The 72,089-nt window shown below is 33.8% G+C and overlaps 4 protein-coding genes and 1 pseudogene across 4 annotated transcripts in view; 1 reads left to right on the forward strand and 4 right to left on the reverse strand.

Moving 5' to 3' along the window:
• Positions 1-2,436: 2,436 nt before the first annotated feature.
• Positions 2,437-4,271, reverse strand: LOC142623401 (uncharacterized). Its single transcript, XM_075796808.1, has one exon. It carries the CDS (start codon positions 4,115-4,117, stop codon positions 2,915-2,917), a length of 1,203 nt encoding a protein of 400 aa, XP_075652923.1. The 5' UTR covers positions 4,118-4,271; the 3' UTR covers positions 2,437-2,914.
• Positions 4,272-18,215: 13,944 nt separating this feature from the next.
• Positions 18,216-18,854, forward strand: LOC142625465 (uncharacterized). The gene has a single exon (XM_075799117.1). The coding sequence runs from the start codon at positions 18,216-18,218 to the stop codon at positions 18,852-18,854; it is 639 nt and encodes a 212-aa protein (XP_075655232.1).
• A 410-nt stretch (positions 18,855-19,264) lies between these two features.
• On the reverse strand, positions 19,265-35,076 carry LOC142624218 (ATP-dependent RNA helicase DEAH12, chloroplastic-like). Its single transcript, XM_075797757.1, has 3 exons — positions 34,108-35,076; positions 28,872-32,001; positions 19,265-20,723 (listed from the first exon to the last, which is right to left on the reverse strand). The coding sequence occupies exons 1-3, from the start codon at positions 34,993-34,995 to the stop codon at positions 19,513-19,515; spliced, it is 5,229 nt and encodes a 1,742-aa protein (XP_075653872.1). The 5' UTR covers positions 34,996-35,076; the 3' UTR covers positions 19,265-19,512.
• LOC142626581 (U2 spliceosomal RNA) lies at positions 21,067-21,250 on the reverse strand (annotated as a pseudogene).
• Positions 35,077-60,576: 25,500 nt separating the features above from the next.
• The window catches only part of LOC142625100 (bifunctional riboflavin biosynthesis protein RIBA 1, chloroplastic-like), a 12,556-nt gene continuing 1,043 nt past the window's right edge, over positions 60,577-72,089 (reverse strand). The window contains exons 3-7 of the mRNA XM_075798805.1: positions 71,989-72,089; positions 70,543-70,865; positions 70,133-70,262; positions 61,633-61,929; positions 60,577-61,005 (exon numbers count right to left, since the gene is read on the reverse strand). The exon at positions 71,989-72,089 is cut by the window's right edge and continues 121 nt beyond it. Of these exons, the coding sequence (XP_075654920.1) occupies positions 60,730-61,005; positions 61,633-61,929; positions 70,133-70,262; positions 70,543-70,865; positions 71,989-72,089 (1,127 nt within the window). The 3' untranslated portion in view covers positions 60,577-60,729. The remainder of the gene's footprint in view (positions 61,006-61,632; positions 61,930-70,132; positions 70,263-70,542; positions 70,866-71,988) is intronic.

Here is a 72,089-nt window from a genome sequence, read left to right on the forward strand (position 1 = left end):
AGGTGGCTGTTGCTCTGCATCACTTCGGGATTGGAGTGCTCAGCTGGGTTCTTTAGTTTTCCTTTGACAGTCACAGACCTCTCAAACTAAGCCATCTTGCTGCAGATATGATGTATATGCTGGTTTTTAGTGTCTGGGAGCCTGGGAGAGCAATTTTTGTAGTTCACGTTTTAAGTATGGTTGCTGCTAAGTTCACTCATCTCTCTGCTGTTAGTTTCTGCAGAGAAGAGTGCATGGCTTATGGACACACTGACCTATGTTTAATACTAATGTGTATTGCTTTTTTACATCAATAAAGTTCTTCAATTTTAATTCCCAAAAAAAAAAAACATATATATTACAGAATTGTAAAGAACAAACTCCCTTGAGAAATATATGGTAGTAGCACTTCAATGTAGTATGCAAATTTTGTGAATTTGCCTATGTGGTTGAATGCCCTGAAGCATTTAGTAGCCTTAGGCTGGAGGTGAAGTTTGAATATGCAATAGTCTTCTGCATACCAGTCATATTATACACACCATATTGTAATAAATATAAACAACCAATCCCTAAGCTTGCTTGAAACTTTTCAATACGCGTTGGAACAGTATCCTTAATGGAAAGAGTCAATTTCGTGGAACAGATGCTCTCTATATAATACTTCGATAGCAGCTTTATGTGACTGGTTGTACAATTTAGTTACACATCAATTGAGGCCCAAAAGGACTCCAAGAAAATTAGTACAAAGGAATAAAGGGGCCACACCCATCTCACTCATTGACAAAAATCCAGCTAGGGGTAGAGGATGTAGGGAAAGGCAACAAGTGTTACAACAAACAGCCCATGCAGCTAGATTGTGAGTAACAAGAATTGCAGATCTTGAGATATAGCAAAAGTCCCAACCTGATAGTAAAGAGAGTTTATAATGGATGTCTAATGCCATATTTTTAATCTCCCAGTTGGCTGCCTCAGGACTCTTATACTAATATTTTCTAGAGAAAGTTCATTATTATGGAAAATACATGTTGACAAATCAAAATTTAATTCAGTCGATCGAATATTTCAGTAAATTCAAGCTTTCATTTTCTAGTATACCATTCTATACTATTCAAGACTCCTGATCACCAATTGTTGAGGTGGCAAGTTCTTCATGTGAATGAATATACATAGAATTTCAAGCTAATTTAAGTTCCATTTAATCGGTACCATTTATAAAGCTCTCTTATTTTAACACCGAGGTGCCTAATATGTCTGGAATTGGTTCGCATGGGATGATGGAATGCAGGACGGTATACCACTCCGCGGAGTCCCATTCACTCTTATGTTGGGAATGAAATTTATACTTCATTTTTAAAATAAAAAAATATAAGTAATAGAAAATGCAAAAGAAGGAATACCCTATGTTCACGACAATGAACTTAAAGCACCTTGAAAAAATACAAGCAAATCAATTAGGAAGATCCAAGAGAGAGTTGGAAATAAAAAATGGACCCCATGTCTGAGACCATTTGAAGAAGCATGAAGCATTAAGGACTTCAATTGATCAATAGATCTCACACTCTCCTCAAAAGTACGACTGTTGAGCTCTTTCCATACTAACCACATCACGCGCACCAGCGTCAAGTTCCATACATTCAAGTTACCTAGCCATCCATACATTCAAGTTACCTAGCCAATTGTGCCAGGAGGGATGCTACCTTGTCCCACAACACCCGTTAAATCCCAAACATCTTAAAGATTTCACTCCATGATGCATATGCAATCTCACAATAGATCAAAAGATGATCTAGATTTTCCCATTCTAACGACACATACAACACCAATTGACTAGCAATAAACCCCTTTTGATGAGATTATCATTTGTGAGAATCTTACCCCACGCAGCTGACCACCCAAAAAAAAACGACACCCTCTTGGGGACCTTAGTACCAAATATTCTTCTATGGAAATGAATGAGCATCGGCTCCACAGATAGCATTATAAAAAGAGTGAACATCAAAAATGACCACTCCTATTCAACCTCCAAGACAACTTAATCATCCCCTACCCCTCGAGGCAATTTTGTATAGATATACTTCATGGTTTACTGTTTCCCCCTTCATTCACGGTCAACTAACCATACAAACACAGGAATGGGATTCCAGTCTTGCATTACTTTGCAATTTCCACACAAATTAAACAGGCCCTAGTTCTTCATATGAAATTTTTTAAGCATCTATATAACTCCTCCCACTCCCACATAGTAGAAGTTATGGTGGCAAAACAACAGAAACACAAGGGCAATCACATATACTAGTACTCAGGTCATTACAATTAGAATTGTAGAGTGGAGACAAGCCCACAAGATGGAAATTACCATGCAAAGGAAAATATAATGAATATATGTTAGAGAAGCATTTATAAAAATAAAAAGGGGGGGGGGGGGGGGTTGGTAAGAGAAATGAAAAATGAAATTAGTCTAATCTTTGAAATATCATTATAAGTTATCTCGAAAAATATAAACATTCAAGTTATAAACTTTTATAACAATATAATTTCTGAAATATCATTATATTTCTCTTGAAAAATATAAACATTCAAAATAAAAACTTTAATAACAATAGCCTAATTGCAAATTCACTTTTTCAGGACTCAGAAGCAAAATATTAGAACCGCACTCATTTATAGCCACATGTTCGAATTACTAGCAAAAGACTTAATATTGTGACATAAAAAACATCCTCTTGATGTTGCTTCATCATACAAGAACCAGACATCCAGAGACAGCTTCTTTCCGTCCTTCATATAGCAGCATATGGTTTTATAATGTACATATATATTGGTGCAGAAATAATAGTAGTAGATAATGTCCAAGTTCTTTGAGAATACCAGTAAAGTTTCTTGACTTGGTCACCAACACGAAACTATGGATATAAAAATTGTGAAACCATCATCTTCACATGGGAAGGATTGAGCTTGAACTTGTGCAATGTCCGGATTTCCTACTAGACGAAAAAGACCTTTTCATTGAAACCGGCCCCTTCTGCAGAGAACGCCCAATTGAAGAACTTTTCATCAGATTGTATATGCTTGAAGTTTCGCTATCCCTCTTAGAAACAAAACTTTTTCTCGAACTTTTTACGGGTACTAATTGAGTCTTTGAAGTTTCTTGGTCAGTAACAACATTAGCTACAGCATCATAAATCATTGAGGCAGGAGAAGAATCCAGCGAAACCGACCTCCTCATTGGTTGTAATTCTTTTTCTACAACTCGTTGATTGTCAGCCAAATTACTTAGTACTCGAGAATGACAATTCCCACAGCTAGAATTATGCAAGTTTTTCATTGATATTTCGGCACATCTACCATCCGCAATTGGTAAAGCACCAATATTAACATCACCAGCCTGACTTTCACTAGTGCCACCACTTCCAACTTGATTGCTTTCCACTTCACTATGGTTTTCAGCATTCTCTAACTGGGTTTCTTGGCTTGAACCCGGAGCACTCAAATTCGGCACAGCTGCACTTTCCTGAGAACCAGCACTGTCACTAACTATAGGGGCACGACACAATGGACAATTCTTGTGTGATCTTAACCAGGTATCTATGCAAGGTACATGAAAAGCATGGCTACACTTAGGCAAAAGTCTAAGACTTTCATCTTCTTCAAACTCACTCAAGCAAACAGAGCACTCAGTCCCATCTATCAACCCCTCATCTTTTCTATACTTACAAAGCGTGATAGAATCAATAATAGACTGTTGGAGACCAACGGTGTTGATGTACCATATGGGATGGTCAATCACAGGTTCCCGATCTTCATCAAAAAAATCTTCTTGGGTATCAAAAAGTATTGGTGCATTTCTTCTCCTTATTCTTCTATTCCTCCTCGAGTCGCAACTCCTCTTAATTGCATACATAATCCCAATCAAAAGAACTCCACAAACCATACAAGCTGTGACAATCAAACTGATATCAAATAAATATTTTTGGCTATGACTGTAACTTCCAGGACCCGAAGAAGGCGGTGGTAGTGGTAGTGGTAGTGGTTGTAACCGTGGTAGTGGTGATGGTTGAAACCGTGGTGCTGGTGGCCGTGGTGATGGTGATCGTGTTGGCGTTTGGTCAGGATCCAGTTTTCTATGATGAAGCCCCATAACGAAAACAGAGCAAGAAACAGGGGATAGAATTAGAAACCCATACCTCTTTGTGTTGTGTATGCAAGAAAAATAAAAAAGAGAGACAGGAAGAAGATATTGAAACTGTCTTCTACTTTCCACCGCAACATGTGGTTTGAATTGATGTGTAGTGAATGATTTTGGGTTTTAGCTTCGTTTTTCCACGATGTGCTTTGTTGTGGGGACACATTGCTTTGAGTGAAAGACTAGGGCATTTACTCGGTAGCTTCGTTTTTCTTTGGTTCAGTGGAAGTCAATGCACATTACAAGTCATTTCCGCGTTAACGTAATCCTTGGGCTCCCAAAGAAGCTTGTCCAATATATACTCAAAAGGTTTTTCTTTTTTAATTTATTTAATATATTAAATTATTGATATAGACAATTTATTCGAGTCTTTTGGGTAAATATTGGTAAAAATGAAGTTTTTTGGGGTTATAGTCACTGTTCGAAGTTATTTGGGAAAATGAGGAGAGAGAGTGAATTTCGGCAACAGTGTTGCCGAAATTCGAAGAAAAGTATGAGAGAGAAAATCCAAACTGAGGAGAGAGAAATTTTGAGAATTTCGGCAACAGTGTTGCCGAAATTCCTTCTGCCCAAACCCTGCCCGCTTCACTGAGTGCCCATGCGCGTGAGTGCCAAAAGGAAAAAATAAAAAAGGTTTGTGGCAATCCCATTGCCGAAAATGGAGGGAAAAGAAAAAAAAAAAAAAAAAAAGAAGAGATAATTACAGCAATGGGATTGCCGAAATAGGGGGGAAAGAAAAAGAAAAAAAAAAAAAAAAGTGGCCATGTAGTGCCGAAATAGGAAAAAAAAAAAAAAAGGAAAATTCGCAATGGGTTGCCGAAATAGGGGGAAAAAAAAAAGTGGCCATGTAGTGCCAAAATAGGAAAAAAAAAAAGAAAAAAGAGGAAATGTGACAATGGGATTGCCGAAATAGGGGGAAAGAAAAAAAAACAAATGTGGCACTACATAGCCACCTTTTTTTTTTTTTTTTCTCCCCTATTTCGGCAACCCCATTGCCAATTTTCCTTTTTTTTTTTTTTTTTTTTCTTTCCCCAAATTTTCGGCAACCCCATTGCCAATTTTCCTTTTTTTTTTTTTTTTTTCTTTTTCCTTTCCCCCCTATTTCGGCAACCCCATTGCCAATTTTTTTTTTTTTCCTTTTATTTCCCCACTATTTCGGCAACCCCATTGCCAATTTTTTTTTTTTTTTTTCTTTTCTTTCCCCACTATTTCGGCAACCCCATTGCCAATTTTCCTCTTTTTTTTTTTTCCCCTATTTCGGCAACCCCATTGCCAATTTTCCTTTTTTTTTTTTTTTTTCCCTATTTCGGCAACCCCATTGCCAATTTTTTTTTTTCTTTTCTTTCCCCCCTATTTCGGCAACCCATTGCCAATTTTCCTTTTTTTTTCCCCCTATTCGGCAACTCCATTGCCAATTTTCCTTTTTTTTTTTCCTATTTCGGCACTACATGGCCACTTTTTTTTTTTCCCCCTATTTCGGCAACCCATTGCGAATTTTCCTTTTTTTTTTCCTATTTCGGCACTACATGGCCACTTTTATTTTTTTTCTTTTTCTTTTTCTTTCCCCCCTATTTCGGCAATCCCATTGCTGTAATTCTTTTTTTTTTTTTTTTTTTCTTTTCCCTCCATTTTCGGCAATGGGATTGCCACAAACCTTTTTTATTTTTTCCTTTTGGCACTCACGCGCATGGGCACTCAGTGAAGCGGGCAGGGTTTGGGCAGAAGGAATTTCGGCAACACTGTTGCCGAAATTCTCAAAATTTCTCTCTCCTCAGTTTGGATTTTCTCTCTCATACTTTTCTTCGAATTTCGGCAACACTGTTGCCGAAATTCACTCTCTCTCCTCATTTTCCCAAATAACTTCGAACAGTGACTATAACCCCAAAAAACTTCATTTTTACCAATATTTACCCAAAAGACTCCAATTTATTCATCACTCAATGAAGCACTAGAAAACAGTCATCAGACGTTTTCTTTGACCCCACCACTCACAGTCCAAACACGTTCAATGCAATAAAATGTTGGGTTAAAAGTGACACGTAGACAATATTTTTAAAATAATTTTTTATTAAATATGTTATTATTAGTTTTAATTTGAATTTATAATTTAAATTATTTTTTTTCCCAATAAAAGTCAATAACAATTTGTTATTTAGAATTTATTATGACAGCGTTGTGAAAATTTTGTAAAGATACAATTTTCCTTTCTTTTTAGTTGGTACGATTGAGAAATGTTGTCCACAACATTTTCACAATAAATTTTAAGTAACAAGTTGTTATTGGTTGTTGTTGTTATGACAAAAAAGTAATCTCAGTAGAATGTTCAAATTTGAATCAATAATAATTAACCACATATGATTGTTGTGAAAATGTTGTGGACGCAACACCTCTCTTAAACTTATGAGTATAATTAATAATTAACATTCAAGAAATTTATGTTCCTATTTTGTTAATAAACTTAAAGGCTAAGGATGAAAGTATTTATTAGAAGATGAGATTGAGACTCATGTATAAGGCTTTTCTTCCCCTTGTCTTTTTCAATTAACTAATTGATAAAAAAAATCAAGAAATTTCAATTTCAACTAATTATGGCTACTCGTTATTGCACTAGCCCTTCACCAGGCACAAAATGTTTAACTAAATCACCATATATGCTTAGTTTGATCAATACTATATAAGAAATGTTTGTAATGGTAAAGCAATTTTTCCGTTGCAAGTAGGGTTGTCCAAAATTGAACTGACCAGAACAATTCATTCTACCCAACTCAATTTAAAACCCGCTCGATCAAGCGAGAATATTGGCCAGCAAGAAATGTGCAGCTTGAAAATCTTATTCTAATGGATCAAGTGGTGGGTCTAATGTCATATAAGAAGTAATATATCCACAACATTTTCAAAATATTTTCTCAATAAATCATAAGTGGTAAGTTCAAACTGGTTCTAATTTGAACCCACCACTTAAATTAACTTTTTATTACCCAGTAACAATCAATAACAATTTGACAATCAGAATTTGTTATAATAGTATTATGGAAATGTTGTAAAGATACCATTTCCCTTTCCTTTTATTTGTAGGTACGATTAAACTTATGAGTATAATTAATAATTAACATTCAAGAAATTTCAATTCCTATTTTGTTAATAAACTTAAAGGCTCAGGATCAAAGTATTTATTAGAAGATGAGATTGAAACTTATGTTTAGGGCTTTTCTTCCACTTTTCTTTTTCAATTAATTAATTGATAATAACAATTCAAGAAATTTCAGATTCAACTAATTATGGGTACTCATTATTGCACTAACCCTTCGTGACTAAATCAACATATATTCTAAGTTTGATCAATACTAGATAAGAAATGTTTGTAATGGTAGAGAAATGTTTTTGTTCCAAGTAGGGTTGTCCCAAATTGAACTGACCAAAACAATTCATTCTACCTAGCCCAATTTAAAACCTGCTTGATTCGGCGAGAGTAGTGATCAACGACAAGTTTGCAGCTTGAAAATCTCATCCTAATGGGTCGAGTGGCGGGTCTAATGTCATGTAAGAAGTGATACGTCCACAATACTTTCAAAATACTTTCGCAATAAATCATAAGTGGTAAGTTCTTAGTAATTCTAGTTTGAACTCATCACTTAAGTTACTTTTTTATTCCCCAATAACAATCAATAACAATTTGTCAATTAGAATTTGTTATGATAGTATTATGAAAATGTTGTAAGGATACCATTTCCCTTTCCTTTTAGTTGTAGATACAATTAAACTTATGAGTACAATTAATAATTAACATTCAAGAAATTTTAGTTCCTATTTTGTTAATAAACTTAAAGGCTAAGGATCAAAGTATTTCTTAGAAGATGAGATTGAGACTCATGTATAAGGCTTTCCTTCCACTTGTCTTTTTAAATTAATTAATTGATCAAAAATTCAAGAAATTTCAATTTCAACTAATTATGAGTACTCATTATTGAACTAGCCCTTCCCCAGGCACATGATGTTTAACAAAATCACCACATATGCTCAATTTGATCAATACTAGAGAAGAAAATGTTTATAATGGTAGAGCAATTTTTCCATTGCAAGTAGGGTTGTCCAAAATTGAAACGGCCTAAACAATTCATTCTACCCTACCCAATTTAAAACCCACTTGATCCAGTGAGAGTAGCGGTTAGCAACAGGTTTGCAGCTTGAAAATCTTATTCTGATGGGTCTAGTGGCAACCCTTCCAAGAATCGATCAACCCAATCCAACCAAGCCTTGCCATCTCCATTCATATCTTTGTTGTCTATGTTCAGATCTCTACCCGGATTGGTGGCGATCTCGCAATATCTAACAAAGATCCTCTAGAATCTCAATCGCCACTGCTTCTCCCGATTTCAACCAAAACCAACTCAACCAATGGAAATCCAACTCTATTCAATCCATTGATACTCTTTGGTTGATGGCAAGTCTTCCTTCTTACCTCCCAATAGGATCGGGTTGGGTCAAAGTTAAGGCCAAATCCAACCCTACCTAATATGTGGACATTTAATTGTAAGACCTAAGGCTATGACGCTATGAAGGAAAACAGTATAGGGGAAATCCACATTATGTTTTTCAAATGTAGGTATAGTATATCAATAACCTTTCTAATCACACAAAGTAAATAAAGAATAAAAAAAAAATATTTATTCCTTAGATTTCCTAATAATAATAATAATCTTGTTGTTATTGTTGTATCGATCTAGTGCCTAAATAGTAGTTGACTAAAGATAGGTTGAAAACTATGTGCGCCCACACACGCAAAAGGCTAGAAAGCCAAAAGTCATATAGCTCAATGGCATAGTATGGTGCTTTCAACAATGACATCCCATATTCAAATTTCCCTTCCACTACATAAACGTGTATAAAATAAATAAACATAAATGTGTATAAAATAAATAAATAAAGGATAGGTGGAAGATATCAAATAGTTTTTTCTAGATCTTGGCACAAGTTTGTCAAATTTAATATATGTATTTTTTTTAAATCAAATATCTTCTATAGTATAGGTAATTTACATTTCAAATCTTATATATGATAAAATTTCGTAATAATGAACATAATATATTAAACTTCTAATTTTTCACAGTTTATATAATTATGAACAAAACTTAAGTATTTACGGTGTTGTTCCTTAGGTTCTTTTTTTTAAGATTCTGTCATGTGAATTTTTTCTCATAAAATGGAAGTGTATATTTTAATTAAATAACCACATAGCTGAATCTTAAGAGAAAAACGTAAGGAGCAACACTTAATATACTATTCCTAAGTTTTGTCCTATATTTATATTTACAAAGGTATGAGTAGGGGTGGCAAAATTTGACACGACCCGCGAACCCGACACGACACGACACGAAATTAGCAGGTTATGGGTTGAGGCTTAACGGGTTCGTGTCATATTCGGGTTGACACGGCTAACCCGTTTAATAAATGGGTTGGGTTAGTGTTGAACACATAGAACCCGTTTGACCCGTCTGACCCGTTTAATTAAATGATATTTTACCAATATACCCTTCAAACTCTAGGTATATGAACTTATTAGTTGTTGTGATTTATATTCTTTGACATATTGTGATTGATTATTTGTGATATTGGGATATGCTTTAATTTTGAATGATTATTTGTGATGCAGTTACTCGTTAGTTTGAATTTTATATTAAAAATATTTATTTGTTTGTTTTTTCATTAATTTTTATTTTTTATTTTGATAAAATCTGATAAACAGGTCGACACGACTGACCCGTTTAATAAATGGGTCGTGTTAGGGTTGAGGAATCTCGACCCGTTTAATAAACATGTCGGGTTAGTGTTGACCTATGTAGTCGAATACTCATGACTTGACACGACACGAACCCGACACGCGAACACGAATTGCCACCCCTAGGTATGAGCTTTTTTCTCTCTCTTTTTTCCAATCATATTTTTCTACTATCATTGATTACAGAGTTAAATAGCAAATACTGATAGACTGTTCCAGTCTTCGCCCACAATAATGAAACGAAACTATCTCACTCTCAAGTCTGTGGTAATGGTTGGAAAGTAGAGAAATTAGGCATAAAATAGTGAATGATAGTCCGTTAAAGCAACATGTTCAATGCTTAGTCTCAATTTTTATTAATGAGATAAATTGAATTTTCCAAAGAAATTGGGCAGTGTCCCACTGAAAGCCCCAACTCAACGAAGGTAGAGAGCCCACAAAGGCTTCAAACTGGCTTCTTGCCGATAGTCCCGGGCTCAACCCAAAATTTTCAGGCCCATTAGGTTACTAAGAAACGTATTTTAAAATTAGATAAATTAGTGAAATTAGCTCATTATATATTATACCCAATTTTCAACAAATAAGCCTATATCCTAAACTTCTCAATATAATTGATACTCTATTTCTCACCCCACTGACTAATGGCATCAGGTATAGACATGGATATACCTTTCTTAAGGAATGTTCCCCTCTTAAAATTATAATAAAAGACTTATAAAAATAATTTTAATCTTAGTTAGGGCCTAGTTAACATAATTAAAATAAATAATAAATAAAACAACCAAGAAAAAATATGTCTAATTTAGATCATAAAACAAAAAGGAGGACGGAGGTCAAAAAAATATTTAATTTTCGAAGCATTAGTGTAGAAGGAATATCTTCAATTTTTCTTTTTCTTTTTTAATTTTCAATAAATAAAGAACCTAAAAGCATCCGTGTCTAATTTCAATTTTTTGAAAATCTGAGATTGAATTTTTTGAAAATCTAATACCAAAAAAGCGTCCAATTAGAAGCATGTTTTCCTAAAAAATATTAAGTGCTCTACAATATTGTGACATGGTATTTCCGAAACACATTGTCATGGTGCTTCTTTTTCTTACATATCACACCCTAAATTTATTTAATGAGATATATTATAAATGTGATAGAATGAAGCACCACATCATCATGCTTCAATAACACCTAATAATTGCTCATACTTCCCTCAAGTCAGATGTGACCATTGGCTTGGTGCAACATTGATTTCAATTTAAGGTTCTGATGAATGGGTAAGGAGATTTCTTTTCCTTTGGTTGAGGGTGGAACTTAGATGCTCATATAGTCATATGGCAGGTATTTTTCAGCTAGAAGATGAGAAGAAAGAATTGCAGCAAATGAAAATGTAAAAGAAGAATAACAGATCAACATTAAATTGGAAAACCTCAAAAGGCTAGAAAGAGAAAACTAGAGCGAAAACCAACAAGTCCAAATCTTCTATCTCACTTTTCCTACTCCACTCTATACTCCACCAATAAAAACTTGTCACGTATTCACCTAATTAATTAAATACTACTATTAATTAATAACGGTAGCATTAATAAGTCAATAATGATAGTATTTAATTACTTAGGTGAACACGTGACAAATTTTTATTAATAAAGTATAGAGTGGAGCAGAAAAAGTGAGACAGAAGATTTAGACTCAAAACCAAAGAACCACTAACTTTTCAAAGTCCCGAAGCACCCATAGCTAAGTCCCAAAAAAATGTCCAAAGGTCAATTAATTACCATTAAATGGAAGAACCAAAAGGTCAACAAACAAAAGAAGAATATTAGTACAATATAAATGCTTAGCTCCAACTCTACATGCAGTTATTACTTTCAATCTACTCTGTGTGACAATTAAACAAACATTGTCTAAGTGTAATTTTAATCATATACTTCCTCCGTCTCATTTAGTTTGTCCTCTATTCTATTTTGAGATGTTCCAAAATATTGTCATGTTTCTAATAATAAATATCATTAATTGACTAATGTTCCTATTATATCCCTATTTAATTTTCAAAACTACTCCATTTGAAAAGAAATTCAATTTTTTGATAAATTTATTTAAGGGTAGTTTTGGAAACTAATACATTTTTAAAATTTAGACAAAACAATAAATGATGTTCCCTTAAAAAATTTGACTTTTCAAACAGGACAAACTAAGTGGGATGGAGGGAGTAATTTTTTAAATGCATTAATTGATTTGTTTAAATAATATACACAGATTTTTTTAAAAATTTAAGGATGTGCATGGTTGGGTTGGAGGGTTATTTCAACCTAACCCAATAAGATCAGGTTGACAAATTTCCAACCTAACCCAATTCACATGGATCAGTAAGCTATGCATGCAAATTTTATAGCTAGTAAGAAATTAAGCTTTCATCAATTATTTAAATATCTTTTAAATAAATTTTTACAATTCATATAATAAGCTTGATATTAATAGAAATTTCCATCAAAAATAATTCTCAAAGTACAAATATCAATCAAACTCTGACTGTCATTTTTGTTTCCATGAGAAACAAAATGTTGGGGTGTGATCATACCAACAACACTAATGCACCGGATCCCATCAATCAAACTAAAATATAAAATAAAGTTACATATACAGTGGATGGGTTGGAAAAACTATCAACTCGAAACTTGACACAACTCACTACTTAAAATAAAATTCCAACCCAATCCATCCCAAAAAAACTAACTCAAGCCGTCGGGTTGAATTAGGTTTGGTCATTTTGTTGGATTGGTGTATTTGATTTTTGATGCACACCCTTAGTCACAATCACATAGTGGGTTGGAGAAGGAAGCTCTAAACTGGTTTGAAACCAAACTTTATCCTTAGTACAATTAGATAATATTCCGATAAGAATCTTATCACTCAATTGATTGGCACCTTTATATTTTACAGAAAGCCAAATAAAAGCAAGAAAATATAAATTTAAGGGTTTTTTTTTTTTTTTTTGAGGTAGGTGGATAATGGAGAAAGGATAGGGAAACTCTAACCATAAACATGATTAACGAATAATGATGTCATAAAACCTAAGGATTAGTTAAACACAATTCTGAAGACCAGCATGATAATAGATGAACAAACCTTGAAAACGGATGACAACTACCTTTATAATTACTCCACTACTATAGATGCATGACATTTGGCCACAACCAACCAAGATGATGGTTTTATTCATGTTGGTTGAGTCATTCTAAGCAGTGAGCACAAGATAATGACAACATTAATGTAATAAATAATTTTCGAACATTTTAATAAGAATTTATTATCTAGGATAGAAATCTTACTCTAACTTAATTTAAGCATATATGTGTGAAGTTTTCTCCTAAAGATGTTTCTTACCTACCTTCCAATCTCACAAAAACTTGTACTTGTGGAATGAATACCACGCAAAAGATATGTAATGATAATGCCTTTTATTTTCAACTATCCTATAGATGTGACAAATTTTATTATATAAATTTTATAAATTGATGTGTCACTAATCACATAAAAATTACTTAAAATTTTATTTATTAGTTGTTAAAGTGGTACTAATCATATCAGCCTATTTGTATGTTAGGTTGTAAATTTTTGTGTAGTAAAATGTATAGTAATACTCTTTTGTTTAAGTTAAAACACGCTATCGCTAGTAATACTTTTTGAAAATAAAAAAATAAAGAGAAAGAAAAAGAACATGCTAATAATATAAGTATTTATATCTTTTTGGTAGATATCATAAGGTTTAAAATATATGACATCCACTTGATAATTATTATTCCTTATTATCAAACTAAGTCATCTATGATTTATTTGGTGTAGGTAAGATTCAAAATCAAATCCCTATTTAAGAGTAAAAAACTTTATCAATTAAGCTAATTAAAATGTAGAAATGTTTATATTAAGACAGATTTATATCAATTGAAATAAAATAACATTTTTAACTCTTCTCTTATTCTAGCTATCATCAAGAAAGAGAAATGAATTAAAAAATATTTTCCAACTTCTAAAATCTTGCAAACTGAGCAAAATATGATAACGTTATTTTAGTAACGTTGTTTGTATTTTTTTAAAATATGTATGGGTGAAAAAGTGTATAGAAATACGTGTAATGTTTAAAAACTGAAAACATGTGTTTAAACACATGTACCAAACGGGTCCAGAATCTTTTGAACAACCCTTTTAACAGGCATGGATTTGGCTTTATTAATTTCAGTTTCAAATTTTGCAAGCTTCTTAACAAATAAATCAATCAAAATGCGAATATAAAACCACAAATTTTAGCACCATATAAAAGGTCATAACTTCTATCATAATTATTTTACGTGACAAACTATAATTAGCTACTTGTTGCTTTCAGATTTACCATTTTTTCTCTACCACTCACATTTTTCTGCGTCACAATTGTGCATAAAATTGTGAAAAATCTTGTGGTCCTAGACTTTTTTTGAGTGGTATAATAGTCGTTGAGGTCCAAAATATCACACCAAAGCCCAAAACAATACAAAAAATTGAAATCCAAGAACCATTTGGGCTTTCAAGAAAAGGGTAAGGCCCAAATTCATTAAAATTCAATAGGAAGGGGCCCAAACCCATGAATGGGTAAACTTTAGGCCTTATAAAACAAAGAAAAAGAGAAGCTCAGCCCAACCCTTAAAAGAGAAAAACATTGAGGAACTCAAAGAGAAAACTAAACCAAGATACTTGGGAATTCCCAGAAGCCTGGGATCCTTGAGATATGCAGCAGGGCCAGGTTAGGATTGAGACAGCTCAAGGAAGCATGCCTAGGAACACAAAGAATGAAAACAGATATGTCCCATCAGCCACCTAATGATGCAGAAAAGGGGCAGAAAACTTGGGAACCAACACTTCATGAAAAAAGGTCTGGTACCTCAGGGAATCTAGGGAGATGGACCATGAAAGAAGGTGGTTGGGGATCTTTCAACCTGATAGAAATGAATCTACCTATTTAGAGAAAAACAAAAAAACAAAAAGACAAAGGATTAGACAGCTAAAAGGGAGGTTCTGAAAAGCCTCTCTAGATTCCTTGAAAAAAGAGATTAAAAATCAGTCCCTAGGACCCCCCAAAAGAGGAAGGTCAGCTGGGGATTTTTTGGAAGGAAACCTTAAAAGGAGAAAATAAGGAAGTGACCAACCACCAATGTTGCTGACACAATATTAGTTCTGGTACCCAGAGCAGCAAATGGAGGAAATCATTGGTACACCAAAAACCCTAGGAATCTTCTATAAAATGGGGTGAAGTCATTAGCAAAAATCATTCAGTAACAGTGAATCAAAGGGAAAAGATCCTTTAGAAAACTCTTTTAGAATTCAAAAAGAGAGAAAAGAAGGAAAATATCGTCTAGGATCCTAAAACAATCACTAGAGAATACACTTGGATTCAAAGGGATTCAAACTTCGCAAGTCTTAAAAGCCTGAGGAGCTATCTAAGTTTGTGATTCTTGAACTTATTTGGACCTTGTAACATATCCTAATGCAATAAGAGCATGATGTATTAAAAACTTAAGAAAATAAAGAATCATTCCTTATTATCCTAAGAATCCCTAACGTTTTATTTCATCTTCCCTTTACTTATATTGTTTCTTTATTGTTCCTCATTACGCAATATATATGTATTTTCCATGTGTCAATATGTATGTATTGTAGGACTCACGTTTTGCACACAACCTTATTCGAAATCAGTCCAACTTGGTTGCGGTGAACCAAACCCAGTCCCTTAAACTTAAGTACAAAGACCCAGGATCCTTGTTTTCCATTTGGGCATGTGCATTGACAAAAAAGAACCCACACAATAGTTCACATCACTATTCACTAGTTCAACCATTGAATCATTTGTTCAACCATTGAATTAATAATTAATTCATTTAATATAAAAAAAATCAATTCAAGAATACATTAAGAACAAAAATAAACTATTAAAAGAAAATTCGCACTCAATTTAAACATAAATATGCAAGTATAAAAAAGAATTAAACAAATAAAATATTATTTTTCAAATATATAATTTAATGTGTTTTAATATAAAATAACGAAAAATAGGATGCATGAATTGATCTTTTGAGTACTTATTTCAATTATAAAAGCAAAAAGCTCAAAAACTCAAATCAAAAGAAAGTATGGATATTTATTCAAAACAACTTAACAAATATAATATAATATTTCAAAATATCATTCAAATATAGAATTTAATGTTCTTTTAATATAAAAGGGGTAATTACACTCCCCTCCTTTAAGATTGAAGGAAATGACACTATATCCCAAACTTGAAGCGAAAAAACACTTTCTCCCTTGACATCTAATTGACTAAACTTTGTTAAATTAATATAAAAAATTATGTATCTTTAAGGGAAGTTTTCAAAAATTATCCTCCATTTCAAAAATTATATAAAGGTAGAATATTTCGTTACTAATATAAACAAAAGTTGGGAGGGTGTCTTAAAACTACAAGGGAGTGAAGTGTTTTTTTCTTTTCAAATTTGAGGTAGAGTTTCATTCTCTCAAATCTCAGGGCAGGAGAGTGTAATCACTCCATATAAAAATAACTAAAAATTGGATGCATGAATTGATCATTTGACCACTTGTTTCAATTATAAAAGCTAAATAAAATAGTCCATGCTCTGAATTTACAAACAGCCATTTTCTTAACTAAGAGCATCAACATTCATTTATCCCAATTCTATCCTATTTTACCATCCAAAAAGCCACTTTATCAATTATACAATACCATTTTTCAATACACCCAACATCCAAACTTTTATTTTTCTATTCTACTCATTAAAATAATATATCTTCACAATAAAATATATTTTTTCCTTTTTTGTTTTTTCCCAATTTTATCGTCCACAGTCCACACTACCTTCCAGAATCCTCCCTTCACTGTTCCCCTTCTTCCAGAGTCCTCATCCATATCAACCCAACTCCTCCACACAACTCTTCTATCATCCATATCAACCCAGATCGACGAAACTGAAAAGAAAAAAAAAACCATCACGCTGATCACATCGCCACAGCCACCACAATGCCGATAACATATACCAGTAAACCCAGGAAAAAAAAAACATTAACACCCACGCCGATCACAACGCCACAACCACCACAGCTCCACCGATCTCCGCCACGCCAATCTCGCCACCCATCAATCTCCACCACGCCGATCTCGTCAAAACTCACGCCAATCTCCACCGCTCTCAGTCACACCACCCACCTCCGCTGAGCAAAATCCAGCCAAATCAAAATCAAAAATCAAAATGAAACCCATCTATTCTCACCAAAATGAAACCCATCTATTCTCACCAACAGCTATGGCGAGAGAGAGAGGGTCGTCGGAAACCCATGAACAAACCCACGACCTCCACGCCTCCACCACAGAAGTTGTCGAGCCTCCACGCCATTGCCTCCATGTCATTGAAGAAGAGAAAGCAGGAAGAAGAGAGAGTAGAAGAAAGAGAGAAAGAAAATGAAAATAATAATCTGAGAGAGGAGAGAGAAAACCAAAACCGATTAAAATATTTTTTTTGTTTTTACCATTGAGCTACAGTACGATTCTACATCTTTCGTTGAATTTTTTGTTTAGAATCGCACTATAGCTCAATTGAATTTTTTTTGCAATAATTGTATTTTACATCTTTTGTTGGATTGGTCTTTTGGGCTCAAAATTGTAAAATGGGCTTGCATTTGGGACATCCCCTATCCACTGCGGATGCTCTAATAAGGCTTTGGACACAAGATTTTCATAAGCTTTAGTCCAACCAGCCAAACACTTTCACATGAGACATTAACTCAGAAGTCAGAAGAAGTTGTCCTTTTCGAAGGCTTTATATTTTAGGAGTACGATACTCGTTTTCATAGATTAGATGGGATATTAGAATCTTGGCACAGTGACAAAAAGCTGTAACGTTTATTTGTCCTAGCAAACAAGCAACGAATTTCCAAATCCCCGGTATTAAACTATTAAAGCAGCTTGTAACTCAGGATATTGAAATCTATATACTATCCATGGCATACCAAACCATATGTGACATTTACTACCCCATTACTTCACGCCACGCTTATTTCCCGAATTTATTGCTCTAGAAGTCTTACCCATATACCCAACCACCGTTTCCACCACCAACCCTCCTCTTCCCAGCTTCTACGCTTCAAACACCTTTTGATCTTCAGCCTTTCTTTCGTAAATTCTGAACAAAACCCATCAAGCTAATCAATCAGAATTAACCAAATATTGTAGGCATGAAATCATCACCTATGGCAGGGTGGGTATTGAACAACCAGAAGCTGAACTCCAAGGCTTCTGATGGGAATGAGATGATGATGATGATGATGGGTCTTGAGCAATCTCAAAAGCCTGGCATTGACCTCATGCAGAATTGTGATCTGCCTCCGCCTATGAAGGTTTTTACAGGCTCAGATAAGACGGTCATGTCGTCCATGAATAGAGTTTTTGGAGGCATGATGGCTAAAGAAGATGAGAACGAAGAGTTTAACGTGTATAGAAGTGGCAGTGAAAATGAGAAGTTGGAGCTTTTGAAGGCCCTAAGGTCATCACAAACGCGTGCAAGAGAGGCAGAAATGAAAGCAGCGGGTTTGGTTAATGAAAGGAACTGTCTTTCCGATGCTTTGCTAGAGGAGGCAATGAGATTGTTTGCTTATCGGCAATGGGTGAGATTGCTTGAGCTTCAAGTTTCTAAGTTGCAATCACAATGGCTACAGCAACAAAACCCAAACACTGGTTGTGGTTGTGGGGGATCAAAGGGTGCAGAAGAGTTGTTGAAAGAGGGGGATGGTGATGAGGATGGTGGAGGTGTGACATGGTTTTTGGCTTTGGCATTTTGTTTGGGATTTGTCGGTGTGGGCTTCGCATTCGGTTACAGATACTTGTTTTGAGATGGGTTTTTCTTTTTTCTTTTTTTAACATTTGTAAATGTTTTCATTTGTTCCTTCTTCGTCACAAGGGAGCTTAGCCTACATCTTGTATGGACAACTGGGACGAGGAAATGGTTGTTATATGTAGTATTGTATAAATGATTAAAAAAAATTAAGGAACTTCTTGTGGTAATTTTCTGTCTTGCGGCCACTACCGACTCTTAATTTAGATTACTTCCCACCTTTGATAAGAATCGGAACCAACCAAGAGGAAACTCAATTGTTTAACAACTTCCGGTGTTTCTAAATGAGACATTCAGGTTCAAATTCCCACAGCAGAATTATAAAAAATAAATAAATAAATTTTGAAACCGCTTGTAACTCAGCCCGCAGGAGTAGGATTTGGGAAGTGCTGAATAAAAAAGAAAAGATTGGCAAGAGAGAAAAACAAAGGCAGCCATTTTTAAACGCATGTACATAGGCATCGGCAGTAAAGAGGAAGACTACTGCCGAGAGATGAAGGCATCCGCTCAACACATGTACATAAGCAAGTCTGGGCAGCAACCTTTATCTGCAATACATGCGCGTATACAACTAATATATACATTTGGGCTATATACATTGATAACTTAAGCCTATAGATATAAGGTAATACTAATATGAACACAATAGTTTAACTTCACATGAACCCATGCACGCTCCTCAAGTGGGAGTAGCAATCATCACCGGTTCCAAAGAACTCCAAACAGGCCCAGCATACGTGCTTCCCACACCTACACTCAATGTGGTTGCATCCTTCAAGCTTCTCGATTGTAAAACCACATGAAGGACAGGTCTTCACATTTTCTTTGTCCTTGCACCACACCTTCAAGGAAGAATCCGGATCTTCCTTGAACTCCCGGTACATCTCACATGACAGATACGGATGATACTCTAAGTGACACCTGGTACAAGTCTCTACATAACAAGCCCCACAGAAAAATGGCTCGCCACTGCTACCAGGATCTGCCACTCGGTAAACTGAAGGGCAGTCTGGAGATGGGCAAAACCTGTACATGCCCCCACTCAATGCCACAAATCCACCCACAGATGCCCTGAAGAGTTCTTCCAACTTCTCACTTGTCAAGAGAGACCTCAAATCAGTAAGCAAAAGAGGAGCCCTGCAGCCCTCATACGCACAGCATATTGGGAAACTATCATGGTTCTTGATTGCAGACTCGCACTGCTCTACCAGACACAACTGACAGAACAAATGCCCACAGCCTTCAAGCTGGTAACCATCGTCAACCTCACACAAGCAAATGGCACAAGCAGTTTTATTGTCAAAACTTTCAGTTGAACCAACTCTCATCTGTGCAATCTCTTGAATGATCTCATCTACTTTTGGCTTTAATTCTTTGTTGCCATGAATTGAGATGATATGCCGTCGAGTATTGAGAGAAAACTCAGCCCCAGGTACCTTCTCTTTGAGACCATGGAGGTCTGGTCCAAACTTACACACCATTTCCTTCATTAGGTCGGGAGGCAAAACTCCACCTCGAAGATGGATCTCAAGTTGCTTGCTTTCATGCAGGGTCAAAAGGGATTCAATCAATTTCTTCTCTGCCAACGCAACCTTTTCCGGATAACCATACACCCTAACATTAAGGCTATGCCTGTCAAAGAGAATGAAGGTTCCTGTCTCTCGTTGAACTGACAACTTCAAATTGATTCCATCTCTGGAGAACAGATGCTGTAGTACAGTTGGGGTGAGGCTGTCATGGACCATGGTCTTCCCTCTCATAAGCTCTTCCACAGGTCTTCTCAGATCTGCCACAATTTTTGTAGCATTTGCAGATATCTTCACTCGATAGGAACCATTATAAGTCCTATCTAGAGTGCACTCTGCACCTGCAAAAGAGACAACTCACAACTGTTAGCACAGTAATTGTGGAACAGGTATCCTGAATCTACATGATTTTTTTTAATGAACCTACATAATTATTCTGCAACAGGCTCATCACATCCTAAAAACTGGATCTTAAACAACAACAATGAAAACATTCAAGCTGCTGCAGTATTGCATGGGGAATTCCCAAAAAGCATTATTACCCACGTAGGAATGTCCTAATTATCAAAATTTGAATCGTAACACAATCACACAAGGAACAGATATTGCACTCGATCTTAAGCCAAAAGGCCAAGAAAGGTATCACAACCACACAAGGAAAAATAAAATATAAACTTCTCCTTTATTCATTTCACCTAGTCATTCCAATTGAAAGATGAAAGCCAATTAAAAGTTCCGAAAAGAATTCCCAAAAAGTATCATTACCCAAGTAGGAATATCCTAATTATCAAAATTTGTAATCATGATACACAATCACATAAGTAACAGATACTGCACTTGATCTTAGCCAAAAGGTCGAGAAAGGTATCACAACCACATGAGGAAAAATAAGATATATACTCCTTTATTCATTTCACCAAGTAATTCAGGTTGAACAACAAAAGCCAATTAAAAGTTCCGAAAGGAATTCCCCAAAAGTGGCATTACCCAAGTAGGGATGTCCTACTTAACAAAATTTGGAATCATTATACACAATCACATAACAGATACTGCACTTGATCTTTAGCCAAAAAGGCCGAGAAAGGTATCACAACCACATAAGGAAAAGGCAAATGAACCCCTCCCTAATCCATTTCACCTAGTCATTCAGGTTAAACAATAAAAGCCATTTAAAATTTACAGAATCTCACTAAAAATAACACAAGAAAAAATAGCACTTCCATCTTGCTCCTCAACATTGAGATAAAGAACGAAGGTGTTCATATACATATGTGTGTGTGTGTGTGTGTTTAAGAATTTCCTGTGGCACCCATACTCTTCAAGAAAACAAATAGTCCTTCCAATTTGGTTTAGCATTAAGACAAACACTGGACAGGTTTATACATAAAGTCCAGGCAATTAGCCCAATACTAAAAGAGTGAGATGGAGATGGTACCTCAAGAGACCAACTCAAGCTTAGCAGATATATAAGTCCTATGAAGCACGGGTGCGTTTCAAGACTCGGGTGCAGGTGCGGGACTCGGCAATTTTTGAAAAAGGTGGGTGCGGGTGCGGCAAGACTCGGCAATTAAAAATATTTTTATTTATATTTTTAATGTATTGCTAAGCATACTTTTCCCATTGTATAAATACATACCAAATTTAAGAGCAATAGTAGATAATGACTAAAATAATAACTATTAACTAAATAAAACTAAGATTGAAAAGAAACTAAGATTCACAAAATCACAAATCACATTCACAGATTCACAAATCACAAATCAAACTAAGATTGAAAGCTTTATATCAATACCTAAGTTGAGAATGCGTGAGAGAGAGCCAACGTTTGAATGAAGTGAGAAACTAAGAATGCGTGAGAGAGAGCTAAGCTAAGCTGAGTTGAGAATGCCGAGTGGCTGTGTCTCACAGGGGAGACGGAGAGCAAAGACAGAGAGGCAGAGAGTGAAGGCAAAGAAAACTAAAGTGTGATGACTGATGAAGTGAGAATGCGGTGTGAGAGAGACCGCAGCGAGCACACCGCAAAGAGCACAGAGAGACGAGTGACGCGACGTGAGAGAGAGCTAAGGTTTGGTGTTTGATGAAGTGAGAATGCGTGAGAGAGTTCCAGGAGGGTTTGTTATTATAAGTTCAAACGGTGCGTTTTGCACTTTTTTTTTTCTTTTTTTTTTGAATTTCGGCCTGAATCGGCCATTTCGGCGGTTTCGCTGGTATCGCCCGATACGGCCGATACAGCCCGAGTCGGCGCGAATCAGCCCGATTCAGCGCGAGTCGGGCCGAGTCTGAGCCCTATTGGCGCGAATCGTGGAAACAAAAAAATAATAATAACACATGGCAGAACGCGGCACCGACGTGCGAGCAGCGGCGTCCCTCGCACGTCACCCCGTCGGACGCGGGTGTAGCTCCTCTGGCACCACGTCCATGCATCCTAGTATATAACCAGGAGAGGCTATCTCATGAGACCATGCTCTCACAACATGTGAGACCCACATGCCGTGAGAGATAGGCCGCATGAAAACGTTCATAAGATAATTTTCCAATACCCAGAGCATCAACAGTACCAATACATAACAGCAGGCAAGGCATTCATCTTGCACACAATGCTTAATTGTGTCTACGTCAACACAATAATGATGAATAATTGCAATTGTTCCTATTAACAACTTTGGATGCACAGCGAACCTTTGTCCAATTAAGTACAATATCATGTGTGAATATTGGGTGTTCATGGATCAAGTTCGAATCAACTTGTCACCTGATCCCATCCCATCAGGTTTGAAAATCTATAACCAATGCTGATTAACTGGACCCAACCAATTAACACACCTGAACTCAAAGGACAAAAAGGGGTATGGATAAGGGTTTTCTGACCCATGAAAAAGGGTCAAAATCAGCTAAAATGGCGGGTCAAGTCAGGTTGGCCCAAAGGTTGAGCAGGTTGACTCTTCTTTTAGGGAGGGAAAAACCCATTTTCTTCAACCATTTTTAGTTTTGTTTGTTTCATAGTTCTTCACTATTAAATATTTATTTCTCGGGTTCAAATGATAGCCTAGCAATAATGACATCTTTTGTGGTGCCCCATGTCTATGGTTTGAAACCCACCTCGCCCTCCCCACTATTTACCCATCACAAAAAATCTTTCTTTCTCAATTTCTTCACTTTACAATTCTCAATCTTTCTCCTTCTCTGAGTCTAGTGAGGATCAATCTTCCTCACCAGCATCACAATTTATCATCACCTCTTTGTCTCACATTCTCAATTTGCAATTGTTGATAAGCCAATTTTCGATCTCACTCTACTAGGAACGCCTCCTACAAACCATTATCTATTGTTGCATTCAGCTGTCGCTCAACCATAATTTTTTTCATTCAAAAAAAAAGTTTGTTTCTTCTACTCAAACTCTTTTTATTTTTTGGTAATATATTTTTGAAATGTGCTAATAAAATGAATGAAAATTTATATAAAATAAACTATTGCAAGAAGTTGTAATTACTATAAACTTCTACAGATTACTTTGCTAAACAAACATTGTCCTATGCAGTCCATACATGATCCTAACATGATTACGTATTATTAAACCATTTTTTTAATAACTCGATAGTTACAAAAAGAAAATATATCAAGTTTTTTTTTTTTAATGTGACCAATTTGATATGAATGCAAACCTAGGAAGCACGGACACAGCAAAAATCATGGTGTCTGTGGCATGTACATGGAGTGTCCGTTAAAATTAAAATTTGAATTCTGACAGAGTCCAGACACAATAGCCAAAAAAAATGAAAAGGAAAAAGGCCTCGGTGCCTTAAATCTATACTCCTTTAGGTCTTTGACAGCATGTTTAGGATAAGTGTTTTTTGGGTACTCTTGATCTGCACTCAGGCCACTCATAAAGTCAAATGGGTGCTGCTCAAAGCTCAGCAGTGTTGCTCAAAGCCCATTGGCTCTCCCTCCAAGCTTCAGACTTTACTCACAAAGAGTAGAAAGGATGTGATCCACTAATTCCTACAACTTCATTGTCAACGGTAGGTAGCTACCTCCTCTGAGTTCCATTCACTACTAGTCTCACTCCTATGGGATTATTTTCCCCCACCCCCACTCTTTGCAAAACCAATATTGGGTTTGAACTCAATGGCTGACCCGTAACATTGTGTCACTTCTCACATAGCCATCAAAATAGGAGATGCAACTGTGCATGTTCCTTATTGTCATGTAGGGACCGATTTTGGTAAAAGAGTCAAGTGCACAAGCCTCTTGGAGGCTAGGCTCAAAGCGCAAGCACACATTTGATTGCAGTAAAGCTCACACTTTTCAAATATAATATATAATAACCTCTAATACAAAGATATATAACATATAATAATAAAAAAGTTAATAAAAACAAATTAGCAATATATTTTGCCTATTAGCTACTCATCAATATATACTATATACACACACATATATTTTCCTATTAGCTAAAATGGATGGTACAATTGTACAACGTTTGTGAGTTCAAATTTTACATAAGTAAATTCAATTTCTTAAAAAGTTTATGCAGTAAATTTGAAACAATTATGAATGGAACATATGATAATAATCCAGATATAGAAAGTTTAAATATAACAATTTTATAGAATTATCTAGTGCTTTATAAAAATATATAGATGTGATAGCTATGATCAAAATTAAGAATAAGGTTAAATTAAAATATATCAAAAGGCAAAGACTGAAAAGTGAAAGAATAGAAAATTATCCTTGTTCATGCCTTTTGAGATGTAAAATAAATAAATAAATAAATAAAATTGTATAATAAAGCACCTTAAGAACAGTGTTCATATAATACATAGATGTCCATCTCATTTGTTTCAAGATTGAACCGTTAATTTTAGAGATTCATATATTTTTAGCAAACAAATTATTAAAAAAAAAAAAAAAAAAAAGGTGCCCTGGCATGCTTTTTGCTCCTTCAAAATGCATTAGATTAGTGTGCCTCAGGCGCACTTCATTAAACGAGCTTTGCTTCGGCCAAGTGAAGCATTTAGACCTTGGGGCTTTGAGCTTTAAGCATGCCTAAGCTTACTTTTAACAACACTGATCTAAACATAACATTTTTTTTAAAAAAAATTTATAAATAACATGACATTTTTTAAAATATGAAAAAAGCCAGAAAAAAGCAATGGAACCTGACTTTTTATAGAGATTTTCTAACTTTATTAGGTGGATGTTAATCAGTTAATGTCCACATGAATATATCAAAATATATGTACAGGCTTATGTAGCATTTATTATACTGTTCCCTTTTGAAATGAATAATACTAATTTCAAATTCTAATTTAAAAGAACCAATATATTTTTCAATTAACTTTTAAATTGGGGGCTCAAATGCCTTCCACCAAAAACAACAATTTGCGGGTTCAAGTCAAGATCTAGGATGCATGGACGCAACAAAACGCCCGCCGCACCCGCGTCCGACGTGGCGACATGTGAGGGACGCCGCTGCCTGCGAGTCCGTGCCGCATCCAGCTTCTTTTTTTTTTCGTTTCACGACTCGCGCCGACGCAGCGCAAACTAGGGCCGACAAGCGCGGAATCTGGTCGATCCACGCCAAATCGGTCCGTATCGGTGGCAACCAACGATACAACTGGCCGATTCAAGCCGAAATTCAAAAAAAAAAAAGTATGAAAAAAGGTGCAAAACGCGGTGAGAATTCGCCGGAGTCAGTGTATGAAGTGAAGGTCCTGAAGGAGTAGTTTTCCATGGGTTTTTTTTTTTTTTTTTTTTGAAATAACCGTTAGATTCCATGGGTTGATCATAGAGAGAGAGAAACAAAAAAGAGTGGAAGATTTTTCTTTTTTGTTTCGGAAAGAATAGAGGAGAGGAGAGTGATGTCCGATGTGGAGTGGGTGTGCGTTTTGTTATGAGTTATGGGAAGGACTTTTTGAGGAGAGTGGGGCCTACTCAGCATTCATTGATTAGGTGTATGGGTAAGAACTATAGACGCACTATGGCTTTATTTATTTAGTTCAGTGTACGAATGAAACACAAGTGTGAAGTTGTGTCCTATAAAACAATTGAGATTTTAATATAGATTAATTATTGTTGTATATAATTAGTTACACACAGTCTTGCATATATTTTGTGAAGTTGTATTTTCAAAACAAAATTTTATAATTTATACTCGGCAATATATAGAAAATATAAATAAAAATATTTTTAATAATTTTTTAATCGCAGCACCCCACCGCACCCGCACCCTACTTTTTCAAAAATTACCGAGTCCTGCACCCACACCCACACCTGAATCCGAAAACGCACCCGTGCTTCATAGGTCAAGATATCAGCTTCGCCAAACAAAACTTTGAGGGTAAGGCTACATACCTATGTAGCACAAACACCAACATGACAGGAAACATAATACGACACAAGACACGGCAACACGGCTTTTAAGTTTATTTTAGGTTTTTTTTTTTTAAACAACCATTAACTAATTTAAAATAAATGATAAGATAGCAAAGAAGCACCAAGATATCCATAAATAATTCAATTAAAAAATAAATAAAACAATATAATTCAATAATTTGGGTAATTAACATTTTAACAATTCTCTTATTAATAAATAATAGTTTTCTTTTTACAAATAAATAATAGTTTCTAACAATAATAATAAATAATAACTGGACCTAACCTAATAACTTTAACCAACAGTCCATAGGCTAAAACAATTAAAAAAACAAAAGACTAAAAGTAGTCCCATGGATGATAGTCGATACAGAGGGTTCTAGAAAGGTAAACAGCCAAACACGGGCATGGACAAGAGAGGCAAGATCAGCAGCGAAGTATCGAGATGGGGGCTGGCGAGGTGCGATGGGATTGCTTAAGGGTGTAACCAGGATTTTTTGTTTTCAGGGGAGGGGGGGGAGGTGGGGGGAGGGAGCTAAACTATCATATTGATTCACAATTCAAGAAAAAATCAAAGTACCACACACATATATAAGTCTTACATTTTTATTCCAAAGTTAATCATAATTCAATAATTTTTGGCTTGCCCATATTTTTCTAACCTTTAAGAAAATAATATGACTCACAAATTAACTTTTACCTATAATAACACGATTTTTTTTATTAGAAATTTTAATCAGTGTAATTCTTATTAGGACTCAAAACACTAACAAAGATAAATGACCAATTAAGCATATTATTAAGGTCATTTAATTTTTCTTTCCCCCAAATTTCTCTTATTCCTTTGAACAACCAAGTAACATTTATTATTTATAGAAAGTAAATAAAAGTATTTAACAAAACTATACTACATTTCCAAGAAGACATAAATAAATTAAAGAAAGAAATCATAAACCATAAGATAAACAAGTAGAAATGAAAAAGGGAAGAACTGAATAAGAATCTTGCATCTTCAAATAAGAACATTATGCTTAGGGATGGGGGATCCAAAGAAGCCAAAGATGCCCATATCAAATGCAATCTGGAGTCACTAATTTGTCTGGATTTGAAGCCAAAATTTTTTAAGTTGAAACAAGAGTCGAAGGAGATATTTGATGGAGAAGAAGAAAGAAATAATGGTTCGAACCAAGATGGCAGTGGCCTATGCTGATGCTGCCAATAATCTACAAGTGAGACTTGAAATAGAGCACCAAGATGGCAGTGGCCCATGCTGATGCTGACAATAATCTACAAGTGAGATGTGAAATAAAGCACCGGGTAGCCAAAGGAGAAGGGGACTGGCGACTGGGTTTTGGGTAAAGCCTTCCAAAAAAGACTTTTGAGTTGTTGGAACTTGAAAAGGAAAGTAAGAGTTGTAGAAGGTTTGGGAAAAGATGATAAAGCTTCCAAAGGAAGCCAATGATAAAAGTCAAAGCTAAAAAATGAATAAGTGTAAAATTGGAAAGGGGAGAAAGACTAGCCGCAGGCTGGGGGGGGGGGGTCCAATTATTTTTTCTTGGGGAGCCAGGTCTTTAAAAAAAAGTTGGCAAGTCTTATATTTCTAAAAGATATATTTATATATAATATACCTAAAAATGTTAATTCATTCATTCTCATGGTTTTTCAAGAATTGTTATGCCATCATGTAATCTGCATCCTTCCTCTGAGAGTGAGATGCAAACACCCCCCCCCCCCTTTTTTCTAAAACCTTATCATGAGATACCAAATCCAAAAGAAAGGATTCAAACAAAGTGCATCTTGCTTCATAAATGTTTGACTTGACCATGCTAATAATGATATATATGAACTAGCTAGTAAAAAGAACCTACATCACAACAGGTTCTAACATAAATGAACAGGTGGTTAAATTTAATAAGGAAAATAATCACAAAATTTGGTCAGAGAAAAAAAAAAAAAAACCAAATAGAATCAAACCAGACATTAAAATGAGAAACAAGCACAAACAGAAGACAACCCCAAGACTAGCAAAAAACCAGAAAGGAAAAACGAAATTTAAGAAAGACAAAAGTAACAGAAACATCCATATAAGAAAACAGGAATATGAATAGAATTACCCTTTAAATGCCTGAAGCTTGCAAGTAAAGACTCTAGTTGCTTCTGTATCACACAATAGACAGGCGCTGGGCATGACAAGGAGCTATGAAATAACTGTTGGCACTTTATCTTCTGCCAGGAAAGACAACCAGGCAACACTTTCCCTTCCAGTTGCTCTAAAGCTTTTGCTGCCTCCAAATGTAATCTTCCATCAAAAGTGATCGTAGCTTTCATGAAAGCATCCTTTGGTTCAGGTTCAAAGACCTGAACTCGGCAGCAGTTGGTGTGGGGGTTCCTTTTAGGCATAAAGGAAGAGATTTCTTTTGCGAGTGCTTCTTCACAAGTACTGCATGGTGGATTTTCTACAGCAACTCCTCTCACCAAGAAAAAATCCAGTATTCTCCTACTCGTAGCAGACCTCAATACTTCTAAAACTTCAGCTTCAGAAAGATCTTTATCGATTCTACATATCATAACACTATCCGGAGACCTGTTGCCAGCTTCACAACGAACATACTTTCCTCCTATTGCCAGGTCAGAGAAATCATTAAGCATAAATCGAACTTCATTTTCTGCACATTTAACAATGGCAAACCCTTTACTCATCCTGCGTGGCCAATAAACTTTAGCTCTAACAGCAGGAAATGAAAACATTTTATGATCCCCTCCCAATGTTGGCTGTGAGGGAACAACCCTTAAGTAGCCGTTGAATTTATCTTCACATTGTTCAGCAGCTTTCATAGAGGCATCAGGAGTAAGAAAAGTTATCCTGCCCCACTTCTCTTTCTCATTACTGTCCTGTCCATTGCCTGTAAACTTGTGGATGGCACAGATACTACCAAACTTCTCAAAATACATTATGAGCTCCTTATCATTAATGGCATCCAAATTTGAATGGTACACATCAACAGTCAAAGATCTCTTATCAAGCTCCAAATGTTTGATCTCAGCACCAGCCCCAAAAAGTGCTATAGATGGTGAGACACCAGTTCCATAATACAAGCATTTCTCCATGCATTCATTAAGCAACCACTTCCGTTCATACTCCAGCACACCATTTACCAAACTAACAACCTTTTCCATGTCTTGTGAAGTGGCATATAACCGAATCTCATTCAGGTCAACATTGACTTCAATGCCAATATGTTCATTCATGCAGTCTGTTCGTATACGTGATATCAGACCCAGCAGATTATTATTGGACTTCCCACAAAATCTTTTAAGGAGAGTGCTACCAAAACCAGTCAACACCCTCACCTGCAACCTACGTCTTTCCATCTTAGATACATCAAACAGGGGGGGAGGGTCAAGGGCAGACAAAGATTCTAGGTCAACACCAGTAACACATACCAGATATTGGTTAGAAATGGATAAGATTTCCCCGAAAACCACCCAACTAGGCTTCTGACTGAATATTAGCAACGAACTTGAGGGATGCAGCTGAACATGATCTCCAGTTAGTGCCACTTCATATCCAAGTCGATCATATCCAGAGTACACAGCTACATTTTCTGCAAGGGAAGAGAGTATTACCTTTTTCATAAGGTTATCACTCTCAGTAGACTTACGAGGATCCCATTTCCAAAGAGTTGGAATGATAAATTGAAGTTCATTTTGGAGGCAAGCCTCTAATTCCTTGACCATGTCTTGGCATCTCCGCATGGATTTGGCATTGATGCTGTTTCCCCAACACCACTTGTTTCTCTCCTCATGAGACGTAGCCTCCCATTCCTTGTAAACAGAAAGAAGAGTAAAGAGGTCACCATTGTGATGACAAAACTGAACCTTAAGGCAATCAGATTTTTGTTTGTCTTCGTCATTACCAACTCTACAAAATATGCTACTGGCATTTGCCATTACAGCAGCAAGAACAACACCCTCTCGTGGTAGTTGATGATGTATGCAGCCAAGGATTAGTTTACCAAGCCGAGGCTCAACACCCAATTTAACCAAATGCTGGCCTTCGAGAGTTAATTGAAGAACACCGCTATTCCATGCCACAGCTCCTAATTGAACAAGATTTCTAATGGCCATTTCAATAGCTTTAGCACTAGGTGCATCAACAAAATCAAATTCCTGTACATTCTTGATGCCTAAAGCAAGGATCCTAAGAACTGCTACTCCAAGATGAACTCTACGAATCTCAGGTTCATGATTACGAGGCATAGATTCGTAATCAGATTCTGAGTAAAGTCTATAACACCTTCCAGGTTCTGTTCTCCCAGCACGCCCAGCTCGTTGATCAGCGGAACTCTGGCTGATCCTGCAAACCTTGAGTACATTCATGCCACTGCCAGGCTCAAATTTACTACCTTTAACCATACCAGAATCAATTACATACTTGACCCCAGGAATTGTTAGTGATGTCTCCGCAACATTGGTCGCAAATATAACTTTTCTTTTTCCCAGGTAGTTTTGGAAAACACGAAATTGCTCTTCATAAGAAAGCTTCCCATGTAAAGGTAATGCAACCGCAGAGGGAGCAACGAACTTTTCACAGGCCCATTCTACTTCCATCTGGGAAGTCAAAAAGGCAAGAATTGTACCCTCTTCCTCGGTTTTGGCAACCTCAGTTGCCTTCTTCACAACCTCAGACACATATGAAACAACAAAATCAGAGCCAGAAGTTCCTTCAGTTACACAAGGGACATATCTAACATCAACTGGAAAGTTTCTTCCCACCACATTAAAAATTCCACACTTAAAAAAATACTCTGAGAGCTGGTTTGCATCAGCAGTAGCTGACATTATAATAACCCGCAAATCATCCCTATGATACAATAAACTCTTGATCAATGCCAGAAGGAGATCAGTGTTCAAGCTCCTCTCATGGGCCTCATCAATTATGATACACGATATCCCAGATAAATTATTATCATTCATGTAATGCTGCAGTAAGCAGTGGTCTGTCATATATATTGCCTCGTAATCAAATTTCTGAGAAGATGAAAATGCGGAATAGCAGCCTATTGATTTATTTCCAGAACACCCACTACTTTCTTCTTTGACCCTATCCGCCAATGAGAGGGCAGCTATCTTGCGGGGCTGAGTACATACAACAGACTCTTTAGCAGCAACTCCTGAATCCACAAGAAATTGAACCAACTGCGTACTCTTTCCTGAACCAGTCTCTCCTATCAAAACCATTATCTGCAGAAATGGAGGCAATCATAAGAAGGCCAAAAGCAGATAAATATATATATATATATATATATATATATATATATATATATATAAGTCAGACATCTAAAGATGGTTCAAGCTGTTTTTGAGTTAAAAACATGAAAATTAAAATTGTAAAAAAAAAAAGTGAAATATAAATATTTTTGAGGGGGGAGGGGGGTAAGTAATAATATTATACTCTTTTAAAAAATGAAAAAAAAGGGCAGAACCTTAGTACATGAAAAGTGTACAATAGATAGGCCTAAAAAAAATCTAAGAAATCCAACAAAGAGTAAGAAGTAAAACCCCCCTATCTCATCCAATTGAAAAGAAAACTCAGAAATAATAATCTCAGTTTAACCAATGACACTTCAATTCCATCAAAATTCCTTGCAATTCTATCTCTTCAAATGTAGTGCATCAAAAATAAAGGAATAGCATTCCACAAATCAAATTTTTGATGTTTTTTAAAGCCTTTCCAACACACCAGATATTACCTCACTGAATTAGGCATTACCCAAAAAACCCACAAAAAGCAGAAGCTAATGTCCTGAGCTCCTGTACAACAGCAAAGTATCTCTTTAATTGCTTTCCACATGCAATAACAATCACTAATGATTTCTTGTGCTTTCTTAGGTTATCCACCCTTACAATTTTACCATCAGCCTCTGTCCAAGTGAAAAGAGCTTCCTTCATCAGAACCTTTGCCTTCCAAATGGCTCACTATGGAAAACCCTCCACTGATACTAGTTGTAAAGCCCAATAATAAAAAATAATTCAAAATTCAAATTTGTATACATTGTTCACTCGTCTTATTCATTCCCTTCAATTGACTCACGCCACATATAGTTTGCCTAAAAAAAATTATCCAAAGATTCTTGCTCCCAATCATGCAATGCCCATGAGAAAGTAGACACTGATGAAGCAAATCATTAACTTCAGGTATGTACTCCATGTTAGTTGCAAGCATCATCATCTACTTTTAATTACAGCAGATTAGATAAGAACATAGTTGTAGAACTGTACAAGTGCATGAATATTTTTTGATAAGTTAAATGTACAAGTGCATGAATGTCATGAATTGCAATCTGTTCTCAATTGAACGATTCAGAATTGCAGTTTTACTTCTCCCTGTCCATGTTATTTTCATGGTGGGAACCTTATAAATGGAACCATTGCAAGCAACACACATCCACAATCAGTGAACACCTCTCAGAGTTGCCCTCATACACCCGATACTACTTCCCATTAAATCGGAATAAAAACATTTCGAATAGAAATTAACAATCAAAAATTGGCATGAACTAGCATTGGGTTTGATAGAAGCACACATCTAAGTTCCCCAACTCCTCTCGAGGTTGACTTGGCTTTTTTTTTTTTTTTGAGGTTGACTTGACTACTTATGTAATTTGTTTTTCTTTTTACTTCCAAAAAGTGATGAGCAACTAGAAATTGATTTATGTCTAGAAAGTGATGATCATCAATCCATGTTATGAGCAAGGAAGACATTTAAATGGTAAATTCCTTCTTCACCCTTTTCTTCTTTTAACCAATTTTTCCATGGCCTTCCAACAGAGCTTTTTCGACAAATTTTCATTACACTTTGTTAGACTTCCAAGTAATGGAAAGTTTACGTCACACTGTGCTCTACAATTCCTTTTACCCCATACATGCATATAAACAAAAATTTTATCATCCAATTCTCTTTCTCACCAATATCCCTCAAAGTTCTAATTTTGAATATCCCAATGAGCTCTAGCTCAAATGGCAGTTCCTCCCCTTCTAAGAACAAGGTGTAGTAGAAGAGATCGTAAATTCAAGACCCACCCATACGCATGTGTGTAACTTACCAATCAAAAAAGTCCTAATTTTTAATATATCATCATCATCATCACCATCATCAATTTACTCTCCCTCCCACTAATATCCCGCGAAACACTTCAAAAGTTTGAACTTGATCAAACTATAACAAATAAATAAATAAATAAACCAAAAACCATGATCATTCGCGTGTATTCTTCACAAATGGCTAATTAGTACCTCAAAATACAAAAAACAAAAACAAAATCTTATATAGAGGGCAAGAAAAAGTACCTGTTGGAGATGAATTTGCTGAAGAATGTCCCTCCTGTAAGCATAGATAGGCAAACCATCCTCTAGTCGCCGACGCTCCCTCGAAATCAAGCAATAAATCCGGTTCCAATCGAAAGAAGCACCCAACTTCAACACTTGCACACCCTCCTCTTCGTCCTTGTTTCCTTCCAAATGATCCTGAATACAATTCATTGCAGACTTGAACTCTCCCAAACGTTTCCCAATCAACTCTCTCTCCGCACTCAGCCCCTTCTTCCTATCACAGAGCCGTTGGCAAACGCCAAGGTTGTTCGGCCTACTCAGCAAATACGACACGTCGTTGATCTCATCCACCGTACTCTGCAACTTCTTCCGCCACTTCTTCACTTCCTCGCCTTCCATCAGCCGATTCACGCGATCGGCGAATAAGGCTCGGAGCCGGTCCTCGAGCTCTCCGGCGGCGGAATTGGCTTCCTGATGGTTGCGTGCGAGGCAAGGCACGTAGCCGTGAACGCCTTCGAATCGCGAGTCCCAGAGATTGACCACGGCCTGAATGGCGTCGGCCTTTTCAAAGAAAAACAACCGGACTCCTCCTCCTCCGGATTGCAACGGCGTGCGAGAGTCCGGTGAGAGCTTGCATTGGGAGATAATGGAGTCGACATCGGAACATCGAGGAGGGCCACGGCGGTCGGCAAGGAGGTTGACACCGAATTTGGCGCGGACGGGAGGGGCGGTGGGGCCAGGAGGACGATCGAGACGATGGTTCGCCGGAAAACCGGGCCCCCGGGGACGGTGAGGGTAGTGAATTGGGCGGGAATTGGAGAGAGGAGCGTGAGGTCCACGCGGGGAGTGAGGCGGTGGGTGATGCTGTTGCCGTGAGGCGTGAAAGGGAGGATAGGTTTTCTTCATTGCATAACCACGGCGAGTCTGAGAGACTGAGTCTGAGTCCGAGTCAGTGTGTATTTTTTTTTTTAGTGAGAGAGAGAGAGAGAGAGAGAGAGAGAGAGAGAGAGGTGACGAGTATTGCGTAGAAGAGAAGGTGAGTGTATTTGTAGTCCTCTCTCCTAGTCCGTGCTTGCTTTTAGTTTTAGCTTTTGCTTTGCCTTTTGGATTTTCTTTTTCTTTTCGGCTTTGAATATGGGTTCGCTCACTTTTTTTTTATTATAAGGAAAATAGTGGCATTTATTCGACTTCATGGAGCAGTCGACGACTTGATAAGGAGAGAGTTTAGTGAGAATTGGAAAAGTGGACTGGGAGCAAAATCCAACGCACTCTGGTTCTAGAACGTTACAAATACCAGCCTCTGTTTTTATTTTTTATTTTTTTAGTTTTTATTATTTAATTACGTGTGTGTTTAGGATTTGCCTTTTTTTTTTTTTTTTTTGCTTTTAGATTCAACTTTTTCTTTTTTTAAAAAAAATCTAAAGTTTTATTTTTTTTTAAATAATCTAGTTTTTAGCTTTTTTATAACATATATAATGTAAATATATATGATAGGGGAATGATTTAGCCCATCTCCAAGTCGTCCATACAGGTCGTCCATAGCCCACCTACCACCGTAAACACCCTCAGAAACTTACCTATGAGTGCCTCGTCCAGGGAAGAAGAGCTAAAGACGAGGTAAGCACCATCAGAGTGATGCACTCGTCCAGAGTGTCGACATCCTCGTCTTGAAGAAATTCACCTGTTAGGCGAAACAGCCCCCGCGCATGAAACAAAGCACGCCCAACTAAGGAACTCAAGGACGAGGGTATCACACTTAGGAAAATCTCCAAATGAGATATGATAATCCTTTATCTCACGCATAACCGCCAGGTATCCGTTGTGAAACAAGAGCATAACTTCCAAACGGTTATGCAAGTTACGATTGATTTCTATTTCTCATTGAAGCTAGGAGAAGTTTCAATTTTGGTAACCGCCTATGAGAACACTATATAAAGGCTGTTTCAGACAAACCCAAGGTATGTTCAGTTTTTACTCCAAAAAAGTTGGAACTCAGATAACATAGAGGGAAAAACTAACTTTGCCATCGGAGGATTTTTGGCCGGCAACCCCGGTCGCCTTTGATTCGCTTTTCTTTCTTTTTCTGGCCGTAGAGAGAACCAGTAGTTCATTGACGTCCGAAGCATCCAGCCTACTGATCTTCTTTGCATCATCAATATATATATATATATATATATATATATATATATATATATATATATATATATATATAAAAAAAAACACAAGCCTCTAAGCATGCACGCGTTCAAAGATTTTTCTATTTTTTTAGATAAAAGTTAATAATTTGTATATATTATAATTTAGAAAGATATATTTTTATTTTTCAAACAAATAAAAATGATAAACTTTAGAGATAAGCAGTAATTTCTTTTTTGAATGTGAAGGGAAAAAAATTCAAAATTTTAAGAGTTTTTTTTTTAAATTCAAAATAAAATTTGTTATTTGATATTTATGACTATTTTCCTAAATGAGTTTACCCTTCATTAATGAGGACATTTTTGAACCACATAAAAGTCTTGTTGAAAGAGAGGAATCCTATCACCGCACACCCTTGGTGCGGTGGTCACTCCACAAGTATAAATGCTTGTAGGGAGCTTCACACACATATTGTGGGGGGTAAAAGCCCTTGAATAAACGTTTGGGCTTTGGGTCTGATTGGCTGGTACCAATTTGTTTTGATCAGGGTCTTTAGGCCCACAAGTCAGTCTGCACTGTAGAGGTCCGAGGAGTTGTCCGAGGAGGCACTCGGCAATGACCCTGGGACTTGCTAAATGGGTTAGAGGCAGGATTCTGGAGAAACTGATGGGTAAAAGGATGATCCAAGCACCCTTTAAAAGCAAGAACGTGTGAGAAATATCTAAGGAAAAAGCTGCTACCACCATATTAAAGGCCCTGCATCTACCTCCCTGGCCGCATTAATGGTAAAATGACCTCTGAACAGTAGAATTTAGCTTCCTGCTATTAGTTGAAGACTTCAAGAAGGTGGTGGATGGGAGAAGTATCTAAGGGGAAGATTTGTATGACACGGGGAGGAACCAGTGAAGAAGAAGAAGTATATAAGGAGACGAGAGAGGAAAGAGAAGGGGCGGCACCTTAGCTAAAAAAGAACTAAGAATTGTAAATTTTGGCATAGAAAGAGAATATTTATACAAATCGTTCTCGGCTTACGTCCGAGGAGGTCTCTTTGTCATACTTGTTTATCATTTGCATAGATTGTGGCATTCTAACCTGTTAATTGAACTTCCAACATCCCAAACCTAGGTTTCAAATCCATACTCTACCAATTTCATTGTATGAGGCTCGTTGGGCTTGAGCCCATCACCTGCTTTTGGGTCCGGGTACAATTGTGCACTTACATATATACACTTGATTATGCTAGAATAAAAATTCTATTTTGTATCAAAAAAAAAAATCCCCTTATATATTTTATATATACTAGCCTCTGAGCACACGCGTGCTTAGAGGCTCTTCTATTTTTTTGGAAAAAAATTAATAATTTTCATCCATTATAATTTGGGATTACTACATTTTCCAATTACAAAATACATAAAGGTGTGATGAAAAAATTATTTCACCCAAAAACTCATAATATTTAGCACACCTCTAGGTGTTTTGTGATTTAAAATGTAATAATCACAAATTATAATATATGCAAATTATTAATTTTTTCCCAAAAAAATATAATAGTCTCTAAGCACGCACGTGAGCTCGTGCTCAGAGGCTCTTCTACATTTTTGATAAATTTTAATAATTTGCATCTATTATTATTTGGGAAAAATAGAAGAGTTTCTAAGCACATACGTGAGCGCGTGCTCAAATGCTAGTAACTGCTTAATGATAATGGGGAAATTTAAATTTGTTGGATAGAAGCTTGGCGTTGTGTGTGTGACTAAACTCTAGGTGTACTTCTTCTTTTTTTCTTTTTTCTTTTTTGCAATAACAGTAGATGTGTTTTTATTTTTTTTAATCAATATGGAAATGTGTTTTCACAAAGAAACGTGTGTTTTTTTTAATTTTAATTTTTTTATAAATAGATAAAGCAATTCGAAAACCATCAGGAGAGTTGTCATGTTTTGCAGACAATGTTTTAGTGAGAGTTAAAAATTTACTCTTATCTACTTATCTAAACAAAAACAAGAAAAAGTGTATATATCTATTTAGTTTAGTTTAGTTTTTTTTTTTGAGAAAAAAAAATGTATAACTATTTTGTTTTTTTTATATTGATATTTAGTTTTGTTTTTGGATAAAAGTGGTGTGTTTTTTTTAAATAATAATAAAGTATTAAAAATGTAGGTTTTTTTATAGGAAAAAAATTAAAAAACGTAGGTTGTTCTAACTTATTTTTATTTTTTATTTTTAAAAAAAAACAATATACTTATATTGCTTTAAAGAAGTGGATTAGTGTGAGAGTGTTCTTATTTCGTAGGCAATGTTTTAGTGCAAGTTAGACATGTATTTTTACCAAACTATTCTTTACTTTTGTCTCTACTTAAACTTAAGGGGTGTAGGGGTATTTTGGAATAAAAAAATATCTGGTTCAAATAGGGAAAGTCCTTTAAATAATAGTATAGATACTACTCTCTGAGCACGCGCATAAGGCTCTTTTATTTTTTGGGTGAAATTTAATTATTTGCATCCATTATAATTTTGGATTATTACCTCCAATCACAAAAAGATCTAGGGGTGTGATGAAAAAATTATTTCACCTACAAATGCATTATACTCATCACATATCTAGTATTTTTTTAACAAAATATCACAACATCAAATATCACAAATAACTTAACATGAATTTATGAAATTAATCAAAATTAATGCTACTAACACTATTTAATAGCCAACCACTTTATTTGAAAACTCCTATGGGTGACCATAATGAAAGGAAAATACAAATTCAATGGAAAAATATTGTGTGATTCAAAAAGAGCCTATTCTTACATGTGTACAATGAGATTTTTTTTTTTTTTTTAGGTTTACGTATTTGTCCAATAATATTACACATTGCAAACGATTGATACAACCATGAGTGTCATGAGGCAAGCTCCAAAAAACGAACACAAAATTTGTTAATTGATTAATTTTTGAAACATTAATATAATTAGAATTAGAATTAAAATTTGTAGGACATAAGTCAAATTGAATGGTTCTACATTATGGGTGTGGTCAATCTTTAATTTTTCTTGGGTTAAATTTCTAGTTACTTTTTTTTAGTCACATTTGAAACTAATATTTTTTTCAATGTCATGACCACAATATATCACTACAAGAAAAACGAGCTATTGCGGCGGGTGCGAAAACTACCGCTATATGTTGCCTATTGCGGCGTGTTTTTGGCCCGCCGCTGTACATGTGATCTATTGCGGCTTTTTTTGTGACCGCCGTTATAGGTAGGGTTTTTTTGCGGCGTCGTACAGCGGTGGGACATAAAACCGCCGCAATAGGCATGTTTTAGCGGCGGTAACTACAATATAGCGGCGCTCCAAAATCCCACTGCAATAAATATATCAATTTCTGCATTTTCTATAGTAGCGGTATAGAAAACTGCCGCAATATGTACTCCTTTTTGTGGCAGTTCGGACCGCCGCAATATACCTTTAAATTTCCCAGCCCCAAAATTTCTCTCTATTTTTTTCGAATTCCCACTTAAAGTTCAAATGGTAAATTATACTCGATTGACATGAAAATTGGCATGCATGTTAAGAACATACAGAACACATAATCCAACGATTGAATTTTCAAAATATGAATTCAATAAATAGTTATTGGTTGGTGTAACATTTTTTAGAATTACATTAGGCATAACTTGAACCCAACCCTATATTTCTTAATTCAATGTGAATTTTGACAAATCTACCGTTAGATTACATTATCTTCATATATTTGTCATGATTACAAAATTTCAAGGTGATCAAAGATTAATAACCATGTCATCAATCAATTGTTTAAATTCAAATTTTTGTAGTTTAAAATAACGCATAAAAGATGAGTTTTAAGATCATACGGTAAATTACACCCGATTGGCATGAAAATTGGCATGCATGTTAAGAAATAGAAAATGTAATCCAATAATTGAAATTTCAAAATATAAATTCAATAATAAGTTATTGGTTGGTATAACATTTTTTAGAGTTACATCAAGTGTAACTTGAACCCAACTCTATATTTTTTAATTCAATATGAATTTTGGCAAATCTACCGTTAGATTACATTATCTTCATATATTTTTCATGCTTACAAAATTTTAAGGTGATCAATGATTAATAGTCATGTCATCAATCAATTGTTTAAATTCAAGTTATTGTAGTGTAAAATAAGGCATAAAAGACGAGTTTAAAGATTAAACGGTAAATTACACTCGATTGGCATGAAAATCAGCATGCATGTTAAGAATATATAGAAAATGTAATCCAGCAGTTCGATTTTTAAAATATGAATTCAATAATAAGTTATTTGGTGGTGTAACATTTTTTAGAGTTACATTAGGTATAACTTGAAGCCAACCCTATATTTCTTAATTCAATGTGAATTTTGACAAATCTACCGTTAGATTACATTATCTTCATATATTTTTCACGCTTACAAAATTTCAAAGTGATCAAAGATTAATAGTTATGTCATCAATCAATTGTTTAAATTCAAGTTTTTGTAGTTTAAAATAAGGCATAAAAGATGAGTTAAAGATCAATTAGTAAATTACACCCTATTGGCATGAAAATTGGCATGCATGTTAAGAACATATAAAAAATGTAATCCAACGGTTGGATTTTCAAAATATGAATTCAATAATAAGTTATTTGGTGGTGTAACATTTTTTGGAGTTACATCAAGTGTTACTTGAAGCCAACCCTATATTTCTTAATTCAATGTGAATTTTGACAAATCTACCGTTAGATTACATAATCTTCAGATATTTGTCATGATTACAAAATTTCAAGGTGATCAAATATTAATAGTCATGTCATTAATCATTTGTTTAAATTCAAGTTTTTGTAGTTTAAAATAACGCATAAAAGATGAGTTTTAAGATCATATGGTAAATTACACCCAATTAGCATGAAAATTGGCATGTATGTAAAGAACATATAGAAAATGTAATCCAATGGTTGGATTTTCAAAATATGAATTCAATAATAAGTTATTTGGTAGTGTAACAGTTTTTAGAATTACATCAAGTGTAACTTGAATCCAACCCTATATTTCTTAATTCAATGTGAATTTTGACAAATCTACCGTTAAATTACATATAGTGGCGGGTCTATCTTGCCGCTAAAAGGTCACTTGACCTGAATGGCAACCTCATATGGTGGCGTTTTTTTGCCCGCCACAATAGGCCAAATGGACCTTTAGCGGCGGTTTTTTGGTCTTTTGCAACGGTTTTGGCCCGCCGCAATATGCCAGTTTTTTTGTAGTGTATAAGAATCTCATAATGTAAACAATGTCTGGATAATAAAAATGTTTTCTAAAACTTTTAGCCATAAACCATATATATATGATAGTGTATGACAAAGAAGATTATGATTCAACATCTTTTATTAAGCTTTCCAAATATTTACAACAACATTTGCAGTTATCCTGTTATGTTTAAAGACTTTTATATTTTTTGTCAATTATTTGTTTATTTTTTGCTAATAAATTTTGTAAGGTTATATGTAATGAATAAATAAGAAAAGAGAAAAATTATCACCACACACCCTTGGTGCGGATGGTCACTCCACAAGTATAAGTGCTTGTGGGATGTAGGGGGCAAGGGCTAGGGTTCAAGTCTCTAGGGGGAGCTTCACACACATAAACACTTAAATTAGGCTAGAGTATAAATTCCATCTTGTATAAAAAAGTAAATAAAAATAAATAAAAAAGGAAAATTATCTTATGAGAGATTCTTATGAAACCTCTCTCCTACAATATGTGTGGGTTTTCTATCCTGTTGTTAGATATCTCCCACAAACCTACCTAAAATGTTTTGCCTTTTGATATGTTTGTAGTCATTTTGTCTGGAATATTTTTTTTTTTTTTTTAAAAAGGTTCATAAAATTTATTTGTTACTAAAATTTTGATCCGCCTTATATTTTTATTTTTCACGATCTCCCTACTAAAATGTTTGGATAATCAAATTTAATGGTTACTAAAATATACTCAGAATTATCTATATCACTCCTAGCTAACTTGCACTATCAAATGACAACAACAACAACAAAAAAATCAAGAATTCAATGCAACGTAAAAAAATGAAAAGAATTCTAAAATGAAAGAAAGAAAATAATCAAACAAAACGGTATATGTCATTCAATTAGTAAAATGTAAACAAAATGATTTCGAAAATTTGTTTGTGCCCTCTACTAAGTCCACAATCAAAAGGTAGTTTCTCAATAAGACGAATAAATGGTAAAAAAAAAAGTCAGCTACTTACAATACATAATATTTACTTGAAAAAAAATACATCTCTCTTAGATCCAAAGCCAGGGCAACCAATTGTTCTCCCATCTTGCTAATATCATCATGTTCTTTGCACATGTACATAACATCTGCAAGAAAAGAAAATGGTAAGACCAATGGGCTCCACACAAAGCACAAAATGGTGTTGTAGAGTAGAGGGCAAAGATGCAAATGTTCAATCCGAAATAAAACCAAATAACTTGTGCAAGCAAAGGAATGATCGAGTGGCACAACCATCCATTGATTTTCTTACGAAATCATAGAATTAATGGGATTTTGAGGAATGCTCTGAATATTGGGTTCCACGGTTTGCTAATAGCACCACACGTGGTCTTGCCTGGCTTGCAATTGAGATTAAATCCATTTAAATTTTTGTTCAAAAAAAATTTGAAATAAATTTATTACAACATAAATAAAAAAGCAACTCTACTCACCTTAGATTCTATATGACAATGGTTGCAAATCAGGGCATTAAAAAATTGGACAAGGAACTCAAAAGAAGAAAAACACATTGAGAGCAAAAACACAATTTTTGCAATCCAATAGATTTATTTATTTTTATAAAAAATGAAGGGAGAGAGTTTGTAATGACTTGGTGATTATATTTTTAACTGCATCTATGGGATGGAATGAGATAAGGATGAGTGGTATTTGATATCTTAATTCAAATGAGAGAGGTAACCGTGTAGGTTAGAAGAAGAAAAAAATAGCAACATGGGTTGTTTAACTTATTTTTTAAAAAAAGAAGTTAAAAACAGTTTAAATTGTAATCAAATGTGTATATATTTATTTAGTTTTTTTTTTTTTTGGTGATAAACTTGAGGATTTTTTTAAATAAATTTTTTTGATAGAAAGATAAATTTGAGGATGATTTTATTTTAAAAGAAAAAAAAATAGCAATATGGGGTTGTTTAACTTGTTTTTCTATATTTAAAAAAAAAAAAAAAAAAAAAACAGCAAACGTATAGTTGCTTTGAAGAAGTGAGTTATTGGGAGAGTGATCTTATTTTGTAGGAAATGTTTTAGATGAGAGTTAGAGATATATTTTTACAATGTTATCATCAAGTTTTGTCCCTGCTTAAATGTAGGTTGTAAGGGTATTTTGAAACAAAAAAAAAAATCCGATCCAAACAGAAGAAGCCCCTTAAATAGTAGTATATATATATATACACACATACATACATACATACATATATATCACATAAGTATTTAATATGATTCTTTTAAATTATAAGACATTATTAGTAGCCATGTGATGCATAAACAAAATGGAAAAAATATATTTATATTATATATAATAGTATATATCTAATCAATAACAATTAATAACAAAAGGCCAAAAAAGAGAGGTAGGGATTCAACTTGACCCACGGCCCAAAAATGGCTCAGACAGTGGCCCAATAAGCCCACCATAATAGATTTGTTAGAGAATGAGTTAAATATTGATTACATGATAGGTTAAAGTTAATCACAATGGGATAAGACACATATGGAATGAATAGGGCAACAAATTATGAAGAGAAGAAACTCCTCGGACTGGCCTGAGCAATGCCTATTTTATATATGTATGTTTCTTTCTCACTTATACACATATTTCAACTCCTAGGTACAAAGTCTTTTTTCCCTCTTTCTCTCGATCCCCTTCATTGTGGATCCTAATTTTTCTTTTATATTTCAACACAAATCATCATAATCCTACACTTGGAGGGCTGAGATTGCATTCCTGGGACTTTTGTCTCATTTCGAACATGCTAGTAAGCTTTTACCCTACAACCTTAGCTGTGCCACCACTGTTCATGGTCATTTCCTCATTAATGCGGCCAGGGAAGTGGTTGTCCTGTATTTAAAGTAGAGGGGATGGCTTCTACACCCTTCTTCCTTCACTCATCTTGTGTTCTACGCCAAGTCTGCTTTTTATCTTTTGTGATATTTTAACCTCATGCGCCTTAGACAGCTAATGTTTATCCCTGAGGTTCGAGTTGTATCCTCCAAAATAAGACTGGTTGCCCATTTAAATTAGATTAGGAATCCTTGTCCCCACAAGAGAGATTTTTTTAAAAACAAATTTAAATATAGTTTGGTTAGAGAATTGTCAAACTTAATTTAATAATTTGTTCAATCTTTGTTGTTACAATGAATACTATTTAGTTTTTAAACTAAAGTACTTCTAAATTTGTTCAAAGAAAATCAAACATAATTTAATCATAATTTGTTCAATCTTTGTTGCTTCTTTCAATAGGACAATGAGATTTTTATTTAGATTAAGCTAATATAGGTTACTATTATTCAAAATTATGAAAATTAAACTATATATACATTAGAATGATGATGTAAAAAAAAATATGGGAATAAAGGAGTTATTGTGATGCCTCGCGGACCAATTTATGATGTCCCCGACTCTCAATGGTTGGCTGATGCAGGCCATGTGGATTGGCCAAGGTCTTCTTTAGCCCATCAAATCTCACAATTGAATATAAAATTGGATCTATATTAGATCTCACCTAAATTACTTCATCTATCCTTCTGAGAAGAAGTTTAGTTTTATTTTCAAAAACTTATGCGATAATATTATAACAAGTGGCCTCCAAGAGCCTTGCAACTCATTTACATTTCATGCTCTTTTTCATGAGGAAAGCAAGATTTGAATCCATCTCTTCTATTATTGTAACTATTGAATTATAAAAACCAAAACATTAGAACATTTCCAAAAATGGTCAAAGTTCTCATTAATATCTATAATCTATATGAAAAATAGTAATTTTTTAGATAAAATTATTATTATTAGATATAAAACCAAATATGTTTGACATTTGGACTTTACACGTCAATATTTTAACTTTTTTAATTAAATTTAAATTCTATCATATATTTAAGCTCTCCATTAAAATATTGTCACTTATACTTTATCTAAATTATAGAATAAATAATTTTATACACAAATACAATCATAATAAATATCCATTAATACACATGGGATTCTTCTTGGTAATAACCCAGTGTGTGTGGAACAATGGGATGGGACTGTACATGCTCAAGAGAATAGTCAAATACTCGAAGAGGTCTAGATACTTTTATTTATATAAAAAAATTATTTATCAATAATTTCATATAAAAACATTTATTAATAACTATCATAATTCATATTTATACAAAATAAAAGAGAAAGAGGGAAAACCAATTTATATAAATAAAATCATTTCTCTTTTAATTTTTATGTGAATTACACAAGTTGTTAACTAGTTTTATATATCATAGATTTCAACTATAACTTTGTTTGGTTATTAAAAAAAAAAAAGCTTTGTTTTATATTAAAATGTTAAATACAAATTTATATAGATCATAATAATATATAATGGAATTTCTGAATTTGTTTAAAGTATCGTTTATCTACCTACATTTTCAAGGAAATTATGATTTAAAAAAAAAATGGTTTCTCTCTTCTTCTTTTTTAATAGAGACTTATAGTTTTAAGAAGAATATTAAATCTTAATATATATACACACACACCGGATGCTTCAACCACTCTTGGAGCATAAATATTTAGTTTTATCTTCAAAAAATTAAGAAAGAGAAGGATATATTCATTATGGTGCTTATCTAATTTCACTTCTTTTATTTTTTTTAAAGCAAACAAACTTTACACTTTTGTTTAGTAATAATTATCTCATTAGGGGTAGAATTTTTCTTCCAACTGACGTGGAAGAAAGTTATTTCAACCCACTACCTCGTAATGCATACACATATTTATTTTACACAACAATTTAAATTAATAAAAAATTGTATGATAAACTATTATCGGTTCTAATTTGAACACATTACTAAAATTATTTTTTTACCCACCAATAACAGTCTATAATAACTTAGTGTCCATTTAGATAGCTTATTTTTTGCCAACTTATTTTACTATTCAGCTTATTTTTGTTACTATTCATGAGTCTCACTGCACTTTTTAGTACTATTTATAAATCATACTATACTATTTCAGCTAACTTTTACCCTTATCTACAATACTTTTAGGAAAAAAATTTCAGTTTGAGCAAAATAAACGAATCCCAAACAGACTCTTAGTATACGTTTGGCATGAATTATTTTTGTCAACTTATTTTATTATTCAATTTATTTTTTCTACTATTTATGCGTCACACTGCACTTTTTGATACTTTTCATGGGTCTTACTGTATTATTTCAGCTAAATTTTACTTTTATGTACAGTACTTTCAGTAAAAAGTTTTCAGTTTGAACAAAATAAGCGGATCCCAAACGGAGACTTACTATTTAAATTTTTTTGTAGAATTATTATAAAAATAATTTTCTCTTTAAATTATCTCATATTTAGTGTGTGTTCGGCAAAAAATATTTTTGCCAACTTATTTTATTATTCAGCTTATTTTTGCTACTATTTATGGGCCCACTGCACTTTTTAGTACTATTTATAAGTCCTACTGTACTATTTCAGCGAACTTTTATCTTTATTTACATTACTTTTAGCAAAAAATTTTCAGTTTCAGCAAAATAAGCGGATCCCAAACAGACTTTTAGTAACTGTGCGTTTGGCATAGATTATTTTTGCCAGCTTATTTTACTATTCTATTTTTGCTACTATTCATGGATTCTACTGCACTTTTTGGTACTATTTATGGGTCTTACTGTACTATTTCAGCTAATTTTTACATTTAGCTATAATATTTTCAGTAAAAAATTTTCAATTTCAGTAAAATAAATGAATCCCAAATTGACCCTTAACGTTGCAATTTATTATGCCATCACGTGACATAAATTCTATGTTTTGACTTTTTTGTCCCATATGTGTCTGTTTTTAAGACCTTAAAAGTTTAAGACCCCTTTTAGAGCATCTCTAATAGATTAGCTAAATCTATTTTTTAGAGAACAAACTCCAAAAATCAGCTCCAACAGATTTTTCAAATGCAAAACTTTTTCAACAATTTTTTGAAGTTGCTACAGTTATCTAGAAACACTGTAGCAATTCCAAATGAAATTTTCTACTTAGAAAAAAATCATAGAACTCAATAAAAAGCAATTCTTTCTCTCTCCTCTTACAACAGCTACAAACACAACAATCATTTCTCTTAAACATCTCTAAAATCAAGCATAATCAAAATACAAACTCAAAAACACAATCTTAAAATTAATCAAATCATAACAATAAAAGCAAAAAAAAAAAAAGGAAAAAAAAGAAAGACAGAGAGCTAGCAATGGTGGAGCAAGCAAGATTCTGCGCCTGCTTGTGTCCTTCGATCAACGATGGAGCAAGCAAGATATCTCTTGCTTGTTCTTTCTCTATTTCTTATCACATAGAGAGCTAGAGAATGTTCTAGAATCAAGTAGAAAAAGAAAAAGGAGAGAGAGAGAGAGAGAGAGAGAGAGAGAGAGAGAGAGAGAGAGAGAGAGAGAGTGATCTTGAATCAAGTAGAAAAAGAAGAGAGTTAGAGTGGGTATACGTGTGTGGTGGAGACAAAACAGGAGAAAAAAGAAAAAAGAAAACGTATGGATGAAATTGAAAGGAAAAATAATATAAAGAATAATAAATGACAATTAAGAAATGCTACCACAATATTTTCACAATAAATCTTAAATAAGAGATTGTTATTAGTTAATATTGGCAAGTAAAAAAATAATTTCAGTGGTGGGTTTAAATTAGAACGAGTAACAACTTTCCACAGAAGATTTTGTCATGATTCTTGTGAAAGTATTGCGAAAAATGTTGTGAATATAACACTTTTCATTGAAAAATATAGTTGTTGAGAATGAACATATGAAGAACAAATGATAATTAAAAAAAGAATAAAGAATTAATGAAGAAATAATATTTAAATGAGATGGAGAGAATGATAGAGAACTTGCTGGAAAATGTATTTGAAAAAGTAGGTAGGTAAAAGTTAAATGTCACTGTTCACTGTCCAAATAGTACAAAAATTTAGATAAGCTATTGGAGATGCCCTTAAAGCATCAAAAGCCTACTTGTGACCCCTAAGAAGAAAAAAAACAAACAAACAAAAAGACTAAGTATGCGTTTGGATAGAGCCTGCGTTTCAACGTTTGTGTTTTCCTTTTTTATTTTTTATTGAGAACAATGTTTTCACGTGGAATGTTGTCTATCAATGGATCCCGTGCACTGTGCATGGGACTCACTACCTCTTTGACCAGCAAAGTTTGCACTGAAATGTGTCACATCAGTGGGTCTCGTGCACTGTTGACGGGATCTATAAAACTCTTTTTTCATCAACTTTTTTATTAAAAATGGGTCCTACGGCACTATACACATATTTAAAAATTATTTTGCTACAATATTTTTAATTTTTAGCAAAATAAGCGGTATTCAAATGGACCATTTCTTGTGTTTTTATGTTAGAGAGAAATGAGCTCATAATGGCTTTATCTCCCATTTTAGATAAGTATAATATTGGCACTATTCACCCAACCCAAGTTCAAGTATTAATAAAAACTTCAAGTTCTTCCTTCTCAAAAAAAAAAAAAAAAAAGTTCAAGTATTGGTATTATTAGCTGTGGTGGTGGGGCTTTTAATAAACAACAAAGTGTCCTGAGTCATAACTCATAAACAACCAGAGCTTTTCACTATATTGGCCATTTGAATTGTCCTTCGCTTTCTTTTTTTTTCTTTTTTCTTTTTTAACAGTATAAATGATAAATCATTAATCATTTTTTAGTTGAGAGTTATAATAAAGGAGGAGGACAAGATTCTTGACGATAAGCCCGTAATGCATTAAATTAGTGTGTAACAATTTATTATAAAATGGGTTTAGCTTATCTTCGTCACATTTTTAACTAGACATTTTTATTTTTATTTTAAATATATAATGACAAATGATAATAAGTTTTAATTTTAACATTTTATTTAGTTAGTAAGTAATATAACAGTCTCTCATCAAAACAATAAAAAATTCATTCTTAAAAACTATTAAAAGTAAGTCAAATTCTTATAAAATAACTCAACCTTGCTAAATTCTCAAACACAGGCGACGAGTCATCAAAAACAACAAAAATAGGCGTCAGAACTTTGAAGATACCCAAGTTTAGTTTGAGTATCCAATTAGTTTTGCGGAAGACATAATCAATCTTCTTGTTTGAAGGTTTTTAGTCAAGACTATTCTTCAAAAGCTGAACAACAATTCTTGCATCAAGTTCTACAAGAATACTAGTAATAAGTAATAACAAGCTTCGAGACTAAATAAATCTTTAGCAAATTACATATTACCTCGCTACAATTTGGGTCTCTCTTAGTCTCAAAGCGATATGTAATTTCCTAAAGATTTTTTAAAAACCAAAATTAGCCAATAACACATACAATGCACCAGAATTTTTTAAAAAAAATATATGGATTTTTTTTTCTTTTAATTTTTTGTTTAAATATGAAAAATGAAAATTATGGTAATTATTAATAAGTTCTTATTATGATAGTATTTGTATATAGAATTATCAATTCCATCATTTAAAGAAATATATAAACTGGAAATATTGTAATAAAGGATTTAACCGGGTAAGTATTGAAAAAAATTAAATAAATATATTAGAATATTGACATGTAAATTTGTCATGCCTCCAAATTTTATGTGACATGCATAATATGAAAGATGTCAATAAAAATGTCAAACATCTTTGGTTTTATATATAGTATTATAGACTAATCAATAATTGATGCATTGCACAAGAAAGTTTAACATCATATGATTTTTATCCCTCTTTTATTTTATTTTTTCTAAATATGAAATCTTAAAAATTACAGCTATTATTAATAGACATTTATTATGATTAAAATTGTATATTGAACTATATATTTTAGAATTAGGCATTTATAGATATTAAATTCTATAAAAAAATTGGTGTAAACCCTTTGGTTTACACCCTCCAATAAAGACATGTCACATCATCATATTACTAAAACATAAATAGATCTGATCACACAGGATAATATCTCAATAAATACCATATTTAAGGTTTTAAGCAAAATCCTAATATGATGTTATTGGATGTGGTAGAATGCATTGAGTTTTAAATAAAAAGTTAACGTGATAATCAATTGAATGATGTAAAACATGAGTTTTACACTCAATATTTACCAAATTCAGATTATTTATTATAATTGTGTTCGTATATAGAATTATATATTCTATTATTTAAAGAAAGGTTATGCTAACAAGTGCTCTTAGGACATTGGTTAATAATCCAATTAAACAATTAATGTTTGACAGTTTTTTTTCATTTTCCATAAAAGTGATGTTAAAACTTTCCTAAAATAAATTGTTAACCAATGCCCTCGTTAGCATTTCCCTTTAAAGGAATATGATACAAGTTAATGATACGTAAAATTATGAGGTCTCAAAAACTTAAATGTTACAATATTTTCAAGTCAACTAAAGTCAAATGACATCAGTTTCATCTATTTTATTTCTACTCCATGAATTCTTTGATTAAATATTTACTCGTGTTACTATCGTGCACTCTTGGCATGATGGTCACTCCACAATTACAAAGTTCTTATGAGGTGGAGGGTAAGGACTAGGGTTCAAGTTTCAAAGATGAAACTTAACACACATATACACAAAATTAAGCTAAAGTATAATTTTTATCTTGTATTATAAAAAAATGTATCTACTCGTGTTCACATCATTCCTCTTACAGGGAAATCTTAATTTTTTTTGGTTTTTTTTTTTTTTTTTGGTTCTTATAGATAAATCTTACGTGTTTTGGTTTTATTTTGCTCCCTTATAAAAACTGATGTACAAGTAAAATGACAAAGAACAAAAAGTAGATTGCAAACAAGATGATAGAATAGGTGTGTGATAGGAATTGAAGAATAAAAAAATAAAAAAATTATACAATTATGGAACAAGTTAGGAGAAATTATTCACTCTCCTCATTACTCTCACAATAGGTATGGACCCTACTATGGTTTTCACGCTGGAGTCCTATGAGAGAATGAGAACTCCTCATTTGGGACTGAATAATTTTTCATAAGTTGGAGTCATATTTAATGTAACTCTTTATTAATTGGTACAACATTCAATAACTTCTTATTAAATTAATATTTTTGAAATTCCACTATTGAATCACATTACATGTTCTTATTTTTCATTACAAGAATGCCAAATTGTGTTTTATGGGTTGATATCATAAAATCATATTCTGTGTATAATTTCAAGATAAAAAAATTTGAAAGAAAATTTAAATATTTTATTGATTGGATAACAGTTTGTCTTTTATCATCATGAAATTTTGTAAGTGTTAAGGGGAAAAATAAAAAATAAAATTGGATTTGTTAATATTATGCCACATAATAACTTTTTATTAAAATTATGTATTTTTTATAGTTGGATTACATATTCACATTATTCTTAACATGCATACTAAATTTTGCATTAGTTTTATATTTAGATGTTATTTATTATTCAAAAATCTTGAAACTTTGTAAGCATGAAGTGCATAAACAACATAGTTAGAAAACATAACCTAGCAATGGAATTATCAAAATAAACATTAAATTTTAAAATTATCGAGTAGTGTAACAGTACCAAAATGAAAATGTGTAATTAAACAAAAACTAGTTTCCAAGTTACCCAATCAACCAATCCTAGGGTGTTTATGTTCTTTTCTTATTATTTGATAAGAATAATGTTAGAGATACAAATTATTTTATAAAAAAAAAATTATAAATTGTTGATGTGGTGAGTATTAGTAAATGAAAAAGTGATATTAATGATGGGCCTAAATGAAAACCAATAAGAGGATGGCCATATCAACATTTTGTAAAAAATGTTGTAAAATAGTTTGTAATTGTAGCATTACTCATTTGATAAAGGATAAAATGAAGGAATTGTTTTTATATATTAAATTACTATTGTACCATAGGTGTTGATTAAAAAATTAATATATATGAATAATTGATCGAATTTCATAATTTGTTTCTCACCAGTTTTCCCCTCATCACTTTTCCTCCCATAATTGGAGACATGAAATTATTAAACAAAATTGCCTCACCTTTCCTTCCACTTTTTAATTTTATTTTTTTATTTACCAATGAAGAGAAAAAATTTGAATTTCTTTTTCTTTTTTACCTTTTTGCTTTTCTTTTACTTTTACTTTTGTCCCTACCAAATGGATAATGAATTTCATCCGGTGAGAGGGATGGATTTATTTATTTATTTTTATTATATAAAAAATGTTCATGTGATAATTTATTTTCTTTTAAAATAAGTTAGACAAAAATATATTTATACTTAAAAAAATGAAAATTTCAAAAGTTGTACAGTTGTACATATTTTTCAAATAAGTTAAAGAGTAAACCTTTTTATCTTCAAGCTTGGGATTGTTTTCAATTTGGTCATTTAAGTTTGAGATTTAAAAAAAAAAAGATTAAATTCACTAAATTTTATTTTATTTTTAAAATGGGAATTTCGTCTATCTTCATAACTAATTTGGCCTATTAAGTGCCAATTAATAAGTCATATTAGCACGTATTAGTAGCTTGTAATTGTATTTATGTTTGAACAAAACCAAACCATGACAATCTCTTCAGAGACTCTCACTCATCAAACCATACCATTACTAGCTTAGTTAGTGTCACTCTTTTTTTCCTTCTTGTCACACTTCCCCTCACTTTATCAAATTTCTTATATCATATACTAGTCTCATCACGCGTGCAAATTTGCACATGTGATGAGTTTTTTTTTTTTTTTGTCTAGTGTCATAATTTTCTTTAAAAATAAATAAATTATTGAATAAGTTTGTTTTGAAAATATGGATAAGTAGTGTTGGGTTTATGCCCTAAAATCCAATTTATTGACATGTCATAAATAATTAAATTGTTTAATTATATGAGACTATTTATAAATGAACTAATGGGACATTATCATAGTCCATGAGATGCATTCTATGTGATTTATGTGAAAAGTCATAGAAGATGTAAATCACAAGTTCCTTGTAAACTCAAAATATAGTTCGTAGTCGGTGATGAAATTGGACGTTTTATCTACGAAAACTATAACACATCAATTAAGATGATTTGTCTTAATCAAGAAAGTGGAGAGTTCTAGTTGATGTGTTGATGTGTCTTAAGAGTTTAGACATATTGAATTGGACCGCTGTGAGATTAATTATTCAATCAACAACTGTCCCTAGGATAATTAATCTCACGACTTCTAATTTCATAGATTCTTAATCCTGAGAGGGTAGTAGACCTGATCATGAAATGTATGTTACTTTGATACATCAGGAGTGAGATCTAATATTCACGGTCAAAACTTTAGTATGTTAGGTAACCACACATAGTGTTGAGGGAACACATATTCTCAAAATGGAATCCATAATCTCTTTTAGTAGAGACACGAAATATCCGCTTGAGATAAGTTTAATGAGAACTGGTTATTCAAGGCGTGCACTTTAATAAGGAGTTACTAAAACTTATATTTATTGAAATTAGATTTCAATAAATGTGAATAACTAAAAGATTAAACTGGTTACTCAAGGATAAAATAGTTGTTTAAAAAGTGACAGTTTACTATGACTTTAGTCACTATAGATATTTCATGGAGGAGTCAAATGATATTATTAAAGTCTTGAGATATAATTTATTAATAAGGTCTAGAGAAAACTATAACACATCAATTAAGATGATTTGTCTTAATCAAGAAAGTGGAGAGTTCTAGTTGATGTGTTGATGTGTTTTAAGAGTTTAGACATATTGAATTGGACCGCTAAGAGATTAATTATTCAATCAACAACTGTCACTAGGATAATTAATCTCACGACTTCTAATTTCATAGACTCTTAATCCTGAGAGGGTAGTAGACCTGATCATGAAATGTATGTTACTTTGACACATCAGAAGTGAGATCTAATATTCACGGTCAAAGCCTCAGTATGTTAGGTAACCACACATAGTGTTGAGGGAACACATATTCTCAAAATGGAATCCATAATCTCTTTTAGTAGAGATATGAAATATCCGCTTGAGATAAGTTTAATGAGAACTGGTTATTCAGGGCGTCCACTTTAGTAAGGAGTTACTAAAACTTATATTTATTGAAATTAGATTTCAATAAATGTGAATAACTAAAAGATTAAACTGGTCACTCATGGATAAAATAGTTGTTTAAAAAGTGACAGTTTATTATGACTTTATTCACTATGGATATTTCATGGAGGAGTCAAATGATATTATTAGAGTCGTGAGATATAATTTATTAATAAGGCCTAGAGAGCAATTATATCTATATAGTGGTATTAAATATAATTAATAGTAGCTTTGGACTTGTCAAGTTGACAGAAAAGCCTGAGACCTATTGGAGTTAAAGTCTTATTTGTTCCATTTGGTCCCATCTCAAGCCACAAACTAAAGCCCAATTGGGTAGGCCCAAAAGGCTAACCCAATTAGATAATCAGATTTTATTTAATAAGAGTTATTAAATAAAGGAACTATCTAGGTAGTTAGTATGTACGTATGATGAAAAGAAAGAAAACAGTTTTTCTCTACAAGGAGAAGAAGAGTGATTTTTCTTTGAGAATCAACGTACATTAAGACTGATGGAAAGACCACATTTCTTGGGCACCATATGGAATTGAGATGAAGATTAAAGGTATTTTCAAGTCTTGGTTTTGAATTTCACTGCATCAAGGTATGCTTTCTATTCTTTAATTTAAAATTCAAAGTTACATGTTATCTCTCATGAATGAAGTAGATTTGTGATTGTTGCTTCTGCTGTATGTTTTGTATGAGATGCAAAACTAGATTTTCCAACAAGTAGAAGAGTGTCTTATTTTGTAGACATTTTAAGTGGAGTTTGAAATATATTTTTACCTGGTTGTCCTCAAGTTTTATCCCGTTAAACATAAGTTTTAGGAGTATTTCTGAACCACATAAAAGTTCAGTCCAAAGAGATGAATCATTTTATAAATAGTATAGATAAATGATATATCAAACCCACCTCATTAAACTCCTCATTATGTAATCTCCAAGGACTCTTCTACATCTTCAATGACAGTAATGTTTTTTCGTTTAGATCTCTTAAACCAAATTGTTTAACCTAATTAATAAGTCAAGTAGATTATTAGGTTTATTATTCAGATCGAGGTTAAACAAGCATATATCATATCATGCACAAAAGCGGAAAAGTAAATAACAACACGATATGATGACCTAGGAAAACTGATGAAACGAACCGTATCAAAGTAAAAACCTGGGAATGATTTGACCTAGTTATCCTCAAGGTAAAAGTAAATCCACTATAAGAGAATTGAAATTTTTACAATCAGATTTAACCCTAAATCTATTGCTACCTCATGTAGTAACTTACTGACACAACTACGTGCAAGCCCTGAATCCACAGACTCTTTCTCTCCTTAGATTTATTGTAACACAAGCATCCACACTTGTGACTTTGAGATCCCACTCAAAGGTTTTAGATCACCATCTGTAGTTGATCTTGTAGCAGCAACTTCAGATCTAATGGTATGAGAATGATTTCCGGTAGTGATTTTGATAGAAGAAGGCACAATACCTTTTAGAGTTCAAAAGAGCACCTCCAAAGTCTTTGCAAAACGTGCCTTAGGGTTATTTTTATATACTATGTGAAATAGATCTGAAACCCAAATCACATAATGGGCCAATAAGCTGTTGGGCTTAATTAAAATTCTGCAAAATTTGATTTTCTGCGATTTTCGATCGGTCAGATATAATTTTCAATCGGTCGGATTTCACAGAATTTGAACTTTCCTTTCGGCAACTTGAATATTCTTGTATTTTAACTTGTAACACCTTGAGTATTGTCTAATCAAACCTATAGATCTAGGAATCTATATCTAGACAAGTTTGTACTCACAGTTTACCAATTGCTCTAAGCTTTAGAAACTAACAAGTAATGTTTCACATGGTTTTCAATTCACATGACTACTAATAGATTCCTAGCTGGTTGGTCAATGCAATAAACTTCTAAATGTTCTTAGTAAATTTCCCTCACCTTTTGTTCTTATGTTTTTTTTTTGGGTAACAAAAGCACATTTAATTTGAGGTTTTATGCTTGTTTGAGTTATGATTTGATTTTTTCGGTTGAAAATTTGTGGAAATGCTTGTATAGAGGGGAGATTTTAGGTTTCAAGTTTTCAGCCTTAAATAGGAGGTGGGATGATTCCCATGTGTGATGGAGGCATCATAATGAAAGAAGAAGACGGTGAAGGTGAAAAAGGAGCAATTCACAACAACAAAAACAAAGAGTTTGAAAAGTGTGAGTTTTGATGATTGAATATGAGACTTTAAAGCAAGGGAGTTAATTTTGTATCGAAAGTTGTTTCAATTTGGCCGTGGGATTAAATATTTTGGAACTAGTTAATATTTGTGTACCATTTCAAGGTACCACTATATATATATATATATATACCAACTAAAAGACTTCAAAAATCCTAAGTGTAGGTCAAAACGATCCATAGAGAAGTATCGATTCTGGTTGAATGGCTTATATACCTTAGTATGACCACTCTTGGTATAATATTGACCACCTTGCTTTGAAGGGTGGAATTTGTGAAATTGAGAATAGTGAATTTGTGTTGCTTGAAGAGAAGTTGCAAAAGAATGAGGTAGAAATGTGCGAGGAAAGAAGTGAATAGGAAAGAAATAATATAACTGTATAATCTGATTGGCTAAAAGATGACAAAAATGGCCCACTACCACTATTTAACAAAAAAATTAGTAATTTATCACTGTTTTGGAAATATGTAAGGATCTACTACTTTTTGGGTATTAGAGTTTGGTAAAATCGAGTTTTCCATAGTACTCGAGTTTCAAAAACTCGAGTTCTTTGAAAAATACTGTAAAAAATTTTGAAAATTTTTTCATGGTACTCGAGTTCCATAAGCTTGAGTACTATGAAAAACTCAATGAAGGCGTTTGGATTGCGCGTTTGCGCGTCCACGTCCACGTTTTTTCCTTTTTTTTTTTTTTTTACCCAGCCGCATGTTTTGACTTTTCAGCAATGAACAGTGCATGGATGCACTGTTTACGGGTCCTATAAATTTCACTTTTCAGCAACTTTTTCATTAAAAATAAGTCCCACGGCACTATTTACACATTTAAAAATTATTTTGTTACAGTGTTTTCAATTTTCAATTTTAGCAAAATAAGTTCTATAAAAATGAATCCAATATCTCCAAACTTGAGTATCCAAAAAGTAATAAAATTCTATATATTTTCGAATTGCAACATAGTTTAAGAAAAGATGTCTCCAATTGGAACCTGCATAAGAAGACAAGTACCTTCTGCGTCTACTCACCCAAAAGCATTATAAAAAGGGGTACCTTCTCTTCGGTGAATCTTGCTATTCCACACTCCAATCAAAGCCCTCCGTACAGCTCCATGCTAGTGCTAGTTCTACACAACTTTCACGTTGTTTATTTGAGGACTTAAAAAGTTTTGGGTCGTACGCTGCTACCCTAGCAGTACTACAATAAATCTTTCAATAAATATGCAATATTTTTCATATTTTTATTGCACATATTTGATATGATAGTTATTTTAGAAGAGAGTTTCATATATATATATATATATATATATATATTTAGATTAAATTAAAGTAAAATTTGTAGTACAAAAAAAAGTCATACTCTACATAATATTTTTCTTAAAATTATTGATTTAATTTGTAATATTTAGCATTAAATTTTAAAGTAGTGTTAATTGTGAATCAAGATAAATCATAAATTAAAAAATTTAATGAGTTATGAAAAAAAAAGTTGCAAAGCTAAGAGTATTGTGTTAAGTAAGATCGATTAGTCTCTGTGCTATCCACCTAATTTATTTATAAATAATTGTCCTGAAAAGCTACCGATTGGAATTAAAGTAATTTATTTTCATTTGATTTATTACTGAGTATTGACTCGACTCTTTTTTAATTTTTTAATTATTATTATTATGATTATTATACGTCTATTTGTCTACCTCAAACGCATCGCTAGACTTTTTTTTTTTTTTTTTTTGATAAGCATCGCTAGACTTATTATTGAAGTGTTTTTTTTTTTTTTTTTCTCTTTTAAATTTATAAAAACTTAGAGGGCGTTTGGATACTGCATTTTTTGCGTTTGAGTTTTCTGTTTTTTTTTTTTTTTTTCTTCTTCTTCTGCTACTGCAGCACGGGTCAGGGGGGACAAGGCTACTGTTTATGTTACTGTGCATAAACAGTAGCCGCATTTTGTTGACTTTCAGCACATTTGTGGATCTCCTGTACTGTTTATGGGACCCACAAACTTCACTTTACAAAATTTTTTTTATTAAAAATGGGTCCCACGGTACTATTCACACATTTAAAAATTATTTTACTACAGTATTTTCAGTTTTTAATTTTTAATAATAAGTTATATCCAAACGGACCCTTAATATTGAGGTTTTATCCTAGAAAACGTGGGGTCCGTCCGTCCATAGCAGTTGTAGATTCCATGACAAGCTAGCTAAAAGCCCAAAACCTTGGCTTACAAGGAAATAGTCACATCAATTCTGTCGTATTCAATATATTGGATATTGAAACTGATGCAATAACATTGAATGGTTGATAATGGGAGTTAGAAAACGTAAATTCAATTTTAAATGAAAAAAATAGTTAAAAAGTAGTTGTGATAAATTTTTTTTTTTGAGAAAAGAAAAGGGTAATTATATAGTGCAATTGCATTGGATTCCAATCCCCATTCCCCATTCCTCACTCTCACATGAACCATGTACTTCTCTTTTTTCTTGATAAAAAACATATAATCAGCCTCTCTTCATTCCCTTTCTGTAAATCATTTATTATTAGAATCCAAATTACTTTTCTCATTTGGTTACAATAATTGCTTAAGGATTTATAGGAGTAATTTTTATATAAATTTCATACACAGCTTTAAAACACATATAACATACAATGATTTAAGCTTAGAGCATTCACACTAGCTCGTGTAAAAATATTTGTCTATTTTTAAAAAAGAACTTAAAAAAAAATTTAAATACTCACTTTTTAGAATACTTTACATCATATTACTATTTTACACTGTATTTCATTAAAATATTTAATTTTCTTGATTTTTTAAAATTGTTTTTTTTTACACACAACAAATACTATTCAATCTCTTCCGTTGTCCTTGAGATATGTAGAGTAAAAATAAAAAATTATACGCAAAGTGTCAGAGTAAATTTACACAGTTATTATAGCAACTTTGCAAATTTACATATTTATAACTTGACTAATGTGAGTGATTTTGGAATTTAAATATATAAAATTATATCGATACATTTTTTCTATTTTGCATTAACTAATGCAAATGTTCTTTCCTATGATCATTACTTTTCTTTGGTAGCAGATGCTAACATTGTCCTTTAAAAAATGACAATGGGTACTTTCATAGTTTGCAAAAGCTTTGCAAATTAGTAGTGCTAAAAAATGAAGAATGATTTATATATTTCTTTGATTTTAAATTAAAAAAAAAATTGCTTATTTATGTTTTTGATTCTATCGTGCAAAGCAGTTCCTATTCTGATACCAGCTTTGCATTAGCAATAAGAAAATGCTGTACTTAAATTGATTATCACGGACAAATGGTTCATACTTCCATTAATTTTTGCTAAGATATTTTTTTTAGATAGTTTTAATTTATGGTGTTTACTTCTGATGATAGCTCTTTATCATCATACCAAGATATCAATCAGTTTTTGGTATAGGCAGAAATTGAATCCAAATATCTTATTTAACTATAAAAAACTTTACCAATAGAGCTAATTGATCCCACTTGCTAAGATAATTTGAGAAAAATGAGGGTGAAACCATAAGTGCAAAGTTTCAAATCTACTCTAAAAGGAAGGAATATTATATTATCTACCGACCACTTAAAAACGTCTCCAATAAATGCTATATGATGTGTAAATAACAGGCCATGCTTTTGTGTTTATCAAGATCATTAAAAGAGAAGTAAGCAAATAAAAAAAAAAGTGTATAAGAAAAGAAAAAGTCTGGATCTTTTAACCACACTTTTACAAGAAAAGATTAGAAGATACGCACCCAACGAAAATTTTAAGCAAGAACGCATTTCTTATCATGGTAATTGGAACTTTGTATCTAGCACTACAAGTCATGAGTGTGACATGTTCTCTACCACTAGAATAGAATCAATAGATAAGCTAGAGTTGTCAACTTAAATCACACACGATTAGACTGGACTTTCCTATGTCTCAGATGAACAACCCAGTGGTCTGTCATCGCTCAAATTGCCATTTTCTCCAATAATGCCATTCCCATTTATATGACCATTGTTTTCCAAACCATATATATGCCCCATTTTCTCACGTTTGGTCTCCAAATACCTCTTGTTCTCCATAGTTATTGGTGTCAACAATGGGACCCTGCCTGCAATTGCTAAACCATAACCTTTAAGACCAATGTACTTCGCAGGATTGTTTGTCATTAGCCTCATTGTCCGGACACCAATATCGCGAAGTATCTGCAATAAATTGGATTGAATATTCAGCTACTTAAGATGCATTGCCGACCAAAAGAAAAAGAAAAACAAGTGGTAGATAAAGGAAGGCCAAGAGGGAACACAGAAAGTCCATATATGCCGAGCATAACATCAACGTAAGTTGTGTAACTAATAAATAACCTAAAACAAATTGAAGGAGAATTATTTTCCACCTAAAAGTTTTGATTATAAAAGCATGGTTGACTCCAAAGTCCAAATATTTAAATGAAGGGATGCATGGAAGAGAAACTACTTAACTGAGTGAAATCCTTATCTCATATAGGAAAGGAACTCTAGTGTTACAATAATAAAAAGAGAAAGAAACATGCGCATGCATCAATGCATACATATTTTAGTTGTTTTATTAAAATATGGTCTCATCCAATATTTTAATACCCCAATATCCAATGATTAATATAAAAATGAAATGGTGGCAATTTTTTAGTGAAGTAAGCCATTGAATGGCCACAATCACCAATGAGATGGTTCATGAATGAGATCCATTCAGATAAGCAACACAAAGTGCACACTGGAAATATGGGCATGAATGAGATCTAATTAAGTGGTGAAGAGGCACTTCTCAAAAAATAAGTGTTGAAGAGACAATACCTGTGCACCAAGGCCATATTCCCGAGAATCAACGGGCAACCCCAACTCCTCATTTGCTTCAACTGTATCACGCCCATCATCCTGAAGGTTGTAAGCACGAAGCTTGTGGCCAAGACCAATTCCTCTACCTTCATGTCCACGGAGATACACCAATACACCCCTACCTGTTGCCTCAATTTGCTTCATTGCTAGTGCTAACTGGTTTCCACAGTCACATCTGGCTGATCCAAATATGTCTCCAGTGAGACACTCGGAATGTACTCTCACAAGAATATCTTGCCCATCCCCAATCTCGCCCTGTATATATTAAGACCTTTTATTACTCTTGGGAGTGAATGAAGGTGAAACAACGATTTTTTCCTCTCATTTGTAAGCCAAACTACAATTTCCCCTAGTTGTGAACTTGTGATTTTCATCCATGTATTGACTAGATCACAAAAAATAATAATAACAAAATCCACAACCAAACCTTAATCCCAGAATTTTGGGGGTGGTTACATATAAAAAAGAAAAAAAATAAAAAATGAAAGAAAAAGACGTATAGCTGAGTTTTTTATTGATAAATGTAGAATTTGAAAACAGAAGGGACACATGTTGAGTAGAGAATATCAGTTGACGGTAAAATAATGACCAACCAAGCATCTAGGCAGAGCAGAAACAATTTTTACCCTCAGTTGTGCAAAGAAGACAAAATACTGACACCAAAACCAAAGAAGATGCATAGTGTTTAGGAAAACATTAAACAAAAGACATGAGCAATGAGATCCTAGTTTTTAATGAAGTTCTTATAACCAGTCTTGAAGCCCAAATTATATCAAGATAGCCAGCAAATGAAAGCTAATACACCAAGAAGCCTTCAACCCCTCTAGCCAAAGAAGTGATGGACAATCTCCTCATCTCCCAAGCTAAACAAAACCTGTTTAATTTGCATGGTGGTGGATGACAAAATCCTTGGAGAAATTCATATAAAAAGATGTCCAATTCAAATGCTACGTAACATGCAATTGGGTTTTTGTTTTAATCAATTCTGAGTAGGTGAGAAAATGCCATTCAAGCCCAATGACTTACAAATTCACCAGACCACAACCTTGAAACTGCCACTAAAAAACTATGTATCAGATAAACATAAAATAATATATTTGTTCAAAAGGTTTCTGCCATATGCTCAAGGAATAATGAATCCATGATGACATAAGTCTTGATATACCATATTAAACTTTACCTTGAAACTATCCCAACTATTCACTCAAGTCCATTTTTTAACTGCCAAAATACACAATTCCAAGAGTCATGATACTGAAAAAAAGTAAGCAGTCCTTCATTGCCTAGCATAGCCTGTAGAGTACCTTCTGAATTCAAATGTATATAATGTAAAGGGAAAAGTACATACAAGTGAAGTGGCTCTATATCATTTTATATATTACTCCATCGATGTGAAAAGGAGCTGATGTCTTTGGAGTAACTTTCCTCCAAACCGGTTTAAAGGAAAATTATGTCATTATCAAAACACTTCAATTTCCAACAAGCTAGTCCACGTTGTGATATAGAAGATGAACAAAGAGGTTGAAAAGAAAAATGCTTTACCACCCAATTTACCAAACATCATCATCTACAAATTAAGGATCGCTTCAAATTTCCATAATTCTTGCATCTTCTCTCTAATACATTCCAATTGAAAAAAAATGAAAGTCATTAGTTTTCCCTACCGTTGGGCAATACCACTCTTAGGACTTAAACCAATAACAATAAAGCCAAAACTAAATCAACAAGGACATACATAAAGAACACAAGATTTATGTGGTTTGGCAAATTACCTACATTCATAAGCGACAAAGAGAAAGTTTCACTAAGAAAAAGAAGATTACAAAAGTGGCACAAAAGCTTTCTCAAGAAACCCAAAACCCAAATAAACCCAAGAAAAAATAAAGGAGATCACTATTGCTTTTACAGGGGAAAAAAAAGCCATTGCTTTATTAAGCTATGTTACAAACCTAGTAATTCCTAATGGGATTGGATAGGAATTATAGGGGAATTGATGAGAATTATAGGGAAATTGACTTAATTCGAGGTAGTCACCCTCCATAGAGAAAGAAAGAGATTAAGAGAGAGAGAGAGAGATGCACTAAGAAATTAGTTTATTCTTCAATTGATATCTAATATTGAATTATAATTATGTATTTATAGGAGACTAGCTCTAATCTCATTGGCTCATATGGCTTAAGATAATTGGCTAATTAATTCAACATATGCTCTATGAATTAAACCTTGTGTTAAATGAGCTACATATGCTAAAATCCTAACTAACTCATCCTAATCTTAACTAACTAACTAAAGGGATTACAACAATTGTTACAACAATTATTTCATATTTCTAACATTTCCCTCCCCTTGAAAACACCTTACCCACAAGGTGTTGTTATTGAGTGACACCTTCATGAGGGGGAACCAACCACTAATCCAATGCACCAAAGCATCTTGACCGTCGAACTCATCAAATATTTCCAAGCATTCAACCATAGCCCAAAATAGAGTAGCATAATCTGAAAAGCTAGCAGTCTTAATACCAGCATTCATTGAAAATCTACATCGTGTTTTAGTGTTGTCCTCCGCATTAAACAATGAGTTGTAGCAACAACCAATGTGAACGGTAGTGCTAACTGCACATGTAGATTCAAAGTAAAAATATTGCCGAGTTGACTCTGTAAAAGTTTCATTGCATTGCCACTTTTGCTTTCCTTCTGTTGATAATGCTGTGAATAACATTGTTTCTAAAGACAATTCTTGATGCCCTTCCACGTGTTCCAGCCTAAGGAAACCAAGACTTCCATCATTAGCAAGATACATTCCATTACATGGAAAAGCAATGCTAGCATTGGAACCTTGGCACTTCCTACTGTTGCCACCAAGAACTTGAACGTGTCCTTGTGCATTTAGGACACCATATGTCATTGTAAGGGCTTCAGAAGGAGTGTCATAGGTGGCGGCTTTCCAAATTGTAGCCAAGAGCCCTTTTTGGTACATTAACTTGGGCTTGCTACAAAGAAGTAGCCACGTATGAGAGAAATTTTCAAACCAAGAAGGAAATGTGATTTCTTCTACACTTTCAAATCGTAATTCAGAGACGAAATTCCATCTGATCAGAACCAATGGACTATCAAGTTTCCTGCCTTGGTGATTGCCCCGTAAGTGATTGCCCCGTAAGAGAGAGACTTGGTCACCATAGCCCGATCCAAGATCAACCTTAGCCCCACTTAATAGCATTAGGTCCCATTTCTTTAAGAGACCAAGATAATCCTTCAGAACTACTTCTCCACTGAAACCCACTTGCATTAAGACATGTTCATCAATGTGCTCAACTTTAAGACTAGTAAACTGTGAACCAAGTGACACATCTTCACTAGCATACTTCTGCAATATAGACTTGTTGATGGAGATGCATGTGACCTCGGCAAGCAGGCCTGGGTTAATCTCAACAAGTTTATTTTTCTCCAACTCTTCTTCGGTCTTTGTCATTTGTACTCCAGCTTCCATTGCACCAAGAAGTTGAAACTCTTCTTCAGACATGTTTTCAAGATCCTACTGCATTCTTGAAAGTTCTTCCTTCATGGCCATGTTAGATTCAACCAAGAACTTGACCTTCTTTGAAACTTCATTCACCATTTGTTGTAAGTCCTTCAAGATTTCTTGTTGATCATATTCACCCGTCTCGAGATCGACGGCTCTGATACCAAATGTTAGGAACCTAGTTGTTCCTAATGGGATTGGATAGGAATTATAAGGGAATTGTTGAGAATTGTAGAGAAATTGACTCAATTCGAGATAGTCACCTCCATAGAGAAAGAAAGAGATTAAGAGAGAGAGAAATGCACTAAGATGCACTAAGAAATTGATTTATTCTTCAACTGATATCTAATGTTGAATTACAATTATGTATTTATAGGAGACTAGCTCTAATCTCATTGGCCCACATGACTTAAGATAATTGGCTAGTTAATTTAACATGTGCTCCATGAATTAAACCATGTGTTAAATGAGCTACATGTGCTCAAATCCTAACTAACTAAAGGGATTACAACAATTGTTACAACAATTATTTCACATTCCTAACAAACTATTTTTCTTTGATTTGGTGTTTTATTCCGTACTTCAAAATAAGTAAAGAGTAGTTCAGGAATGTCAAATAATTATGTGCATTGATTTTGGAAAGCAAACATCTATTATGGGGCATCTCAAAAAGGAAAGAAGGACAAATGTAATGGTATAAAGGAAGAATCCGGTAAGGCATTGTCATCAACAGTATGAAATTCATTATATAAATGTTCAATATGAATGGCAGAACCTAGACAAGACACCATGCATGTATAATACAAAGCTACAGAAAAGTCACTTCAATTACCAGTTCAACCAAAATCCAACTGATTGAAATAATTATTTTTAATTTCTTTGTAACATGAGAATGTTCCCTGTAATTGATGACAATCATTAAAATTAAGGGAGAGGAAAGGGTTAGGGGGAAGAAAAGGCAAAAGAACATTCCATGTGGATACAAGTTGACTCAACTAATGACCAAAAATAAATGAACGGCAATTTGAGTGTTACAATTCAAGAAGATTTCAAACTCACATGTTGGTATTTCCAACATAACCTAGTTAAGGCTATTCAAATATGAAGGACAAGTCTTCAAAGAAAATCAGGCTTTTTTTCCTTTTATAAGTAAGATATTTTATTGAAGAAGAAGGCTAATTAATGTACATAATTAATAATACACAAGAAAACTTAATGCATTACATATAAAGAAACATGTGAATGGGAGACTCGATGAACTGTGCAATGGAATGAGTTTCACTAAGACCTAGTACACAAGACCTTCAAATAATGATCTAATGAAAAGAGTCTTCAATTGCTCCTCTGAAGATTCCACATCTTTGAAAGTGCAATAATTCCGCTCCCTCCAAAATAACTACATTGGTATAAGAAGGCCAAATTCTAAACAATAGAAAAGTGTTATCAAACCAATTCCTCCATCTAGTTAGAAGATCAATTACCCTTTTTGGCATCACCTAACATACCCAAAAACATGAAAAAATAAAACTCCACCAAGCATGTGCAAGGTCACAACTTAGTAACAAATGATCCACAATCTCCCCATTGCAACTACACATACAAGATCGATCTACTAGTGCAATTCCCTACTTTATGAGATCATCAATGGTCACTCTCGTATCCCAAGCTTCTGTACACACAAAGAAGGCAACCACTTTGGAGCCTTGGCACAATAAATGCTTCTCAATCACACTCATCAACATGACATAGTAAGAACAAACATGAAGATTTCTATTAAAACTCATTTTCCACCTCATTCTATCAGAGATCTCTCTATTTGGCATATTGGAATACGTTCAAGCATAGATTCAACCAACTCCAACTCCCAATCATTAAAATCTCTACTAAACTTGAGATTCCCATCATTTCAACGCTCCAAGAACAGAGTGATTGAAGCATCTTTGTCAGCTGTAATTGCGTGCAACTTTGAGTACAAGTCCTTTGTAAGGATCATGTTTTTATATAATTGGCATATCCTTCAACAAAACGCACTTTATGTCAAAACTTATTTTCCGTTACACTTTAATTTAGTTGGTGATTTGATTGTGCCTTAATTTGATTTGCACGTAATTTGACTAATTAAGCTACTTGGGTAATTGGATCAATTATTTGGGATCAATCTATAACCCAACATCCTTCAAAGGTTGGTCCCCACACCACTTGTTTTGCCAAAAGCTCATTTGATTACCAAACCCTACCTCAAAATGGGCTTGCATATCTCACCCACCCTAATAATCTTTCCTAAGCTACAACCATTGGATCTTCTAACTTGCTGCATTATCCATCCTCCCCAATCCTCCTCATACTTCTCTTCTACAACCCATCTCCTTGAGTGTATTTCTTCCTCCCAAAAGCGCCATAGCCAATTACCCAATAGAGCTTGGTTAAAGATGCCTAACTTGTGCACCCCAAAACCCCCCATTGGCAATTAGAGAACACACTGTATTCCAATCCATCAAATGAAATTTAAACTCAACTCCGAAACTACTCCACAAGAAATCCCTCTATAACCTCTCCAACCTATCTGTCACATAAGTAGGTCTGGTAGACAAGAAAAGATAGTACGTTGGTAGACTTGAGACTTGAGAGTGTATTTTTCCAACCTAATAATCTCTGCTCCATTTTCTCTAAAATGAGGTTCCACACTGTTTTCACCTTGAATGACAATCCCAGAGGCATGCCTAATTAATTCATTGGCAAACTCCTAATCTTACAACCAAGGGTATCCATTAATTCAGAAAAAATTCCAACATTTCCTACAAGGACCACTTCATTCTTACTCAGATTTACTCTTAAACATGTTGCAGCTTCAAAGCATGTCAACACCATCCTCATATAAAGGAGTTGATCCATATTTGCATCACAAAACAAAATCAAATCATCGCCAACCAATAGGTGTGAGATCATAAAACCACTTTCTATTCCATTACCAACATAGAAACCAAAGATGTAGCCCTCTTCATCTTCGTAGCATCCTACTTAGTACCTCCATAACCAAGATAAAGAGCAAATTTGAAAGAGGATCACCTTGCTTTAACCCCTTCAAACTATTGAAGAAGCTTGTATGGGAACCATTCACCAACATTGAAAACCCATAGTAATGCATTAGTGAATTTGACGACTCCATTTATTACCAAACCCCATTCTCCTCAAGCAAATAAATAAGTGTATCGTGATTAACATGAGCATATATTTCTTCAACATCTACTTTACAAATCAAACCTAGAACACCACTTTTTATTTGGCTATTAAGAAACTCATTAGCAACAAGAACCATATCCAATATTCGTCTCCCACCCACAAATGCAATTTGTGATTCAAATACTAGTTTCTCCAACATAGCTGTTTAATTTGTTATCCAACAATTTGTAAACCTTCCCACCAAACTAATGGGTCAAATCCCTAATATTTATAGCTTTATTCTTTTCAGGAATTAATGCAATGAACAAGGAGTCAGTTTACACATTTTTCAAACATGTAGGATTCATGGAATTCTTTGAAGAATGCCATAATATCAACTCGAACCACCCTCCAGTAATGTTGGAAGAAGGCCATAGTGAAACCATCCACTCCTGGAGCTTTATCACCCCTTAGCTCCTTTAGTGTCTGAACTACTTCCTCCCTATTGAACTCCCTTTCCCACAGCAATTTTTCATTCTCATCAAAGATAGAAAATTTCAACTCGCCCTCTGTTGGTCTTCAGCGCCCCTTTTCCTCATATGCCTATGAGAATTAGCAAACCTGAGGAAGAACCTAGTGTTGTTATCACCTTCTTTTAGCCATAAGGCACTAGCTTTATTCTTCCATGAAATTTCCTCCAACAAAGCATCCTTTATACTTCACTTTTCAACTGCTCCTTCGGATTCATTCTTCATGTGACAGCCCAGTGCCACCTTCTTTCTCATCCAACATAAACAAATTATTCAGCAATGCCTTTTTCTTCATTCCCATATCCCCAAATTCCTGCTTATTCCACTTTTTCAATTCTTCTTTGAGAGCTTTTAGTTTCCTAGCTAAAAAGAAGACATAGAAGAGAGCAAATTAGGAAAGTAGAAGTTCAAAGCTTCTTACAGGATTCAAAAACTCCATGTGCACGAGAGAGAGAGAGAGAGAGAGAGAGAGAGAGAGAGAGAGAGAGAACTTCTGAAATCTGATCCTGATAAACATTCATCTCTGTTTCTATAACCTGAAATTGCCATAAACAAGCCTACTGAAGGCTTAACAAAACCTGAAAAGACCTTCAAAATTTCATTAATAACTCTCCACCACTGTTATACATTATTTATATAGATAACCTATTTGAACTGAACGCTTTGTAAAGCCCATATATATAAGCACAACCATTTTTAAACCTCATTGTAATAGAAAATAACCTTTTAAGTTCCAAATTCATCTCAAAATCACCAAAAAGAGTTCAGACTTTTTGAAACAGCACTTCCTAATCTTAGGGTCTGTGGTTCCTCCACACAGTTTTGACTCAATCCAGGAACATCATATGTGGTTGCATCAATGTCGCATAGGCCATTACCATCTAAACCACTCAAAGTGGCCTAATCAAGCAAAATATGCTACAAAGAGGCGTTAAATGCCACATGGTACAACTTACAAGGGGTATTAAAAGGAAACTTATAAGAAGTGAAACTTGTAGGCTTGTAGAATACAGATTAAAAGAGTTAATGAAAATAAAGACAGATGGAAAGTGCCAACATTTTAGAAAGTCAACCATAGGAGTATGAATTAACAAAATAGGACATATGGCAGAAACATTATGCATGACTCAAACCATAACTGCAACCACCCTTTGATTGACAATTATCATATTAGGTTATTTTATATTGGCATTACATAATTTAGATAATTTTAACAGTATATAATCTAATTATAAAGATTTGCTTACTTTAACCATCGCAATGTGCTCCATCCCATCCAGCAATGACCTATAACAGTAGGCTTTGAATGGCCCCCACATTGTAGGTATTGGCGCAACAGCAGCCTGCTCCACCAACTTATCTCTTTTCCTCCTATACCTGCCAATAGTAACCAATAGTTGGTATGAGAAGATATAATCCTTTATATTAGTTTAAGTAACAAGAATAAAAAAAAAGTTGTAAATGAAAAATTCCACCAAGAACCATGAAAAGAAGCCAGCTTTTTTTTTTCTTCTTCTTTTAGACATTTCTGAAGAGGCAGACTTTATGAATTGATAGAATAGTTTTACATAATTGTCCTCAAGCATTGGAAGAAGTGTTTATTTGGCAACAAAAATTAATACACTTTCTAGGAAAAACATGAAATTTGCTGAAATACCTGATTAAATCAGCAATGGAAATAATTTTCAAGTTTTCTGCCTCTGCAAACTGGCGAAGCTTTGGTAATCTAGCCATTGAACCATCATCATCCACAATCTCACATAACACAGCAACAGGATCAAACCCAGCCAATATAGAAAGATCAACAGAAGCTTCTGTGTGTCCAGCTCTTTTCAAGACCCCTCCCTCCCTGTACTTGAGAGGGAAAATATGGCCTGGGCGATTGAAATCTTCAGGTTTAGAATGTCTTGATGCAAGAGCCAATATTGTGGCTGCCCTATCGCGAGCTGAGACACCAGTTGTTGTACCGTATTTTGCGTCCTATTTCAAAACAATTGAAGTCAGACATATAAATCAACATTAATCATAGAAAGCATGCAATTTAAAGATGGAAAAAGTTTAACTCCAAACAGGTTTGGAGCAAAATTCCTCCAACCCCTATATGGTGGTTGAAAAGACCATTCACACGTACTTTTAGGCACATGACCTTTTTAATGAGTCATGAGACTAGTTTAAACTATACGCGGGGATGGTCTTATGAATTGCCACATGGTTGGAGGAGATTCCTCCAAATTGATTTGGAAAAAATACTTTTTCTTTTAAAGATATATCCAAGGTGATACTAATAATAATCAGAATCTTACGTATTAAACCTATTCTGGATGGTAAAGCAAAAGAAAAATTACTTGAACAAATTAGAATAAACATTACATCATCACTATCAATATCAAACAAAGATTGGGATCAGCATGGCCATCTCTTTTTGCAACTTCAGCCTCCATTATTCCAAATATCCAGTCAAATCATACGTATAATATTCCATCATGTATGTAGACATTGCTGTCTTTATTCCATATATTTTTAGGGGTACTAAAATTCGTTGGACACCCAGAATTTAAGCATTTAGGAAGTATGCATGCATCACATATAATACATGGACCACTGGGTCTAGGAACAGGATCAGGTCACCTTTATTGTGGCCACCTAATTGAACATCAAAATTCACAACATGCCCACATGTTCTGACTGGTGGTATAGTTGCAAAGTTTGATCAATATTAAATACTCACATCCTTCATCTAAAAACCTACTAATGAGTCTGCTAAAGACAACTCAACCAAAGTTCCAACAATTAATTGAGCTTCAGGCATATTTCTCCAAATTGACCATTGCATTTATATTTTGCATCAATGCAACAATAACCATAGAAATGAAGTGGTTGTTATTTGCTCAAACATTTCAACCATGTAATTGATGCTACAGTGAATTTTTTCACCGATTCTAAAATTATTGTCTTCTGATTATATCTAGTAATCTACTCTATTTTAAACAATGCGAAAAACAGTATATGTTTTCTTAGCTACATTTATGTTTCATCTCTTGTCCAAGAAAACAAACTACAATAGCATTTCAAGTCCACAAACACCTTCACAATGATTTCATACCACTGACACAGTAAATGCAGTAGAAAGCTTTTCTTCATTCTCCTTCTGCGTCACCATCAATGGAAGTTGCAACCTCTCCAAGTCCTCCCCTTTCATGCTCA

Source organism: Castanea sativa, chromosome 2 (genome assembly GCF_040712315.1).
Source record: "Castanea sativa cultivar Marrone di Chiusa Pesio chromosome 2, ASM4071231v1".
NCBI lineage: Eukaryota > Viridiplantae > Streptophyta > Magnoliopsida > Fagales > Fagaceae > Castanea > Castanea sativa.

What these genes read in the sequence shown, in the direction of transcription:
- LOC142623401 (XM_075796808.1), bottom strand. Translation starts at nt 4,117, where the DNA reads ATGGGGCTTCATCATAGAAAACTGGATCCTGACCAAACGCCAACACGA.
- LOC142625465 (XM_075799117.1), top strand. Translation starts at nt 18,216, where the DNA reads ATGGCAGGGTGGGTATTGAACAACCAGAAGCTGAACTCCAAGGCTTCT.
- LOC142624218 (XM_075797757.1), bottom strand. Translation starts at nt 34,995, where the DNA reads ATGAAGAAAACCTATCCTCCCTTTCACGCCTCACGGCAACAGCATCAC. An exon ending in AGCAAATTCATCTCCAACAG is followed by an intron (nt 32,002 to 34,107) that starts GTACTTTTTCTT and finishes CCATTTCTGCAG; the next exon opens with ATAATGGTTTTGATAGGAGA. An exon ending in AAGCTTCAGGCATTTAAAGG is followed by an intron (nt 20,724 to 28,871) that starts GTAATTCTATTC and finishes TCTCTTTTGCAG; the next exon opens with GTGCAGAGTGCACTCTAGAT.